Source organism: Sorex araneus, chromosome 2 (assembly GCF_027595985.1).
Source record: "Sorex araneus isolate mSorAra2 chromosome 2, mSorAra2.pri, whole genome shotgun sequence".
NCBI classification, from domain to species: domain Eukaryota; kingdom Metazoa; phylum Chordata; class Mammalia; order Eulipotyphla; family Soricidae; genus Sorex; species Sorex araneus.
Genome location: NC_073303.1, coordinates 255,653,207 through 255,725,295, shown reverse-complemented (window position 1 = coordinate 255,725,295; position 72,089 = coordinate 255,653,207). Strand labels below are relative to the sequence as shown.

Sequence of the window (72,089 nt, the reverse complement as noted above, 5' to 3'; positions counted from 1 at the left end):
TTAGCAAGAAGATAATTTTTTAGAGTTCGAATCTTTAATTTTGGCTACAGCTGCTGGTGCTTAAAATTATCCCTGGCTTTGCATTTAGGGATCACTTCTTGGTGATACTCAGAAGACCATATGGGGAGCTGAGAATTGATCCCCAGGTCAGCAGATTTTAAGGCAAATGCCTCATTCAGTGTACTAGGTTTTCAATCAAACAAACACAAAGACAAAAATGGCAGAATATTTGGGTTTTGACCAACAGGAAACATTTTACTAAACAGGAAAACACAGCTAAATCATTAAGAAATGTCAATTAAACAGATTTTTAAAATTTCTTATACTGTTTTTTAAGTAAACAGATTTATTTGGAATAATAGTAATATCAAATTTTGATTAAAGTTTTAGAGAGAAACACATCTTTTTTAGTAAAACATATAATTTTTAGTAAAAAATATAATATATAATTATATTAAAAATATAATGTTTTAAAATATTTTTTAAAAATACTCTTTTCAAGTCCATTGAACATTAGCAAAAACTGTCATTGTCACTGTCATCCCGTTGCTCATCAATTTGCTCGAGTGGGCATCAGCTCAAACTCACATCTCCATTGTGAGACTTGTTGTTACTTGTTTTGGCATATCAAATACGCCATGGGTAGCTTGCCAGGCTCTGCCGTGTGGACGGGATACTCTCGGTAGCTTGCCAGGTTCTCTGGGAGGGATGGAGGAATCGAACCTGAGTTGGCCTCATACAAGGCAAACACCCTACCCGCTGTGCTATCCCTCCAACCCATTAGCAATGACAATTTTTAATTTGCTTACCTAGTCTTCTAATGACTACTATAGTGCTAAATATTTAACATCGAAATTTCTCACACATAGGCATAAAAAAATACACATACGTGAGTGCTTCTTGGGAGCAAAAAATAGAATATTAGCTCAAGTACCTTTAGTGGGAATATTTAAATATAACATGGTACATTCATACTGTGGTTTCCATAGAGCAGAATTAAAGAATGAGGTAAACATGTTTACATAAGGGAAACAGGTAACTAGGTAAGACTCTCAGGTCACTTTAGTAATTGATGAAAGAACTGTCACTGTCACTGTCATCCCGTTGCTCATCGATTTGCTCGAGTGGGCACCAGTAACATCTTCATTGTGAGACTTGTTGTTACTGTTTTTGCCATATCGAATACGCCATGGGATGAAAGACCATGTTTAAACAATGTACTTTCTGGCTAAATCATATCAAACATAGCCACACCTTTTTATACTACCATATATTCATACCTCAATATTTAAAGAGTTTTTGTTTATTTGGGGGCCACACTCAGGAATATTCCGGGGTTTGCTGGTCCTGGCTCGGTGCTCAGGGATCACACTGGTGAGGCTCAGGGGACCATCCGGTGCAGAGGATGAACTTGGGTCAGTCACATGCAAGGCAAATGCTCCACTCACTGGACTATCCCTCCAGCCCTAAACAGAGATTTTAATAAAAGAACAAAATATTTTTAGCAACTCCTTTTGAAAAGGAAAATTCATCTGTTCCTTTCTCTTAAAGATTTGTCAACCTAAACTTGCTCACAAAGAAAAAAAAAACTCCCAAAACCACTAAGTAAAGAAAAATTGCAGTTGGGGATAAAGGAAGGTGTGTGCTGTGGGGTTTTCACAAAATATATCCTCTGATATTACTGGAAGGTTTGCTGTGGGAATATATTCACATATTTGTAGAATTAATTAATGTATTTATTAGCTTCCAATGTTGTAGAGCCTTCTAGAGAACGTCTACATTTCCTTAGAGGCAGTAATCTAAACTATAATACTTGAAATTGCAAGAGCAAATTTTTGTTTAATATCTACCGTCCCTCTGGCCTTTTCTTCCGGTGACTTAATAAGTGCTCCAGGCATTGTATCTGTGTTCAAGGAGAGGAAAGGAGGAAGAAATGGCGCTGGCTGGATCTGCAGCTTAATATTGAGGAGGCAGAAATTCCCAGCATCCCACCAAGAAAACATTGCCCCTATTTCGATGTGTGAGTAAGGTCAACAGCAAGGAGGTTCTGAAAATGAGGGCTCAGTGTTTCAGATTTCATTCTCCTGCAGATCAGCAAAAATAATGTCAAGAGATGTTCAATCTGCATCTGTGCTATCAGGTTTTTTGTTACTGTTTAGGTTTGCTTCTTTGGGGCGGGCACACCTGGTGGTACTCAATGCTTGCTACTTGCCTCTGCCCTCAGGGCTCACTCCTCAAGGGGTTTGGAAGATCGGAGAGGATCTTACAGGTCGCTGGAGATCAAATGCGAGTTGGCTGCATGCAAGGCAAATGCCCTGCTCCCAATCTCTCCCTCTCCCATGCATCATCGGGTTTATAAATCTTTCCCTGGTAAGGCACAGCCCATAAATTCTGCTGCTTGCACATAGCTGGTCCCATAAAATGTCTGCACGCATTGGATATTTGCCAAAGAATATAAATGCTAATGCACTGCCTTTAAATAAGAATGGGAAAAAATAAATAGATGTGCCTGTGTCCAAGAGAAACACTAGCAGGATTGTAGCCTGTCTGGTCCAAGTGCCCTGAGTTCTGTTCTGTCCGTAAGCCATCCTGCTCCACTTGGCCGTTCGACTCACCCGAGTCATTCCTTTTCTTTATAGTATTTCTACATTTCTTTGCTCAAATTGGTCTGGGAGGTGACAGCACCATTCATTCTGAAAGAATATTCTGAGAAACCACCCCGTGAAACTAATTCCTATGATTTCATACAAATTAGATCTCTCGTGACAGCTTATGAGACTCCATCAATTCAACAATTGCTGTCTTTAACTTCTTTATAAAGTTGAGCATTGCCTGAAGTTAAGTTACTGTCAAGTTGGGTCACTTTCCTCCCTTCTGAGATCAGATAGCTTCAACCAACAGGGATTTTGTGTGTTATTATTGTTGCATTGATACACTCTGATTTATTAAATTTATCCTCACCTGCTAAGCAGGGGACTATTATTTTTTTGGCTTTTTGGGTCACACCCAGGGATGCTCAGTGGTTACTCCTGACTCTGCACTTAGGAATCACTCCTGGGAGTGCTTGTGGGACCATATGGGATGCCAGGGATTGAACCTGGGTCGACCACGTGCAAGGCAAACACCCTACCTGCTGTACTATTGCTCCGGCCCCTAGGCAGGGCACTCTTTACTCTTCCTGATTTTGTTGTGCGTATTACTTTCCTTTGCTTGCATTTGTTTAGACAAAGGAGGGTGCTCAAGGCTCTGTAACTGTACCCCAGCCACCATGAGAGTACCAGGCAGTGACAGGGCTCGAGCCTGGGGTCTTCTGTGGCATAGCCATGTGCTCCAGCACTTAAAGCTAACCCCCTAGCCCCTGCATTTTTATATTTTGTAGTGCGTAGTGAGAAATGTGCACTCACATGCTGTATGTGCGTACACATGCACTTATATGCATGCTAGAATATTGAGGCAAAACTAGACTCTGCTGCCACTCTTTGTGGGTTGTTGTGTGTTGTCCTTGGGTGTTAATTCTACTTCACCAATACATTACAGGCTTTATCTCACATAGCTCATGGGGCCCCGCAGTCAGTAATGCTCTGGTTTTGTGTTCACGGGTGGAAGATAATCCAGGCCAACGGTGAAGGGAGGCATGTTGGAGAATTTGCTTTCCTGCTGCCTCGTTTTTGCTTGATGTTGGGTTTTCCAAGAACCACGGAGACCCTGAAGTGCAGGTGTGCAGTTCTGTGGTGATTCCCTCTGACTGTCCTGCTTTCGGACTCCAGAGAGGGGGTAGTTATTCTGGGGTTCACGTTTTGCTATGGGTAGGGCCTCCAGGACAGATACCCACCAGGAGAGAAGCAAAAGTCTCATTTAAGGCTTGAATTTCAGAGAGAAGTTTTGCAATATGTCCACCCCTGTAATCTGACATTCTATGGTTTCCCTCCAAAAGGAACCTTTCTTTCTTTCTTTCTTTCTTTCTTTCTTTCTTTCTTTCTTTCTTTCTTTCTTTCTTTCTTTCTTTCTTTCTTTCTTTCTTTCTTTCTTTCTTTCTTTCTTTCTTTCTTTCTTTCTTTCTTTCTTTCTTTCTTTCCTTTCTCTCTTTCTCTCTTTCTCTCTTTCTCCCTTCCTTCCTTCCTTCCTTCCTTCTTTCCTTCCTTCCTTCCTTCCTTCCTTCCTTCCTTCCTTCCTTCCTTCCTCTCTCTCTCTCTCTTTCTTTCTTTCTTTCTTTCTTTCTTTCTTTCTTTCTTTCTTTCTTTCTTTCTTTCTTTCTTTCTTTCTTTCTTTCTTTCTTTCTTTCTTTCTTTCTTTCTTTCTTTCTTTCTTTTCTTCCTCCCTCCCTTCCTCCTTCCCTCCTCCCCTCCCTCCCTCTTTCCCTCCTTCCCTCCCTCCCTCTCTCTCTTTCTCTCTTCTTTCTTTCTTTCTTTCTTTCTTTCTTTCTTTCTTTCTTTCTTTCTTTCTTTCTTTCTTTCTTTCTTTCTTTCTTTCTTTTTCTCTCTCTCTTTCTTTCTTTCTTTCTTTCTTTCTTTCTTTCTTTCTTTCTTTCTTTCTTTCTTTCTTTCTTTCTTTCTTTCTTTCTTTCTTTCTCTTTCTTCTGTCTTTCTTTCTTTCTTTCTCTTTCTTCTTTCTTTCTTTCTCTCTCTCTCTTTCTCTTTCTTTGTTTCTTTCTCTGTTTCTTTGTTTCTCTCTTTCTTTCTTTCTTTCTTTCTTTCTTTCTTTCTTTCTTTCTTTCTTTCTTTCTTTCTTTCTTTCTTTCTTTCTTTCTTTCTTTCTTTCTTTCTTTCTTTCTTTCTTTCTTTCTCTTCCTCCCTCCCTCCCTCCCTCCCTCGTTCCCTCCCTCCTTCCTTCCTTCATTCCTCCCTCCCTTCCTTCCTTTCTTCCTTCCTCCCTCCCTCCTTCCTCCTTCCTTCCTTCCTTCCTTCCTTCCTTCCTTCCTTCCTTCCTTCCTTCCTTCCTTCCTTCCTTCCTTCCTTACTTCCTTCCTTCCTTCCTTCCTTCCTGAGCACTGGCTTTTTATTTATGTGGAAAAGGATGATGCAATCAGATTTAACTCATTATTACATGTGAGGAATCCCAGACCAGCAAAGTTCAACACAGGCAAAGACAATATCAGGACAAGGAAGAACAGGAGCCAAGACAGGGCAGGGCTGAAGCACAGGTAACTGTCCCTCTGTCATACTTGCTCAAGAATTCCAAGACGTTTAGCTCCAAATAAAGACAGGGAGATTCTACATGGTGGGTGAGGGCGTACGTGGCTCACACACCAGGCCTGAGAGCGGAGCCAAGACAGCAGGCAGGGCTGGGCTGTCCCTGGATTTATTCGCCTTTCCATGAGAGCATTATTAAAAAAAATAATTGGTTCTTTTAATTTATAATGGAACATGGGCGCCCGGGCTGTCAGCGATTAAAATTAAACCCTATTTGTCTTTTAATATGGTGCTATATTCTTGTGTAATTGAATGGGGATCGATGCCAGCTGTGTGACGGACAGACGGCTTATCCAATCTGACGGAGATAGATTTCCAAGAAGACGCACTTTGCTGTTTTTGTGTACAAGGGAGCTGAGTGGACCATATCAGCAACATTTAATTATTCTGTAGGTAATTATTCATTTGAGGGAGACAACTTTTCAGAGAAACTGAAAAGAAGACAGAGCAAGACAATTAGTAATTGTCTAAGTACGAGGTGCGGAGGAAAGCCATAATTAGTTTTTCATTAAATTTGCATGAAGTGATTTTGAAAAAATAACAAGGAGTAAAATGCACATGGTTAAGAGCAGAGAAGTTTGGGTGCAAGTCCTGGAAGGGGTCGTCTTTAGGTAAAAGTCCAAGTGGTAATTTCCCAAGATTAAATGGAAAGCTAATCAGAGTTCTAAGAATGAGGTCCCTTAAAATGCAAAGTTCCTTAAAATATATTCTGAAACCCCAGTAGGAAATTCCATTATGGATATTTTCTAGTCTTGCCGGTTAAATTCCAAGGGTACGTGCACGTGACTTTAATGATGAGAGCTCGGTTCCTGTGTTTAATATTGTATCTCTAGAATAATACATAATGATCTGCATTTTATTTGCTAAATCAGGCTTATTAATATGGTCCTCCCAGTATTAACAGAGAGGAAAAAGCAGCATTATAGGCATTATATGTGAACTCTAAGAGCTATGCCAAAACATGTGTCCTTAAGTAGAAAGATTGTCCCCATTTAATTTTACAAAGCAGAGAATCTTTTCTGAAATGCAGAGTGAATAATTGAAATGGAAAGATGGATTACTCGACTCATACATCTCAATTTTGGCTTGAATTAACTTCTTTCTAGGTAAAAATTATTTTATTTCTTCTCATTAATTATTTCTAAGACGTAAAAATCACAGAGCACAGACAGTTCTCTTGGAATCACACAGACATTTATTTGCGGTCTGTCATAGTCACCTGACAAAGCCATCTACTCCGGCCAGAAGCGCCTGCTCTTTCCCGCCCACCTGTTACTGCAGAGTGGAATACGGGTGCCTCCTATCACCCCCACTTAGTACTCTTAATGTTTGCTTTTTTTTACTTTTTTGGGGTCACACCCGGCAATGCTCAGGAGTTGCTCCAGGCTCTGTACTCAGGAATAAATCCTGGCGGTGCTTGGGGGAGCATATGGGATGCTGGGAATCAAACCCGGGTCGCCGCATGCAAAGCAAATGCCCTACCGCTGTGCTATCTGTCCCTCTGGCCCAATTTCTGCTTTTCTTAAATCCAAATCCTTGCTTCTGAAAGAAGCAGTTAGCAGGGGGTGGCTCTAAGCTCTCACTTTTGTGGGTTCTGAGTTTCACGAATGCTAATCTTGCCTGTTGTCTTCTCCTATCAGTCCGGAGGAAGTCTGAAACCTGCTGAGACAATCTCTCTCTTCAGGCAGAAGACCCCTTCTCCTTCATATTTGTGCAGGTTCATGCTATGCCAGCAGATTTTCCCTATTCGTCCTATTAGGATTTATTTTCCATTTTAAGAAAAAGTTTGATGCTGGAGCAATAGTACAGTGGGTAGGGCGTTTGCGTTGCACTCGGCTGACCTGGGTTCAATTCCCAGCATCCTGCAGGGTCCCCTGAGCACCGCCAGGAATAATTCCTGAGTGCAAAGCCAGGAGTAGCCCCTGAACATCACCGGTGTGACCCAAAAAGCAAAAAAAATAAAGTTATCCCAAACTTAGAAATAAGGAAAAATGATGTGATGCCTGAATATCTGATAACCTTGCTTAAAAGGTAGTTAACCTTTGGAGGAGAAATGCATACACACATACATTTCATATGTGTATATGTATAAAATACTTAAATTTCTTAAATATTATATTTAAAAGCAATCCAATTATAAATTAAAATTATACACAAAAAATCCAGACAACTTTAGCTTCATTTGTTTTACAATTTATCATTGACTATGGTTGTAGACTGTGAAGCTAGATATTCACTTATAGACTATTAATAAAGTACACATTATTTCATAGGAAAATAAATTTCTACTTTAGTTCTATTTTACAGTGGGAAAAGCCACCACAGATATTATAGTCTAATCACTATAAAATACCAATTTGTTTCATATATGTAGCTTTTTGGTATTACTGTTATTTTTTTTCAAGTTTCATCTGTGTATCTTCTTACCAGTCTGAAAATTTTCCTGTAAGAGTACACAGTGGCTAGATAGCCTTGTCAGGCCAGGAGTCTTTGTCTCTTAGATATTATATGTTCACATATTGTTTCAACTCTTGCTCATTTTTATATAAAAATTTATTTTAAAAAATTAATGGGGCCCTACTTCTTATTAGCTCATTTGAAGGACTGTAGAAGTCCATATATTAGGGTAAACTGGGGCTGGAGCAATAGCACAGCTGGTAGGGCGTTTGCCTTGCATGCGGCCGACCTGGGTTCGATTCCTCCACTCCTCTCGGAGAGCCTGGAAAGCTACAGAGAGAATCCCGCCCGCATGGCAGAGTCTAGCAACCTCTCCATGGCGTATTCGATATGCCAAAAACAGTAACAACAGGCCTCAAAATGGAGATTTACTGGTCCCCACTCGAGCAAATTGATGAGCAACGGGATGATAGTGACAGTGACAGTGACAGAGTAAACTGGGAATTTGTTTCCCTCAGCATTCGCCACCTATATGGAATTTTGATTTGGGACCACACCCAGTGGTGCTCAGGCATTAAGTCTGGCTCTGTGCTCGGGGATTACTATTGGCAGTACTTAGGACCACATGCAGTGCCGAGTAGCTAATTGGAGTTGGCTGTGAGCAAGGCTGGCACATTACCCCTGACTACCTCTCAACCCCCCTGTATGAATGATAAAGAGAGTCAGAAACTTCTACTCTTCATAGATACACTCCTGACTGCCTGTGTATCAGTTTTCTTCCAATGGCTGGCCTTTCATTTTTGTCCTATAGTCATTCTGCCTCTTGAGGCATTGCGTTCGTAAGGGTACACCCCTGTTCATGAAGATTAAAGTACCCTGATCTTCAGCCAACTGCCGGGCAGACTCATCCGGGGCAGGAAATAATTACTTAGAATAAACTACCCATGTGTCCTAATGATCCATACCCACTGATTCTACGAAATCTCTCCTCCAAGTCATTCTATTAACTCACTCAAGCTATTCCGTTAACTCTCTCAAGCCATTTCCATCACTTTGAAAGAAAGTCTCCAGATTCTTCAGAGGCTGAGCCCTGCCAGAGATCCCATGGCTCAGTGAGTTTGTCTCAAAGTGGGTGATGTTTCTCCCTGGGGCCACCCGAGTGATTGTGTCATTGTGGGTTATTTTCTGCTGGTGAATAAACAGGATAGTTTTCCCAGGGATTTGCATACAATTTTTTTTAATGGAATGGGTCATAAGGTCAAAGAGGTTTTGATGCCTTATGTCATAGATTAGCATTAAAATTTCCCTGTTGCTATTCTCCTCCTGCTATTATCCAAGGGGGACACGGGGAAGAATCATGAAAATGGGGTCATGTAAATGGGGGTCCATGGATCGAAACTAAGGCCAGGACTGTAGGAGAGTACCCCAGGACAAAGCCAGTGCGGAAGGGGATCATGGTTGGAAAAAAGAATAATAAACTCTGGTCTATATGCTTCTTTGGCCAGTAGGCAATGATTTTAATAGACATTTTACCAAAGATCTGTGAATAGTTAATTAGCTCATGAAAAATGCCTAACATAACCAATAGCACGAATTTAATTTTTAAATTTAATAACCAATAATAAAATTTGGGGGAGTATTTTTTTTCATTTTGAGTTATGCCTTAATTGAATGACAGTGAGATACACAAAGTTGTTCATGATTGGGTTTCAGTCATATAACGTTTCAATACCCTTCCCTTCACCAGTGTATATTTCCTACCCCCAATATCCTCAGTTTACCTCCTGCCTGCCCACCTCTGCCTTTATGGCAGGTTCTTTCCTCTCTCTCCCTCTGTGTCTCTCTCTGTCTCTCTGTCTCTGTCTCTGTCTCTCTGTTTCTTCCCCACACTTCTCTTGAGGCTTATGGTTTGCAATACAGATACTGAAAAGTTATTATAATAGTCAATATAAAATTGAGCAATGCAGTCACACAAAACAGTAAGTTACCTACACATGCCACATTCGCACATGTTCAATTAAGTGATTATCATTCCAAGCTCAGATAATAATAGGGGTAACGGAGATGAATAGAATTTAGTGTTTACTGGTGAAAAAACTGAAGCAACCAATTTGGAAGATAGCTTGTTCTATATATATTTTTAAAGGCTACCAAAACTCACTATCAGATAGTTCTACATCTAGGGTTTTACCCAACTAAAATGAAACATACTTCTCAGTATTCGTAATATCCCCACCTTGGAAAGCAATGTAAATGTCTGTGCTCTGGAGAATGGAGAACAAACTGCATTTGATCTTCTCAGTAGGATTCGACTCTCCAATAAAAAGGATCACATTGTAGCCATTACACAACTCATATGACCATTAAATGGAGGCAGATGAAGAAAACTCCACTAATGGTTCTACATTAGTGAACTCTTTGGACAAAGCAATTTTAGACAAAGAGCTGGTTTCTTGCAGTTGGCAAATCTTTCTGGTTTATAGGTTTCCTCTTTAGTTTTCCGCATATGTTCTTTTCTACTGCACAGAAGTGGCTGAAGCAACACCATTGGTTGATGCAATGTAAGCATCATGAAATTCGTACCATAATTTAAATGAAATTTCTTGGGAATCTGTGGTCCAAGAGTTACTCCTCTCCCTGCTGCGGTCTCTGCTCCTACTGACAAGACTTTACCTCAAAAAGCTCCCCTATTATGAAGTCTGTTTCTAATGTGAGGAGGATTCCTTTCCTGGTGCCGGCAAAGATAAATACAGCATTACCCCCTGAGAATCTTTTTTTTTCTTATTGGGTCACATGATAATTTAGTGGGAATAGAACCTGTAATTTTTTTTTCTTTTTGGGTCACACCCAACAATGCACAGGGGTCACTCCTGGCTCTGCACTCAAGAATTACCCTTGGTGGTGCTCAGGGGACCATATGGGATGCTGGGAATTGAACCTGGGTCGCCAGCATGCAAGGCAAACGCTCTACCCGCTGTGCTACCGCTCCAGCCCCCCCTCCGAATCTTTTAAGCACATGTTATATTCTTAGCACATTGAAAAACTTTCTTTTGAGCAGGCAGATTGGTAGGCACTGAAGAACAATGTCTTTGGAATGTGCTTAGTGCTTAATTCATGATATATTTTTAAATTTTCTATTTTATAAAGTAGTTCACGATATTTGATTACATTTAATATTCCAACACCAATCCCATCACGGTGACACCTTCCTGCCACCTTATTTCAGATGTTTCCATCCTGAATCCCAATCCCTGTCTCAAAGCAGAACCAAATTAACATATTTTATATTGTTTGTTATGAAAAACACCTGAAAATGATCCAAAAACGTATCCTTATAGGAAAGAGTGTGACGATTGTTGTATTTCACCCAGGGTCATTAAGCCCTTCTCTAATTATGAGATCACGAACATATTGTTAAAGGTTGAGCCGTGTGTGTGTGTGTGTGCGTGTGTGTGTGTGTGTGTGTGTGTATACATACATATATATATATATATATATATATATATAGCGGTTGGGCATTCGCTTTTCTCGCGTCAGACCCGAGTTCAATTCCTCCGCCCCTCTCGGAGAGCCCAGCAAGCTACCAAGAGTATTAAGCCCGCTTGGCAAGCTACAGGTGCGTATTGGATATGCCAAAAACAGTCACAATAAGTCTCACAATGAGAAACGTTACTAGTCCCCGCTCGAACAAACAAATTGATGAGCAACGGGATATAAAGGTTACATATATATATATATATATATATATATATATATATATATATAACAAATTTCTCCCTAAGTTTGGTTGCCTCCTACTTTGAACCCCATCAGATGTGGTGCAGTACTCAGCCGGAGCAGATAGAAGGCAGCCCTGAGCATAGCAGTGGTTGAGTTCTGGAGGTTTCCGGTCGCTGGGTGGGGCTGGGTGTCTTGGGGCAGGGAGGGCATTCAAGATATTTTAAACAGATAAATGACTGAAATAATGAAAACCTATATTGATATAGCATAGATATTTGAATCATGAGGAGTCAGAGTCATCAAAATCTCAATAATTTAGTTTTGGACTTTGGGTTGGGGGGGTGACTTAGAGCAATTAGTATTGACGTAGTTGGAAAACACAAAACTGCTTAAATTTTTAAAGTAAATTTCCCCCTGAATGCAATTCACTTCACAATTTAGCTCCAAGGGGCAGGTAGAGACAGGAGTAGCCGGGAATGTCAGGCAGAGATTGTATGATACAAATGAGAACAATAATCAGTTTATGGATCAATTCTTCTGCAGTCAGCAGTCAGTGGAGCGAAGAATGGAAAAAAATCCCAGGGAGTCTGATGAATTACAAAAACTCTGGATTCAAATTCAGAAAACTATTTTAGCATCTTCAGGATCATTTCCCCAACTATAAAGTAATAAGAGGCAAGCATCCCTTTTTAAAGTTGTTGCATATTTTCATGAGCAGCAAATTGTTGTGGTACTTTTTCCTGATGTAGTTATCGCAACCTTATCCATTTGCTTTTCTTTCCTGCGGCCCAAGTTTCTCTCCTTTCTGTTTCAAATTTTTTTCTTTGTAAGTGATGCATGAAAACCGCAACCCTCCTTATCTGAAATATTCATATTGTTTACTCAAAACTGATGCAATAACTGATGCCAGTATAAGAACTGTTTGTTGTGATGTAGTGCATGGTAACAAAAGTTGCTAGAGATTTTTATAATAATTTGATATTGTTTCAATGTTCGCATATAACACATTTTTTCCCTTAATGGTTACAAAAAGATAATTTTGAAACTGACAGGAAGTTCTTTTAAATATACTTTTATAAGGCTTTATAATTAATGCCCTATTTGCTTCAAAATGCAATGCATGATTCACTTAACACTCTTGTGTTTACTATTGAGATCACTATAGTTTATTCCTTTTTACTTTACCCTTCTCTCATAAGGAAGAAGGATAAAATCAAATTAAGTGTAAGGAAAGGGAAAACTTTTTTCTTTGCATTTTAATGATTAACTACATGGTTATCAACATTAACCTACGTAAAAATTATAGGTTCTGGGCTAGAGCGATAGCACAGCGGGTAGGGTGTTTGCTTTGCACAGGCCAACCTGGGTTCGAATCCCAGCATCCCATATGGCCTCCGAAGCAACGCTAGGAGCAATTCCTGAGTGCAGAGCCAGGAGTAACCCCTGTGCATTGCCATGTGTGACCCAAAATGCAAAAAAAAAAGAAAGAAAGAAATTATAGGTTCTATTCCCACTAAATGATCATGTTTAGGATCCCCCCCCCACACACACACAAAATCCCCAGAAAACGTTCACTTTGTTAGATTATGGTTTATCAGTGTTTTAGCACATTTTCTTCATAATACCCATTTGATACCTATATAATTTTATTAAAGTCACAGTTGTGAGAATTAAAAAATATATATTTTTGTTCTACTAAAGACCGATGTATTTGACCTTTTCTGAATCCAGGGAAGAAGGTCTTCGAGTACCCTCTGATGATTTCCCCAGCATGGAGGATGCCAGAGGAAATAAAACCGTAGGGAAACTACAGCTTATTGAATGCCACCCTGCCTTAGGCACACATCCCACTTAAATATGAAACAGACAAGGGCAGAAATGCATGCTGGGACTATTTCCAAAGTGCTGCATATGGCTTTTCCCCATGTTCCAGTTGTATTTTTTAGAAATTTAGAAGAGTTTTGTTCAAAAAGCATACTAGGGTATATAACAACTTTCTTATTTCTCTACTACTCAATTCTCTTTTCATGGTGGAAAAGATAATGTTTTTGACCGTGTTTAGATAAGTTTTATGTTGTATTATATCTGCAATTGTGTCAAGTATGCCACCTCTTTTGGGAAATTACCCAGAAAACTATAAAAAAATCAATCAACTTGAAATTGTGCCCAACACTTCTCAGAAGAGATATTTAATAGTTCCCTATTATTTGATACCTAAGATAAAATATTTACTATGATATTTAATCTATAGTTTGATTACTTCATTATCAAGACTGCCACTAAGCTTGGCTGTAAGCAATGTATTCAGCCCATAATCATACTCTGAGATTACAGGGGATTTCACCATCACTGTTGTATGAATAAAGAGACATGTTACAGCTGAATCTCTCTTGGTGGTAGCAAACGCTTAGCCTGGTAACCTTAATATTTATTTAGCAATTCAACAGTTCTTTAATGATCACGGTGCATTGAATAGTACATTTAAAGTGTAAACTTAATGCATTGTGAAGATCTGTTCTTGAGAAATCTTGTATGGGATGTTTGACTCATCAACTTCACAATGAGCTAATAGTACTGAATTACACTATATTCTAATATTTTAATGAGTTTGATATCATACTTCTAATAATACTGCATTCATAGAAAGAATGCTACAAAGCCGAGTCATGATTTTCACTAGTTAGGCAAGTGAGAATAGATTTTCAGAAGGAGAAGAAATGAAATGAAAGGAAAAGCATTAAAGGAATAAAAGGACGAGTGTCGGGATGAATTGAAGCTGTACTCTCATTCCATGCAGTCCGTAAGATTGTTTTCTAAATGGTTATTTCATTATTTTCATTACTTCTTTTTATTTTGGACACAGCTGGTGGTCCTCAGGACTGATTCTCGGCTTTGCGATCTGGGATAACTCCTGGTGGGTCTCAGGGGTCTGAAGGTGGTGATGGGGATTGAACTCGAGTTTGCTGTATAGCGGACAAGAGCCTTACCTCATGTACATTTCTCTGGCTGCAGAGCGTAAGATTTAAGGAATTTATTTTTTCAGGAGATGATTTCTTGCTGCTGTTATATCCCTTAGCCACCACACTTCTGTCAAAATAGATTGTTTGCTTCAACACATTTTTCTCCGAAAAGTTCCATTTTATCATTCCATTCTCAAGTTCCATTGAGAGCATATAAACTATATACATGTAGTGAAAAATGTGGAATAAGCACTGCCCTTTAAGTTTCTCTTAAAACAATGCATTTCGCTAATATTTATTTAAAAGCGGAAATATGCCATTCGCTGTGCTCCTAATTAAAACAAGATCCACAGTATCTTTATACAGGTTGAGTTAATTAAAGCTGGATCAGAGATGTCATGGTGAATTAATTATCCAAACTGTTTGTGGATAAAATCAACCTACTACGGTAAACATAGTTTATGATTTTCAAGTGAGTTTTTCTACAACAAATATTTTAACACATGTAGCTTCTTAGAATAAACATCCAGAATTACCAAAGAAGACTGTATTTTAGACAGCACATTCAGGTTTAAAGCAAAATTTTCGCTCAGCAAACATAGAGAAATTTATTTTAAGATAAAATAATACATAACAGGCTTAACCTCTGTTGTATAATAAATGGCATGTAAATAGGTGCTAATTAATCTTCTCCCTTTTTAATATATCTAATATGCTATCATATGCATCTAAGTTATTTTTTCCTTAATGCTGTCCTATCAACAGTTCTTTAAGGTTTTCTGTTTTCAAACATCATCTTTGTTTGCGGGCATAATCTGGTAGTCATAGCTCAGGGCCTATTTCTGGTTCTGTGCTCAGGGATTATACATGGCCAGGCTTGGGGGACCTTAGACAGTGCTGGGAATTGAACCCAATATGATTTTGTGCAAAGCAAGTGACTTAGCCCTCCATCCCTCCTCCTTACCATCCCTCCAGCACCCCCCCAACACAATTCATTTTTTCTATTTCAGGTCCTTGCAGCCAAGTTACTCCTAGTATAACTGAACCTGTCTTAGTTCATATGTTCCAAAATATGCTTTGCAAATTTTAAAAATTCGGTTTGGCCCTGTAAGAATGTGGGCTTGTATCCCTTTAAAAAAATATTTAAGAGGATTGGGAAGATGGCACCATGTGGATGCCATTTGCCTTGCACATGACAACCCAGCTTCAATTCCTGAGATTTTCTCTGGTACCCTGAGCACTGCCAGGAGTGATTCCTCAGTGTAGAATCAGGAGCAACCCCTGAGCATTGCTGGGTGTGGCCCCCAAACAAAATAAACAACACCCCCCATACACACCACATTTTTAAAATTCTTCTGATTAAGAAAACATTAACATCTGTGAATAATAGACTAAATAAATTATATTTTATTCATGTCAAAATAATGTTAACATTATTTTAATGTTAAGAAACATTAACATTATTCTGTGCAGTTAAGCAGAGGAATATGGGCACCATCGATGAATTATGTAAGATATCCTAAATATATATGGCTCTTCAAGCTCATGTTCTTGCTGGTTGTCTCCGGGGTTCTCTGCTTGATTATTTCCACTCTGGAGAAGTCTGCATTCTCTCTCAAACTCATACATTTCCCTTTCTCTCCCCTCAGACCTTTTGAAATAAGTTTCAATAAAAACTATCTTGCTTCTTAAACACACAAAAATACCCTAACTATTAGTCACTATAATAATAGTGTCCAAAGCAAGCCAGAAAGAAAATAAGTCTGCTCACTAGTTCTTGGTTTTCATATCATTTTACCAAGTATTATTTGTTCGAGTGAGACTTTTTTTTCCACTCAAAGCTTTCAGTTTATCAGCCAATCTGGTTCGCAAGCTCTGCAAAATTTATGAACGGCGTACATATGGCTATGCAAATTTGTTGTCATTTGTTATTAAGCAACAATGAAGATAGAAGGCAACAATAAACAGTAATAAAAATAAAATTGAGAAATGAGAGATGAGATTAAAATTGCTAAATTACTTTGGTATTCTTTGATTTTGCTAGAATTTTTTTTGCCAGTCGTGAATTTTTATCAACTTTATATTTGCATATTTATATCGATATAGGAACATATGACCCATAATACAAAATTTTACTATTGTTTAAGATTACATGTAATGCTTTGTACACATAATTGTGCACAAAATCTGCATTAAAATTGCAGAGCAAAGATTTCCCTTTGATTTAAAGCCAAAATTAAAAGTGGTGACGTCAACATTCAATGTTGTAAATTGCTTAAAAGCAAAAGTCTTTTGTTATGTGTTTTACAGACTCCTAAATGACTGGAACTTATGAGGTGCCCGTGAAAGGCATAAAAATAAATTCACAAAGCTGATGAAATATGCACACAATAAGAATTCAACTGTGAGTTCTTTATAAAGTCAGTAGGGATATAAGACAATAAGGTCAAATTTTCTGCCTGTTAAATAATTTATTTATATCGCACCCTTCAGGAAAATGGATGGATTTTCATATAGTTTGCTTTTTCCCATTAACAATATATGTTTAACTTAATTTTCTACAAACAGGGACAAGTACAGCCCCCATGAAAGTAGACATGGGAGGAATTGAACCCAAACTTAACAATTGTTAAACTTGAAGCAAATTCACCTTCTTGGCCGTCAGTTCTCTGCTGACTTGATCATCAATTTCTCTACATAGATGCTTTGATAATGTATTAAAGTGTGTCTTTGTCTACATTTAAAACTATACTCCAAGGGGCATATAGGTATATATGAACTTCCTTATATATGTGTGTATACATATCTGTGTGTATATATATGTGTGTGTTTCTATCTATCTATCTATCTATCTATCTATCTATCTATCTATCTATCTATATGTATAATCTCACATGGCAGAGCCTGGCAAGCTATCCGTGGTGTATTCGATATGCCAAAAACAGTAACAATAATGGGCTTCATTCCCCTGGCCCTTAACATGACAGGGACAAATGAGACATTACTGGTGCCTGCTCAAGCAAATCGATGAGCAACAGGATGACAGTGATACAGTGATATATATGTGTATGTATATATATATATATACATACAAACACACACACACATATATATACATGTATATGTATATATAGAGAGATTTTTTTTGTCTTTTCTTTTGGGGCCACACCAAATAAAGCTCAGGACTTACTTCTAGCTCTGTACTCAGGGTTCATGCCTAGCAATGCTCAGGAGGCCTGAGGGGTGCTGAGTATTGAACCCAGGTTGGCCATATGCAAGGCAAGCATCTTACCCACTGTCCTAAGGATTGTGGCTGGGCTATAACAGTTAGGAAAATTGCAAAAGATGTTTATTCAATAGACTATTGGCATCCTCCTATTCAGTTATTATGTGAATTCAGCATAGTTTGTTTAGATCCTCCTGTTGTTGGGTAGGTCATTCTTTTGATACTATAAGTAAAATTAGTATGGACATTTCTTTAAGGTTATAGCTGAGACCGATTTTTCAAATAAAACAGCATTTGACACTGCATCGTGTTCACAGGCAAAGTTATAATGAATGGTTGATAAATGAGTTATCAGATGCTTATCCCTTTTTCTATTAAGACGAGCTTTCAAATATAGAAAAATGGGGCTGGAATGATAGTACAGCAAGTAGGGGATTCGCCTTGCACATGGCTAGCTCTGGTTCAATTCCCAGCATCCCATAAGGCTCCCCCAAGATCGCCAAGAGTGATTGGTGAGTACAAAGCCAGGAGAAGCCCTGAGCACTGCCAGACATGTCCCCAAAGCAATACATACATGCATACACACACACATATATATAAGTGTGTATATACACACACACACAGAGACACACAAATCAAAGAAATAGATGCGCTAGAAAAATCATTTATTTTGTGGGTATCATTTTCTTGATTTGTAATAGTTGTGATTTTATAATATTGATGATTCCCTGCATATATAATTCCATCATCACTTCCATCACCAGTTTCCCCACCTTCCCACCCGAGGCCCCCAGTGTCCCTCCCTTCAATGCCATCACAGATACAAACTCAGTTTCGTGGCTCCGTTCTCCCGTTGGGTTGCTTTGACCCTTCACTGCTCCCTTGCTGTGAAATACTATTTGTTTGAAAGAAAGTCGACTATTTCCTTGCCTTTTAGTTCATTTATTTTTATGTGGCCCACACTTCACCCAGCATGATCAAATCACTAAAACTTTATATTTTTTAATAGCAGGAGGAGTCAGGGGAGGCTGTTTTTCGGTACAGCACCACAAAAACTCTATCAAGAAGAGCAGGCCTTGAAGCTCTTCTTTGATCTCCTTGAAGCACTCTTAGAATTTCTGGAGTAAATGTTTTTCCAAATATTGAAAGGAAATATCCTTTTCAATGAAGAGAATGCTATTTTGGCGGGAGCAACTGACATGGCATTTTTGTACTTTAGCTTTATATCATGCATCCGGCAAATATGGAAATCCCTGCATAATTTTAAATAGGGCATGTCAGACTTATCAGGTAATGGAGAATAAGAAACTAACCAAGCATGAGGAAAAAATAGCAAAAGTTGAATCGCAAGTTGGGAGAAACTATAAGGTCTCTGCAGATGTTGACAGTCTAAAGATAAAAATAAGCGATTAATTTATAATCCAAGAAAATGTTGAGGACCTGTTTGTTAGTAAATATGCAGATATATTAATGTATTACTATTTATGATGATTATGGCAACAGAGGTCTTAAACACCAGAGAGAATTATACAAGAGATATCTGTAGTGTATGCATATATATTCTAGCATTTTGTGCTTGTACGATTTTGAGATAAATTAATATACATAGTTCTGAGACTTTCTCATAGATTCATCAGAATACTTGTCCTAAGTCATATCAGCATCAACATAGCACTTCAGCAGGAAAAAGCAGAGGTAAACTACAAACATTTAAGAAAGTTAAAACACTAGCAGACACACATGGGCCATTTATTGGAGCTCAGATACAAGCCTTAATACAGTAACTAGGAAATTGAATGAATAACTCACAGCAACCTTATCACATTGGCAGAAGATTGGCATGAAATTCTCTGTTTGACAGATTTGGAAAGTAAGGCAGAGTGGTGACATTCCATCCCAGAATCTCAGAGAAAGGAACTGGGAGAGTGGGAATCTTCACACACGTGGGATGGCTTATAATTGAATGTGTCTATAGTTGAATGTTTCACCCACCAGCTCACCACATCACTGAAGATACAGATACTAAATCCAGAAATTATTATTTGGGCCTTCTCTCATAAAGGGGCTGGAAGTAAAATAAACTTTGGAAATGCAACATTCACGGTGCCCGTTTAGAAATAATTGTTTTGTCTCGTTTTAAGAGCAAAACAAAGCCAGCCTGGTAGCTCCAAAGGCCGTGATGTTTGAATTTATTTTCCTTAGGATAATGCTGTTTAAGGCATAGTTTATGGGATGAATGGTTTTATATGTTACTACAATGGAAAGCAGGTAGTTACTGATTTTCTCTGTAAGCAGAATTTTTTATCGCCAGACATGAGAAGCCTGGCATGCATATGCATAGCAGGAAGCATTTATGTAGTAGCGCATTGTAAAGACGCTTACAATATTTGATTAGTTTTTGGTGTAATCTCTATATTTGAATTTGGAGGATTGTTTTCACGCTCAGTCACTCATGTCTGGAAGATGGAGGTAAAACAAATGAAACTTGGCCGATTCGGAATATAAGCTGGAGCAATGCTTTATTACAACCCTACGCAAAAGCGGCCCGAACAAGTTGATCAGAGTTTGATGATGTTATATAAACTCCCCATTACGCCCAGGCGGCAGGCTCTCAAGGATTTCTGTAGATGTCAAGAGGATAAAGAACTCAAGATAGTGAAACAGGAAGGCTGTTTCCTGAGATGAGGGTACTTGCAGCTCTCAAAAAAGTCACATTATTAGACATTTTCAAGCTCATTTGTCTGTCCGGAGCATGTGAACCTAATACCTGAGTCATTTTAAATTGCTACCTTTGTGAAAGGATCACTGCACTGAAAAGAATCTTGGATAAAAGCTGGTCTCAGTAAAGTTGCCCTAGAACTCATTTGGCTTTCTGAAAGTAATACAACTCCCTGAAGTCTGTTAAATATTATCCTCATGAAGTTGCCTTTTTTTTTTTTCTCCCCTCAACAATAGCGGCTCAAGCAGTTTGAGAATGATCTGTTAGGAGCCTTTCTAGACTCTCAATTCTTTGTTGCATCTTATTGTTCATATATGTTTTTTTTCTTTTTTCCTCATCCTAATGTTAAAAAAAAAATTTAGAATACAAATAAAATCTTTACAACATTCCACAAAAGCTTAGCAGTAGTTTCAGATAAGGAGTTATATTCATAAGAAAATACTGTGGTTGGCTCTGTATCTTCTTTTATGTTTTTCGTCTCTGTATTTTCCCTTTAAAGTAAATACCAAAGATCTCCATTCAATTAAAGGAGGCAAGTCTTGGGAAGGTGAGAAAGTACAATGGCATAACAATACAACAGAATAACAATAGGATGACTAGCAAACTGGCTTCCTAAAGAAAACACTCTTGGATTCATTCACTTATTTTGAAAACACTGGGCAAAATAGGAATACAGGAAACAAATAGTGTTCAGCAAAGATGTATATTGAAGACTGCCAAGTATTTTAGAAGAGTCTATGGGATAACCAGCTGGACACTGAAAGAGCAGATCCCAGCATTAAAAATATAGAACTACAGGGGCTGGAGCGATAGCACAGCGGGTAGGGCGTTTGCCTTGCACGAGGCCGACCCGGGTTCGAATCCCAGCATCCCATATAGTCCCCTGAGCACTGCCAGGAGTAATTCCTGAATGTAGAACCAGGAGTAACCCCTGTGCATCGCCGGGTGTGACCCAAAAAAGCAAAAAAATATATATAGAACTACATTGATGATACGATGACATTTTATCTGAGGAGGCAATATGCTGAGAAGCTGGAGGTATGTAGTGGTGTTACAGTAAACTTGAAATCACAATTTTTAAGGTAGTAGCAGGCCAGTCTGTTTAGAACAGCGTTTCCCAAATCCAGTTCTGTTATGTCCTTTCTACCATCAGCCTCTCTTTGCAGTTTTATTGAGGGATTTAAAAATAAGTGCTTAAGTAATTAGTTGGAAAGAGTTGAAGACTTTCACTGAGGCATGGTATGTTGAAGGTTTAATACTGAATGATTTGATGGGGGATATAATATCGTAAAGACCGACAACTGCTCCAAAACCAATTAGAAACTTACTTAACTGTTGCCCCAGCAACACATGGATGGAAATTAAAACAGGATTCTTAGTGTGAGACTGCCCATGACTGCTTGAAGACTCAGGGTAAACATTGTAAACTCTTGCGGTGAGCCTCAATCTCTCAATTTTTCAAAAAAAAAAATCAGCTGGTTCACAAAATGGAAGCAACATTTTTTTGGAATTTTTGAATGGCAATTACTTCATGGGAAAGCAATCAAGGAAATCAAGGATTGACCGGTGAACCATAAGATAGAGAAAGCTGGGGCTGGAGCGATAGCACAGCGGTTAGGGCATTTGCCTGGCATACGGCTGACCCGGGTTTGATTCCCAGCATCTGATATGGTACCCTGAGCACTGCCAGGAGTAATTCCTGAGTATAGAGCCAGGACTAATCCCTGTGCATCGTGGGGTGTGACCCAAAAAGCAGAGAGAGAGAGAGAGAGAGAGAGAGAGAGAGAGAGAGAGAGAGAGAGAGAGAGAGAGAATTCTGTGGACCAAATAAGAGAGACAGTGGAAGATGGAAGAAGAAGGCAGGGAGGGATGCAGCAAGTGAGTCCAGACAGGAAAAAAATATGGCCAGCAGGGAGGACGTTGTGAGCATCAAACGCAATGCTTATACACTTCCTTTCTTTGCCTCACCCCGGTCCAATTGATTATCAGGAGAACTGGAAGTCAAAGAGAATGGAACTGCATTTCTTAGCAACTGCAAAGATGGGAGCTCAGGCTAGATGTGTGGGTAACCAAGCATCCCATCCAGAATATGGAAAGGACCACACCCAGAATCCGCTGCTCTATCTTTTCCCACTGGTGAGGTCTAGAAAGAAATGATAGGACGCACACCCCATGTCGGGTTTAGGAAAGCACATCTGTGCTCCGGGAAAGGTGGCACTAAATAGGACAAAGTGATGTTTCTGAATACTGCAAGCAATGTCGCTTGTCAATGACACTTGCTTCACTTTTGCTCCTGGATCACGTGTCTGGTTGGCCTTCCGCAAAGGGATGACGGCTGACTTTCCCACTGCCCACTTCGATGAAAGAAATGGATTTTAGCTTGAATTAAGATCAAAAACTCCTTGGAGGTGGGGGCGGGGCTGGGGGGGAATAGAAGTTCTGGGTAGAGAGAACCAGTGTAAACACCTCCCTTTAAAAGGTGAGCAGAGGGGCTGGAGCGATAGCACAGCGGGTAGGGCGTTTGCCTTGCACGCGGCCGACCCGGGTTCGATTCCCAGCATCCCATATGGTCCCCTGAGCACCGCCAGGGGTAATTCCTGAGTGCAGAGCCAGGAGTAACCCCTGTGCATCTCCAGGTGTGACCCAAAAAGCAAAAAAAAATAATAAAATAAAAGGTGAGCAGAGTTTTCATTAAATCAGTTGCTTTATTAGACTCACCGTGTCAGTCACAGTGAAATAGAACATTAGTCTCTCCCCCCAATATTTCATAGTTATATTTTTTAAAGGATCAGCTCTCGTGTTCCACCAGTGCGCTATGATTTACCACTCCACACTCAATCCTGAAATATCCATCCGCGTCTCACCTATTCCATTCTTGGCACCGGCAAAGATTTTGCTTCAAGTTTTATTTATTCAGCTCCTGTTCATTTTCTAATTTTTATATCACTGTCATGTCCTTTTGGCACAAATGTTATCTGTCTGTTAAACGAACACAGGAGAGAAGCTCCGTTCTTCTTAATTAGGGAGCTCTGACAAATGGATTAGCTTTTGGGATAGGTAGCATCTCTGCAAGCAGGGAAATGCGGCTGGACCTGTGAATGCAGAGCTGTAAGTGCATGACTGTTTCCGTGAGTTGAACTTTGCTACCTTTGTTGTGCATTTCTGCACATCTCCCTGAAACCCACCTTAATAATAACACTTAATAATAACATCCTTCCTCCTTCATCTAAGGATGGCTTTATTGCAGTTTCTTTTGAGGTCAAGCAAGTAGTAACAAAAATAAAGCTGTATTGAAGCCCCGGGAAGAATTATTAGAGTTGATTTTACCCCGCAAACCTTTTTTGTGATATTTGACTCCCATGACCCACGTGCTGACCTACTGATATGTATATTTATAGAAAATGGATAGGAAAAAGGGTGGGAGAAATAATACAGCCTGGAAGATACTTTTTATGCAGACAGCCTGCCTGGATTTGATCCCCAGCATGCTGTATAGTCCCCTGAGACTTGGCAGGTTTAATCCATGAGCACAGAGCCAGGAGTAAGTCCTGAGAAATGTTAAATGTGGCCTAAAAACATATATATGTATATAACATATATGAACATATATTTGTATATATAAATATATAATGTACTCACATATTCATTATGCCATTTTTGCAAAATACATAGTGCATATATTCATTAGATAGATTATACATAATTATATAATGTATATTCATATATATTATAAATTCATATACAAATATATGTGAATTTTATATAATATGTATGTTTTATATGTTATATATGTGTGTTTTATATATGCATATGATTATAAATGTATAGTGTACTTTTCATTTTCTTTTTATTTTCTATTCATGTATGTCCTTTGAGCTTTAGCTTCTGCTTTCATTCTATAACATAATGCTAGCTTGTTCACGAGGCCCTTGCTGGAGAATTGGAGTAATGCTATACTTTGAAATGAAAGCCACTATTATCAAGAGCTGTCTTGTTTTTCTATGTGAAAAGTAATTTTTATCCACTTAAAATTTTTAGCCCTTCAATTATATCCACCATTCCAATAATTTCCATTTTGAAGATGACTTTCTTCTCACTGTAATCCTCTTTGTTTACTCTGGGTCTATTCAACAACTTCTCATGCAAAAGATAAACCAGCAATTAGTCTCTTTTGTTTCATAGGTTTGTTCTTGGGATATTTGGCTGCTGGATGTTTTAGAAAAAAAAAATGGAAAGCATTGGTTTTTAAGTAGTGATTTTAGGAAGAGATATGTGTGAGATGGGAGAAAACAGTTATTTCTGGATAGACAAATTTTTACTGGTCCTGCGTAAAACCTGTTTGGAAGGAATCCCAAGAAAAAAATAGACACCTTTTTAAAAAATTTTGCTTTCTGTTGGGAGGGGCCCACACTTAGTGCAGCTCAGGGTTTACTGCTGGCTCCTTATCAGGGTCCGGGGGACCACGTGGGATGCCAGGATCAAACCTGGTTTGGTCACATGCAAGGAAGTGCTCTACCCGCTGTATTATCTCTTTGGCCTCAGGATGCATTTATTTTAAAAGCAGAACAAGAGGGCTCAGGATATGGCTGAGAAAACTGGAGCCCTCAGTTCAACCTCCAGCTCCCTCCTGGGAGCAAAGGCTGAACATTCACCTGGAAGAAGTTTCTAAGCACTGCCTGGTATGGCTCCCAGGGAGAAACAAACAGTGTTTTCCTCCCTTCCTTCCTTCCTTCCTTCCTTCCTTCCTTCCTTCCTTCCTTCCTTCCTTCCTTCCTTCCTTCCTTCCTTCCTTCCTTCCTTCTTTCCTTCCTTCCTTCCTTCCTTCCTTCCTTCCTTCCTTCCTTCCTTCCTTCCTTCCTTCCTTCCTTTCCTTTCTTCCTCCCTTCTCTCCTTCCCTCCCTCCCTCCCTTCTTTCTTCCTTTCCTCCCTTTCTCCCTCCCTTTTTCCCTCCCTCCCTCCCTTTGTCCTTTCCTCCCTCTCTCCCTCCCTCCCTCCCTTATTTCCTCCCTCTCTCCCTCCCTTCCTCCCTCCCTTTTTCCATCCCTCCCTCCCTCTCTCCCTCCCTTCATCCTTTCCTACCTCCCTTCCTTCCTCCCTCCTTCCCTTCCTCCCTCCCTCCCTTCCTCCCTTCCTCCCTTCCTTCCCTCCATCCCCAGAGTTCAACAAGACAAAATAAATTCATTTCCAGATGAAGTTCAATTGTGGTCTGTTCCATGTTTTCTGTTGTTCTTATTCATCTAGCCATGCATCCCCTTCATGGCTAGTGCTCCCCCAGGATTTATGTGGTGGTGTTGTCAGTAGCCTTCCAGCTCTCATTGGCTGGACTCTGTGATGTGACTTCCTACCACTTTTGCCCCATGGGTTCTTGGAGTCTCATCCCTTCAGTTTCAGAAATGACTAATAAGCTTCCATGGTCAATAAATGTGGCTCAGGGGCTGGAGTGGTAGGATAGCAGGTGGGGTGCTTGCTTTGCACGTGGCCAAATAGGATTCTATGCCCGGCATCCCATATGGTCCCCCAAGCACCGCCAGGAATAATTCCTGAGTGCAGAGCCAGGTAGAACCCCCTAGCATTGCCGGGGGTGTGACCCAAAAAGCCACAGTCAATACATACATAAATGGGGTATTGCAGGTCTGTCCCCTTTCGATCCTTTATCTTGTTCTATGTGTATGTAAATTCCACTTTCTATAATGGTTCTGGTACTTTGGTTTCCATTGCGTACCTGAGCCTCTTAGCGAAGTTCTTTATAGGATTATATTCTGCCACACCCCCAGCTCCACGCTTTGCGCCCCCCCCCCCGGCCCCCATTTATTCCTATGTGCATGCCTCTTCCGAAAAGTTTCATTTCTGGCATTGAAAAGTTTCATTTCAAGGCCCTTTGAATTTGAGTCTCCTCACTCAGGTCCCACCTTCTCATCCTCTGCATATTCTCTCGGAGCCGGATACCGGCCTGGATCTGATAGAAAGGCATCCCCTGGCCGAAGGGGAGCACTCCAGGTGAGCCTGTCACCTGCTCAACTCTGCCCCCTGCAGGATTTGCTTAGGCCTTTTCCTCCCCATCCCAAACTCTGCAGCGGCCCCTCTGGCACGGGCCCGAGTTCCCGGATTGCTCAGACTGAGCCGGTTTCAGTCGCCCCCTGAGCGTATCAATAAGGCTGTTCTTCTCTTTCTTCCAGCTTGATGGTTTTTCTCGTTAAATCAAGGAATGGACCAGACACCATCGATTTACTTTCAGCCTGTGATGTCAAATCCCACACTGAGTGTCAAAGTATAATTCTGGTGAACAGCACCCTACAGCTGCTTTGAAAAGAGGGGAGAGGGGGTGGGAGAGAGGGAGAGAGAGAAAGAGAGAGAGAGAAAGGAAGGGAGAGAGAGAGGGAGGGAGAGAGAGAGGGAGAGAGAGAGGGAGAGAGAGGGAGAGAGGAGAGAGAGAGGGAGAGACAGAAGGAGAGAGAGGGAGAGAGGAGAGAGAGAGGGAGAGACAGAAGGAGAGAGAGGGAGAGAGAGGAGGAGGAGAGAGAGGAGGAGAGAGAAGGAGAGAGAGGATGAGAGAGAAGGAGAGAGAGAAGGAGAGAGAGAAGGCAAGAGAGAGGAGAGGAGAAAGAAAAAAAGAGGGAGGAGAGAGAGGAGAGAGAAAGAGGAGTAAGACAGAGGGAGAGATAATGAGAGAGGGATGAGAGAGAGAAGGAGAGAGAGAGAAGGAGGGAGAGGGAGAGAGAAGAGAGAGAGGGAGAGAGAGGTAGAGAGAAGGAGAGAGAAGAGAGAGAGAAGGAGAGAGAGGAGAGAGAGGGAGGAGAGAGAGAAAGAAGAGAGAGAGAAAGGAGAGAGAAAGAGGAGAGACAGAGGGAGAGAGAAGGAGAAAGAGAAGGAGAGAGAGAAGGAGAGAGAGAAGGAGAGAGAGAGAGAAATCTCTGCCCGGGTTCCCTGCCGTGGACACTAGGGGCTATCTTGAGTTTCAGTGGATTTCACTGTGATTTGCCTCCATGTCTAATGGCATGAAACCTCTAGAGCAAATATTTCCAGAGCGTTCCTCTGAATTTTACAAGAACTAGATTTTCCAACCCTTCAGGCTAATTTGTTTCTCTGCACTCCCTCCCAAACTGGTGCTCTGCATTCCTGGGTTTCAGTGCAAGGGCTTGAGGGTGTAGTGTGACCCCAGCCTCACAGTCCCGGGAGTGGCCAGATCACCCTAGCTGTGCTGGGCCGTTGGGGCCACACAGAGCTGTGCCCTGCCAGAGTCTGGGGACCGTGTGATGTCGGGAATTGAACCTGGGGGGCCCACACGAGGCATGACCGCTGACCTTGTCCCTATTTTCTTAAATCCACCACCTGATATTTACTCAAGAAAACTATCTAGAATCTGTATAGGGTGGCATCTTTCTATTCCTAGTAATATTAGTCACTTTCATATTTCTCTGTCCATGCCTTGCTTATAACACACACATATATTGGAATCATAGTCCCCAAGAGCCAAAACACACACACAAATATGTGTGTATATGTGTGTGTATATACATATATATATATATATATATATATATATTACTGCATCACTGTCATCCTGTTGTTCATCGATTTGCTCTAGTGGCATCAGTAACATCTCCATTGTGAGACTTGTTGTTACTGTTTTTGGTATATCAAATATGCCACGGGTAGCTTGCCAGGCTCGGCTGTGCAGGCGGGATACTCTCGGTAGCTTGCCAGGCTCTCTGAGAGGGATGAAGGAATCAAACCTGGGTCAGCCATGTGTAAGGCAAACACCCTACCTGCTGTGCTATCGCACAGGGCTCCAGGGCTGGAGCGATAGCACAGCGGATAAGTCTCTCAATGAGAGACGTTACTGGTGCCTGATCGAACAAATTGATGAGCAAGGGGATACATTTAAAATTTAAAATTTTTTTTTTTAATTTCCACAAATTTTCTTTGAGGTCTTCTAGTTGTACCAGATTAAGGATATTGGTGGATAGAAATATTCTGAAGCAAATACTTAGAATTCTGAATTAGCTTTGGTAATAAGCAAGTAACCCAATAATTTCTTACCAAAGAGCTTACTAATTACTACAAGAAGTAGAAGGAGAAGAAGTAGAAGGAGAAGGAAGGCTTGGTCCCAACCCAAGTCACTTTAGTACTTTACCCAAAAAGTGGGTTGCTTGGGGCAAGATTATCAGCATGAGAATAAATGATTTAGCAAACATGAAGAAACCCAGAGAATGACCATGTTAAATGTTTCCTGCATCACTGAAGAATATGCCCCTGCAGAAAGTGGGGGAACAGTATCTTTTTCAGCTTTTAACGTTTGCAGTTGGCTTGGTGACAGATGTATCAAAATGAACTTTTCCGGATAGAGAATGCCTGGTAGGCATCGTTTCATCTCTTACAGCGTAGCAGTGTGTGCTAATAGCCCCAGTCACCCTTTCTAGCCAACTGTCTCCTCTCAAGATGAGCCATTCACTCATCTGGGGTTTCTGGAAGCCCACTCGATGTTCATTCTGGAAGTTCATTCGATGAAGGTCACAGCCACAAAAGAAAACCATGTCCGGTGTGATATAAATTCTCCCGTGGTACCCAGTGAGGGTACAGTAGGTAGAGCATTTGCCTTATATACGAGCAATGTGTGTTCAATTCCTGGGACCCTTGAGCGTCCCCCTGACCCCACCAGGAGTGATTCCAGGGTGCAGAGTCAAGACTGTGGCCCAGACACTGTTGAGTGTGTGACCCCCCTACCCCCCAGCCCCCCTCACACCAAACAACAACAAAAATTAGAGAAATTCCCCAGGTCCACCACTGGTTATAAGACCTTTTCCCATTTTTGAAATGGTTTTGGGGCCACTGCCAGTGATGCTCAGGGGCCACAGTATTTTTCTAAAGAGCAAATAATAGCAGAAACATGTGCAAAAAGGGCTGCCTTTAAGATAGAAACAACACAATTTATGACCGGGGAGGACACGCTAGAGCATTTACTTAGGGTTTTCCGGTCACCACATAGTTTCAGCAATAGAAAAGGAAGAGAGGAATCCTTAGGAAGAAGTGCAAGGAGAAGGAAGCAAGAAAAAAAAGAACTGAATCTAATGTCCCTTGGCTTTCAAATGAAGTGTAATTTGATCTCCTTCAATGACTTTTTTTTTGGGGGGGGTCACACCCGGCGATGCTCAGGGTTACTCCTGGCTCTGCACTCAGGAATCACCCCTGGTGATGCTCGAGGGACCATATGGGATGCTGGGAATCGAACCTGGGTTGGCTGCGTGCAAGGCAAACACCCTACCCGCTGTGCTAACGCTCCAGCCCCAATGACTTTTTTTTTTAAGCAGGAGGAGAAAGTAGCATGGATTGTGTTTTGATATGTTCTAGGAGCTCTTTAATAATTAGTACTTACAGAGAAGTCACGGAGTGCTTCCAGTGAATTATCTTTCCCTGAATTATTTTCTCTGAACTGTCTATGATCTTTTCCAGTCCTGTTTTGCGTGGGGTATTTTTATCTCGTTATCTATAAAACTCACGAAACAGATCATACTTGTCTCCGTCTCCCAAGTTGCCGAGAAGCCGCTGAGTTACCCAAGTTCACGGAGCGCAGGAGACAGGGAACCCAGATTTAATTTCAGGCAGGGAAAGAGATTTCTATAAAACTAATGAAATTTCAGTTTCAGCCCACTCATTTTTATTGGCTCCTGACACGCTTAAACTCCTGCCAGTTTATACTTAAACTTCAACTCAGTTTGAGTTTGTTTTATTTTTTTTTCTTTTAACTCTAATAAGGATCCCACGATCCTTATTAGAGTTTACTAACTTCAGATCCGGGCAATTGGGATATAAACATCAACTGCCAAATCTAAAGTAGAAACATACCTGCTTCCTGAGTGTCTACCCTTTTCCTCACTTGACCCTGGAGGGGGCCTGGAGCGATAGCACAGTGGTAGGGCGTTTGCCTTGCATGCAGCCTACCTGAGTTCGATTCCTCTGCCCCTCTCAGAGAGCCCGGCAAGCTACCGAGAGTATCTCACCCGAATGGCAGAGCCTGGCAAGCTCCCCGTGGCATATTGGACATGCCAAAAACAGTAACAACAAGTCTCAAAATGGAGACGTTACTGGTGCCCACTCGAGCAAATCGATGAGCAACGGGATGACAGTGACAGTGACAGTGACCATGGAGGATGCAACAGGTTTGGGCCCTGGGTGAACCCATTCTTTCAGTTAATGAAGTCTCATCTCTGTTAACAGTCTTTTTCTGGGTACTAGCTTTGCTCCATCAACATTCAAAGAGACTCATACCCACAGGACCATAGGTGCCACTGGGACCATAGGTACCGCTAGGAGTAAGTCCTGATTTCTGCTGGCTATGGCTTGAACCACCCCCTCCCCACAGAAGAAGACCCTAGTTTTATAACAAAATGTGAGAGGTTAAAAAAAACTCAAATCACCCTGTTTCTATGCCACACATTTTCCAATCCATTCTCTTCCTATGCAACACATTTTCCAATCTGTCTATTCTCTTCCCTCGCTAGAAAATGATGTACTGACTCAATATGTCTTTCCATGCATTCTTTCATCTATGCAACAAATATTTGTTGGTACCTGTGAAGTGCCAGATATTATGAGAGCCCAAGATTAAAATAAAGATCAACGCAGAAGTATCTTGTAGGCAGAGAGACAGAGAATGGAAGCTTGTGTGGAATGCATCTAAGACATGCATTCAAGAGATGACCCTGGGGATATGAGATGCTGGTTTGCCTCTTGTCCCTCTCCCAGTTTGGGAGATGCCACACTCTTCTGGGAGCTTGCTTTTAAGTCTCTGGATATTGGCTGTTGATGGGATTACACACACCTGAGTTCCTCTGCCGGTAGCTTCATGCGTGAGACTTGTCCAAATATGTGGAGAGGGGCCTCAAGCATGGCTGTGGCTAGGTTCCAGTGGTCTTCGACCACCGGGAGCTCTACTTGGGGCAGGGAGGGAAGCTGGAGCCCATCCCCTCTGAGGTTCCCTGGGAAAGACAGCCAGGTGTGTGGGCAAGAGAGTCTCTGCCTGCAAAATAATATACGTTTAAAAAAATATTATCAAAGTTAGAGAAGCTCTCGGTTATGTTTCTGGTATTAGTCACCAAGTTTATCAGACAGATTTGTCATCTAGGGAGACCAGACTAATTCTAAATTGACTAATTATTAAATAGTTAAGAATTGAATTAATGTATCTGTACCCTTACTGGTGCCCGCTCGAGGAAATCTATGTGCAACAGGACGACAGTGACAGTGACAGTGATACCTTGTATTGAAACCAAAGGAAAATTGCCCTACAAAAGGGACATCTGATCATTTCTATTCATAGGGAATTTTATTATCTCGCCATGTTATAGATGAAATAAGTGAGACTTAGTAGATAAATCCAGTTTCTACTCTCATTTATATGCCAAAACAGGATTTGAGTACACGTGTCTATCTTGTACACCCTAAGACCTTTCCAATAGAGTTCAGGATGCTGTCCCATTCCAGGGACATGGCTGTGTGAGGTTAGACATGGACAGAAGATCACAAAGGTGATCACAAAGATCACAAAGGTGATCACAAAGATCACAAAGGTGATCTTTGGTTTGGAGCATGACACCAAGCAAAAGGAGGAGATACAATGTCATAATAGTTTACATGGGGATACATAGTCGTTGTGTCTGGGTAAGACCGAAAAGCCAAAATAGTAGTCACAGTGGACAAAATGAGTTGGGTGAAGAGCTGGCACAGTGGCTGAGGCATCTGCTTTGAATATAGCCAATCAATAGTTTGATCCCCAATTCCAGATCTGGTCTTGTAAGTCCTGAACACAGTTTTGTATGTCCCCATAACAGACAGAAAGTCGATGAGGGGGGAGTAGGAGATGGGGGCGGGAGAGAGAGAGAGAGAAAGAGAGAGGAGGGAGAGAGGGAGGGAGGGAGAGAGAGGAAGAGAGACTGACTCTTGAAATTGGTTCCTACTCATAAATGACAGTTAAGTCCCATGAAGATGACCTTAGATGTTAAAATGCTGTTTTAATTAGTGATTACTCAATTCACTTTCATTTTCTTTGTAATCAGACTGATGTTTACTTTATTTGTAACACATCCACAAGTTCTTGCTGGTTTTGTGTTTTGTTCTCCAGGTAGTGGAAGCTCTTGCTGTTTTTTGTTTTTTGTTTTTTCAAGAAACACCCTAAAGGGAGGGCTTATTTCCAGTTTGTTTTTGCTGAATTTAAGTTTATTTGAAATTTTGTATGATTTAGTGTTCTGCAGAGAGTTTTGTTGTTGTTTCCCCCCTCCCTTTAATTTTCCCTTGAACAGCTTGATGAGAGTTTAATAGAATTTGTTTTAAAGTTATCGCTGACCTTGAATTAAGTGGGAGCCGATATATCCCCGTGCAGGTGTGGGATTCAATTTATGGCAAATATGTTTGTCTTTACAGTCATGCATAATTTCCAAATTCCAGAAATTACTTCTGTTTTATAGCTGTACCTTCTAAACCCATAGTAAGGAGGGCTCTGTCAGCATTTCTATTACATTCTTTACTTTACAGAGGTTTATAATGTGGTCATAAAACTCACTCCAGGATTAGTTTTGTCAGATAAACTCTCATCGAGGGAAGAAAGGTGTTATTTTTCTCCCACAATTTTAAAAGAATATACTGCCTTGTCTTCTCATACAATTGGAGTCCACGGGGTCCTTTTAGCTGCCAGAAAATGTTTCTTTCTAAAATGGGATGGTCTAATTAGCCCTTAAATATTGGTGAGCTTTAGCCTCTTCTTCCTCTTCAGATGGAAGAGTCTTGATGTGTGGGTTCGATCCTGCGCTGTGATTTCCGAGTATGAATTATGCGTGTCGCTTGGTGTCTCTAATAAGAACTTAATAAAGGGGAGCTATAGAGGCATATAGTGTCTTATTAATTTGTTCTTGTTAACACTGAGTAAATTAATAAGCTCCTTGATCAGATGCATTTTTATGAATAATGAATGATAATTGCTCCATCATTTCTTCATTCAATATTTATTGAATATAAGCCTGGATGCTAGAAATGCAAAGGCCATTTTAGGTCGCTCCGCCCTCGAGGGACATGTCGTTCAGTAAAAAAGAATGAAATTTGTAAGGAGGCAAAGTGCAGAATGTTTAATAACTTCCCTAAGGATCTGGGCATGCTCCCCTTCCTTCCTTCCTTCCTTCCTTCCTTCCTTCCTTCCTTCCTTCCTTCCTTCCTTCCTTCCTTCCTTCCTTCCTTCCTTCCTTCCTTCCTTCCTTCCTTCCTTCCTTCCTTCCTTCCTTCCTTCCTCCCTCCCTCCCTCCCTTTCTTCCTTTCTTTCTCTGTTTCTCCCTCCCCCCTCCCTTCCTGTCTTCTTTTTGTTTGGGGGCCACACCTAGTAGCACCACACCCAAGATGTCTCCTGCTTCTGCACTCAGAAATCACTCCTGGAAGACTTGGGCACCATATGGGATGCCAGGGATTGAACCCAAGTTGGCCGTGTGCAAGGTAAATGCCACCTGCACTATCTCTCCAGCCCCCAATCTAGTCCCTCCTTGGCTCAGATAACTTGTATACTTCCTATTCTATTTTGGCTTATACTTTTATGTGTTGATGAAACATACACTTCCTTTCAAATGCTGCAAAGGTACAGCTTCTGAAAGCTTTTGATGCAACTTCAGTGGGTCGATTCTGCCTCTACCTGAGTCAGCCTTTAATTGAAGTACAGAATTTGGGACTAGCACAATAAAATGGTAGGTAGTGCATTTGCCTTGTTTGTAAGTGACAGACTCAGGTTTGAAGCCTGGCACCCCATCTGGTCTCCCAAGAGCACCAGGAGTGGTCCCTGTGTGCAGAGCCAGGAGTAACCCTGAGCACCACCAGATGTGGCTCAGCAACAATAGATATAGATGAAACTTATTATCTTTTAGAATTTTGAAGGCATAACTGTGGTCGTCAGGCATTCAGTACTGCTACTGCGAAATCTCAATGTTTTCAATTTCTAATGTATGTGTATGACCTGTAACTTTTCTTTGGATGGTTCTAGAATATTCTGATAAGCTTTTGTTATTTTGGCATAATTTCACCTGCATTTGCTAAGTATTCTAGACAGACTAGTTAAGGTTTTTGTTCAGAAATTTGCCACCATCACAGCTAGAAATTTTCTCAAAATACTTTATTGTTTTCTCCAGTCTTTTAATTTTCATTATTTTATAAATTTTATTATTAAATAATGAATACTCAGTTGCTATGGGCTCTAATTTTATTATAGGTCCTGGTTTTCATTTTGTATCTTTGGATCTACTTTCTATATTATTTTCTTCTATGAATCTTATTAAAATATAAGTATATTTTCAAATAAGTATATTTTCAAATTATGAACTGGGCATTTTTTTCTTGAAACCACCCTATGAAACTAACATTGCCCCTTCCAAGCCTCCTCGTCTTGTTTTTCATTTCCATTTTAGTCTTTCCTGGGCATTTCTTTCTTCTGTAATCTAGAGTCAACGTTTCGCCCACGCTTATTACTACCATTTCCCAGATATGTTATTGCCTATCCAGTATTTGCCCTTGCCCTTCTGACTCTCTTCATGTAACACACCATCCTCCAGTCCCATTCTCATCCCCCATACTGCACGGTGGCAGCCTTCCCTGCAAACGCACACATGCAGTGTCTCCTCCTCCGCGTGTTAAAACCATCGCAGCCATAATCAATGAAGTTGACTTCTTGATCTCGCCTTCATCAAAGCCGTCGGCTCTCCATGAAATCATCTTCGTGGTAATACGGAGTAAATGCCTCCTGCCAATACCCCCAGCCCCAGTCTCCGTCACTCCTGACTTCTTCTCCGCCTACTCTGCTTTCTAATCAAGAAATCTAGTTGACGCTCCCTTCAACGTAGATCAGTCGTCTGATCACATCCCATTATTTTGATGGGCATCCTTGTGTCAACCTCCATTTTTTGACACAGTGATTGCAATAGTTTTCTAAATGAGCTTGCTGATACCTCTCCATCTCTTCATAGGGCTCGCCCAACCAATCGTGTTTGGTGCACTATCTTGGGGTCTTTTTTTCTTTAGGCAGAAAAGGTACAAAACCGTAGCTGGTAAAGAAAGCCCCAAAGAATCCCCTTCACCCTTTTCCTCAATCTAGTGCCATTGTTACTGTTTTTGGCATATCCAATATGCACGGGTAGCTTGTCGGGCTCTGCCACGCAGGCTCGATACTCTCGGTAGCTTGCTGGGCTCTTCGAGAGGGGCGGAGATCTCAGTTGCCATTTTCATGTTCTTATCTTTTGTCTCCAATATTACCTTTCTGAGCTTTTGCCATTATTTGGATTTTGCATTTTCTTACAGCCCCTTGATACTTTCTGTACTACCCATTCTCCTGTCTGGACCATGCTTCATCCACCTTCTCTCTCCAGCCATGAAACCCTCTTTAAATCTCCCAATATTTTTAAAAGTGATGGGCTTGTGGTGTTTGTTGTTGTTTTCTAATAAATGCATAAATACTTAGTTAACCAGAACCTTCTTTTGAGGGGTGGGGGAGGTTGGGTCTATTTACAGCTAGAGTTTGATAACTAAACTCTTTAGTCGTCTTTAATAGTCAGTTTGACCCCAGCACTACACAAGTAACCAGAGGCCTCCAACTTCTGGAAGTCATAGTTTTAGGAATCCATTGCTTAAAATGGAAATTAATTGCTTGATTGCAAAACAAATTCCATTTGCCATTCAGGGTCCCTATTCATGGGCGATTAAGACACATTCAGTGCTCAGACAGTTGTCTTGATGACTCGATGATATCTTGCTTGATATCTTGGCGCCCCAAGGACTTCAAGGTCACACCTTTCAATTGAACAAAACTATACAAGGTAAAACTTCTCAAATGCCACCCACTGTCTCTCATAGGTTGTTAGGTTTATTATCTAGAGCTGCCCCTTGAGAATTGTGGTCACTTAGGCTTTCAACAAGCAAGGGTCAACATGAAAACCAACTGCCCTTACCCACAATTGAAGATTACATCTACATGCGTGGAAAAATTTCTCAAATAAGGGTGCATTGCTTTCTTCGTATACTTTTTCATGTGTCAAGTCATCTAAAGTGGGGAGGGGGAAAAATGTAAAGAAAAACTGGGGGTGGGCTGCAGCCATAGTACTGCAGGTAGGGCTAGGGCATTTGCCTTGCACGCAGCTGACCCGGGTTCAATTTCCAGCACCCCATAGGGTCCCTCGAGCACCGAGCACCGCCAGGAATAATTCCTGAGTGCATGAGCCAGGAGTCACCCCTATGCATCTCCTGGTGTGACCCAAAAAGTAAACAAACAAACAAACAAACAAACAGAAAAAGTTAAAAGAAAAAAAGAAAAACTGTGGGTTCGGAATTTACCTCTGAGTCCTGCATAATACAGAAAAACATTAGCTACCAAACAGCGTGTTCACATTTACAGCGAGTTGGCAAGTGGACGATCTTGGCTGCTATCACTTCTCCAATAGGTGCTGGAGTTTTACACATTTGTTATCAGCACAAAATTTGCCTTGTCTGGTTGTATTGCCTACATATTCCACTGTTCCAGGACTCATTTAAGCATATAATAAATTGAGTTTCAATGAGCTGGAACCTCCCGCTTCAGCCGATTTTTCAGCAAATTATTTTTCAGCCGTAGCTTCCGCAGGAGTTCTTCCTACTCCTGAAAAGATGGCTCTAATAGCCACATATTTTAGATGCCAATTCTAAAATTATTTTAATCGGCTAGTTATTATGCATTAAGTAAGTGATGAGCAAATGGGAAATGGGTTCAAACCTCTCTATGGGTATGGCAAGTGTTTTAAATGGAACTTCCTGTTTGGCACCAAAGCTCAATGCAACACAAAAAACCAAGAAGGAAAAAAAAAATTTTTTTAATCAGGACCAATATTGGAGCTTTTCCATCAATCTGGGGGAATGCTCCTTGCTTTTGATAGTAGTGTATTGATTTTCCAAGTAACATCACTGGAGTAAGAAGCAAGCACTGATGTTTGAGGATCAAAGAACTGCAGACTCTGGAGATGTAATGGATCTGTTCTCATTTAAACTCAAGTTCTATCTTGAAGTAGAGACTCAAAGGACATTCAAACCAACCAGACTGAGATGGACACTGTATAGCTGATGATTGGTTAGTCCCAATTAGAACTTATTAGGGGCCAGGGGAGGAGGTTTGACCACACCCAAAGGAGTGTAAGAGCTATTCCTGTGCTGAGAGATAAATCCTGGTGGTGCTCAGGGTACCATACACAGTGCCAGGGATTGAACTCAGGTCTGCAGCGTGCAAGGCAAACCGCTCAATGCATGCATTACCTCTCCAGTTTATTTGGGGATTCTTAGAGCTACCAAGACATAAAAGGAGAATTTCCAGTGGCCCCTGTTAATAGTCATTGGTGACATGGTGTTTTCCAACCCTCATACACTTTTAGATAAAATATTTTATTGTTGTTGACTTGACTTTCTAATCTGTAACACTGAAATGAAATTTGACTATTTTCCTGATACTGCAATTGGACAAAATAATTACCATTTTTTTTTCTTCCCTACGTGGATTGCCGAGAATTTTTGCAAGCCGTTTCTTTATTTTCCCTTTCTCTTTCTCCAAGAAGATATCTCATTTCAAAAATAATTACTTGCTTTTGGAATGTTGACCTTAAAGGATCTGCTCTGTTTATCGGTGCCCAAAGGGTTTGTTTAGCACAGAGGAAACTCCAAGTAGGTGTTTTAGTACATGCTTCTTAAGACAAATGAAATTTATATTTATTTTATTTAGATACATTAGTCAAGATTGAGAGACCATAATGATCAGGATGATCAGAACTTTATTTCTCTCTCTCCACCTTACTCTCTCTCTCTTCTCATTGAATATAAAATGAGGTGAATTATTGTTATTATGAATTTCCTCCAGAATGGTGATGACCCTGATTAGAATTTTTTTCACACACACAAATAAAAGTGAGACTCGAGACTTTAAAGGCAAGACAGACACGCCAACCCTAGATTTACTGGTTGTAATCATACACCATATCTTTTCAGGATGATATTTGCCCAAGATATTTTGTCCTGGAAAATTATTTTGGTGTTTCCGTCATCATTAGCATCCTTGTCATCTCTTTACCATCCCTTATTGATAACACACTATAGATGTGGTGGTCAGTCTAGTTCTCTAGCATCTAAAGATCTAAAGCATCTAAAATGATGGTACCCCCTACTACCTCCTCACTCTCCTCTATCTCTCTGCAGATTTCTTCAGCATTCTGATCCTTAGATTGTCTGAGACTTGCAAAAATGCTATTCTACATAACACATTTGCAGAAATGAGTATACAGAGCATGTAGTTGGAGGTTTTGTGTGGGGGCTCATGGGTGAGTTTGTGTGAATCTATGTTTGTGTTTGCATTTATGTTCTTAAAGAATGGTCTTGTCCTTTTTTTCAGTATAAGTCTCTCAGAAACCCCATAGATGAAGGATATGGAAATGAGAGGTAGGTGGAAAGAATGGAAGGTATAAAGAAAGATCTTGACTTAGTTTTCAAGCCCATAAATATTATTCTGCATATCCACTGTAGCACTGTTGTCCCATTGTTCATCAATTTGCTGAAGCGGGCACCAGTAATGTTTCCATTGTGAGACTTGTGTTACTGTTTTTGGCATGTCAAATATGCCATAGGGAGCTTGCCAGGCTCTGCCTTGCAGGCAGGATACTTTCTGGGCTCCGAGAGGGGCGGAGGAATCGAACTTGGGTCGGCTGCGTGCAAGACAAAAGCCCTACTCTCTGTGCTATCATTCTGCATATCCATTGTGGATTAATCCCTCCAAATCCTTCATTAGTCCAAGCCTTCATAGAGGGGGAACTCTCTGCTTTTTAGAGCATATCACCAGTTGAAGATCTTTGAAAGTTTAGAACTCTGCCAGAGGAGTGCTTGAAAGTCATCTTACAGCACAAAATTCCATGCTGTCACATGCCTCTGACCTTAACTCCCTCATGGGTGAACATCTAAAGAATTTGACAAGAGAGTGGATTTTACTTGGCGTGTCCCAGAGAGTCTAAAGCCTTAATGATATCTCACACGGTACCCATGTTTTCCTCCTAAACATTCAATAGCCACTTTCTTTTTCTTTCTTTCTTTTTCTTTCTTTCTGTTCTTTTTTCTTTTCTTTTTTTTTTATGAATCCTGGTCTACCTCTACGTGTCATTTTCATTTAGCATAAGATTAAACATATTTTCCTTCACATACGCTAGATTTTATCACTCAGCATTACAAACTCAATGGACTCTTGGAGCCGCTTCATTTTGCATTATAATCTGATATTGAAAATCTCCACGCAATGTGGAGTAACCTACAAACTCGCCTTGAATTTTAAGTACCGCATCTTGCTTCATGCGGGTGCTGATTTGCTCGGCACATCAGAATGAAGTTTGTCAGGCCTTTATTTGATTGCAGAGAAAATTGTAAATAGTCCACAGTGTTCAGCATATTTTCAGATATTAAAACTATTGTTCAGCTTGATTTGACACCATTGAGATTTGACAATGGGCCGTATCTGCATCAGAGTAGCTCAGTGGGCAAAGAGATCTGGGAAGTGTTGTCTGTTACAGCTGAGCTACTGACCCCTACTTGCTAAATTTAGGAAGACAGAAAGGAAAACTTGCCTCCCCACACTGCCCTTTCCCAGATTAATTATTCACATCTAATTTTGATTACATTTCATCTGTCATTCTCCAATATTAAGTCCCTGTACAACATGGTTGAATGCGTGTGAACTTGTCAGCATCATGTTTTAGATTTAATTAATGGTGATTGGATATATGAATTTCAACAATTTGGAATATGCTCACTGATGTCAAATATATTTTCTAACATATTGGGTGGCATTTTCCCCCCATTTGAAACCATGTTATATGTTTCTTCCAAAAGTAATTTCCAAATTTCCAGAAAGAATGTATAGTACATCATGCATATGTGCCCAGTGGGTACCGACAAAACATATATATATATATATATTTATGTATTAATGTAATATAAAAATGTAATACCTAGTGCAGATATAGGAGGCTACCTCTGAATTTCAGGAGAAGGTGCGAACATTTGTTTTAAAGAACTACAGGACAGATTTGATCTTATTTATTTTTGAGGGCAAGTCAGGTTCAAATTGGATGTCAAACATAATTTTGTAGTCAAAATGTGAAATACGTGATTGTCCTTAGAGAAAATCATAGAACACATGTCTTCTTGCCAAAATTGTATTTGCATAATAGTGAGTTGTAATGTTATAGATCACTCTGTGGCTAAGTGCCAGCCCATAAACTGCTCCAGTAAAACCTACTAAAAACTTCAATCTAAAATAGATTTATCTCAGTTAGGATTTTGAATCTTTCTTACTTCTTTTTTAAAGGCAGTGTGCTGGAGTTTTAGTTTGGTTTTGCTTTTTTTTTTTTTTTTAGAGAGGGAGAAAACATTCTAAATTCTGCTTATTTCTACTTTTCTTTCTTTAAAGGCTGCAGACATAAATACAAAATGAATGTTGACATATGTGTTTAGAATCCCTAAACAAATTAATCTACTTTCGATGTTCTTCCGTAATCAGGCTTGAAAAATGGAAACTAGCACACACATTCCTGGAGAGATTAAATTGTTTCAAAAGTTTGATCATTAATCAGTGTAAAATACATATTGCGAAAGTAGCAGTAGGTCTTTTCATGTACTTGAAATTTCAAGCCTTCCAGAAAGCTTGCAGTTGTAGTGTTATTTCATGTTTTCCCATTGTGATGCACATAGAAAAATTCTATGTCCTATATAGGTGAGCTACAAAATAGGAATAAATATTCACTCTCTGTGAGGTACAACTTGCGTATATAAATAACAGTGGGCCCAACTGTAAAACTGTCAGTTACTTAAGATTGTTTTGAATATATATTATTGTATGTGTGCATTATGTATTGTATGTATGTACAATATTTGAATGCAATATATTATGTATATATAGGGAGAAATATATTAACTGCATTCCATTTAAGTAACAAATATTTGAACATTCTCTTCTTAATGATTCCATTAACGGAGTTATATTTATTTTTAAGATGAAGAAACTAAACTTCAAAAATGATAATTGACTGTCTCAGTTACCCTAGACACTAAGTACTAGGATCATATTCTACCTGTCATACCCCAGAGAACCTTCTTTATCTTCTCTCTTTGGTCTGGGGGCCACACCCAGCCATGCTCAGAACTTACTCCTGTCTCTGCACTCAGATCATTCCTGGCAGTGGGTGCAGGGGATCAAACCCAGTTTGGCTAGATTAGGTGCAAAGCATCTGTGCTACACTTTGCTATTTATTTTTTACCTTTGTAAAATGCAGAGGGTGGGTTATATTCCACCTGTTTGTGGAGTCTCCATAGCTCCATGAATACAAGTCTATGATTCTTTTTATCTTCTTTTTTCTTTTTGGGTCACACCCAGCGATGCACAGGGCTTATTCCTGGCTCATGCACTCAGGAATTACTCCTCGAGGGGCTCAGGGAACCATATGGGATGCTGGGAATTGAACCTGGTTTGGCTGCATGCAAGGCAAATGCCCTACCCACTGTGCTATCGCTCCAGCCCCGTGTCTGTGATTCTTGAAGGGATTTGGTCCTCTTTCAAAATGGGGACTCACCATCTGAGTGGAAATGAAAAGGGGAAACGAGATTGTGTCACGTTTATGCAGATCCTCAGAATCTTCCTCAGCAGCATCGAAATCTGGGCTGGAAAATGCTTCCTCCCTCCAGGAAACGATGACCGCTGTCATAGCCTGAGCATGTGTCTCAGTTTCCATCACTCTTCAGTGAGTATCAGCAGTGCTCTGGACTTTTCCAGGCCTCCTAGCCAAGCTGCTTTCCCTTCAGGGGTTTGAGAAATATGTTCACTCATCTTCCTCGACACTCTCAGAGAAACCAAGATTCCCTGAGGCTACGCTCTGCTGTCTCAAAGCTGCCCTGTGGAAGGTAACCCCACCTTCTGACCTACGTTCAGTGAGCACTGTACGAGCTATTTTAGGGGACAGTAGTGTGCTAATGGCAGCCTTCTCTGGGAAGCTGCTTCCGAATGTGGCGGAGTGTTTCTGTGAAGACAGGAAGCGTTCAAATCCTTCTATCGTTGCAAGAAATCAGCGTGGACAAAGCTGACCCTCTAGGCAGAATAGAAAACAGAAAGCGGCCCATTATGGCCTCCGAATCGAATGAATGAACTCAGTCAACAGACTTATCTCTCGATTTTCAGTTTTGTGAGCTAATCAATTCCAGTTCCTTTTATGAGGTATTGCATGTAGCATCTTGAAATCCCGGGGAAGCAAAATGTGAAAACGGACATTCACTGGCAAGTGATAAACTCAGAAGAGTTTATGTTACCGCTCCACCCATGAAGGCTGTAATGCCAATTGCTAATTGCTTTGAACCTGGGAGATATATGTGCACATGTAATATATATGTACATACATGTACATATATACGAATATATATTTAACACATGTGTATATACATACGCTTTTTCGCCCAAGATAGAACTGAGTTAGCACAAAGGGACTGGTTCTGTATAGCCCCACATTAACTAGATACAGACTGGTATGGTAGCATAGCTTGGACAGGGCTACTGTCCCAAACAAGATGATGCCCTACTCAATCCCAAGCATTCTTAGGAATGCTTGGGAATGGTATTCTGAGTCCTCAGGAAACGGATTTCTTTGGTCATGCAGAAGATGTAGGTAGTACCAGTGAAGGCCAAGTGTGTTTGGATTTCTTAGATTAGTTTTGAACCAAAGTCGGCTCCATGGATACAAGAAGCCACTGTGATGCCTGCATCCTTGTTCAAGTTCCTTATTTTCCCTGATAGCTTCCATTTGTGCTAGAAATAAGGTTATGGGGGCAAATTATCCTCCTCCTCCTCAAAAAAAAAAAAAACAGGGGGCTGGAGTGATAGCACAGCGGGTAGGGCGTTTGCCTTGCTCGCAGCCGACCTGAGTTCAAATCCCAGCATCCCATATGGTCCCCAGAGCACCGCCAGGGGTAATTCCTGAGTGCAGAGCCAGGAGTAACCCCTGAGCATCACTGGGTGTGGCCCAAAAAGAAAAAAATATACGTTGCCATCATTATGAGAAGTGTCCTGCCTGCCTTTTGAAGGAAGCAATAGCATAGCCTGTGGAGACATAAGATTGTGGCCCAAACTCATTACTCATTTGCTCTATAATCCTCAATTCTCCTCTCTGGCTTGATTTTCACTGTGTTTTGGTATTTGGGACACACCTGGTCTTGCATGGGAATTACTCCTTGCTCTGCAGTCAGGAATCACTCCTGGCAGTGCTCAGAGGACCAGCTGGGATGCCAGCGATTGGGCAGAGCTGAGCCACATGCAAGACAAGTGTCCTATCCACTATACTATTGCTCTAGTCTCTGGCTTGATTTTAATTTTTCTAAAAAAATAGAAACAGTCCCAGGGCTGGAGCGATAGCACAGCGGGTAGGGCATTTGCCTTGCACGTGGCCCACCCGGGTTTGATTCCCAGCATCCCATATGGTCCCCTGAGCACTGCCAGGGGTGATTCTTGAGTCCAGAGCCAGGAGTAACCCCTGTGCATTGCTGGGTGTGACCCAAAAAGCAAAAAAAAAAAAAAAATAGAAACAGTCCCTCCAAATCCTAGATTTTAAGGTTATTAATATATACCAAGCAGAGTACCTGGAACACAGTGAGCTCCTCATAGGCAACTACTACTTAATTCTATGCTACACACTAGCTTTATGACACATTTTGCCAAATTAATAGCTTAATTGATCTATAAAATGATAGGATTGCCTAATCGTGGTGTTTAAAGATTTACTCTATAAATAGTTAAGAGATTAGTTAATCACATCATCATAAATTGAGTACATTTTCACATTCAGACCCAGAATTTTTTTAGTAGATGTTGCAAAAATTAATGGAAATTGAATTACTACGAAGCAAGCCTGAAAATCAAGACATTGAGAATAGGGATAGAACTGAGAATTGCTGATATTTTAATTGTGAGTATCTGGGTTTAACTTTGGTGAATTGTTGACTAGCTCCTTTAGTGGAACTTAAAATACCATTTTAATATATTGCTAAAATAGTCTATGGCCCTGACAGTCAGGGAGGGAAATTAGAGTAATTTATACGGAGATAAAATTTATTGGCAAAGTAAGTCACAAAGAAAATTCTGCACATTCATTAAAACTCCTGACAGTGCTAATTTAAAGTTAGCACTTTATCAAAAAGTTAACAAAGGATGATATATTAGTGATATGTAGATGTTCATATAAATCACATTGCTAACATGGTGAATGAAAATTGACATTGTACTCCTAACAGAAAAATTGGCAACATTGTAAGTCAGTTAAAATATCTATATTTTAATTAATAAATGAAGAAGACATATTTCTAAAACTTGTCTAAAAGGTTTGAAACACAGTTCATGGAGTTTCTTTCTAAGCGCTAAACTTTCCTCCTCTAAAATAAAACACAAACTAGCATTCTTATGTTTCCTTATTTTGTAAGGAATTAAGTTTCCCATGTCTCTCAATTAAAAATGATTTAAGTTTGACTTCGGTGTAAAATATAACCTGCTGCAGCAAGTTCTTTGAACAAGATTAATGCAATACTATATTTATTATTTCTGCCTTAAGCATTAAATCCAGAGCTGTGTGGTGGCAGGCACAATCTCAGAACACACTTTTCAGAGCATCTATTTTGAGTGACTTCGACATTTTCAAACCTTGAGTATTCAAGTAGGAATCTAATTCAAAGTAAAAAGTCTCCAACAACAACAACAAAATCCACACATGTACTTAGAAGGCACAGATGAAAAATAGTATGAAAAATAGTAAGAAAAATAGTATGGCTATACTCACACTTCATTCAGGATCTCCCTTGAGCTTTTTAAGGCAAATGCTCTTTAATTAAAAAATTGCAGGGCTTGAGAAATCAAGAAAGCAGTTGCATCTTTTATTTTCCGTTTTCCATTTTGTGTCTGGAACTGGGTTGGAGTAATTATTTTGTTCTCTCTTGGCTTGGGGGATGTTAGAGCTTAATATGTTTCTCTGAGATAGGGTGCTTCTGGTTGTGAGAGAGACCTCCATCAGATTAGCCTTTCTGGAAGAAAGGGGCAGCGGTGGAGTCTTTGCTCGAGGGAGAGATGCTTGTGGACAAAGGAGAAAACCCTCGCATTTCTCTCTCCAGTCAAAAAGAAAAGAAAAGAACAAAGACCTGGACCAGAAGGCATCTTTGCCTTTGGTGCACCTTGCTGCCCTTCTGGCCAGCTTTTTCAGTGGACTTTTGTCACTTCTCTCGACATACCGGTTTTCTCTGCTTCAGGGCTGAGTTTTAAGAAAAAAACAGAGTCTTGAGTATTATCTCTGATTCTCAATTATCAATCTGAGGGCCAGGTCTCAGTCTGCTTCTATGGATGAGGGTCCTATCCCTGGCCACCTCTAATCCAGTTTGGCAGTAGCCACGCCTGGCCAGGAAGCATGATGCTATGGATATTAGAGGAGTTGTAAAATCCAAATCAAAACAGGAGGGGCTGGAGCGATATAGCACAGCAGGTAGAGCATTTGCCTTGCACACGGCCGACCCAGGTTCGATGCCCAGCATCCCATATGGTCCTCTGAGCACCGCCAGGAGTAATTCCTGAGTGCAGAGCCAGGGATAATTCCTGTGCATCACCAGCTGTGACCCAAAAAGAAAAAAAAAAAAGTCAAAACAGGAGCTCAGACACTTCCACCCTGCTCACTGGCCAACATCAGCCTCGGCCCCACTCTCCGGCTGTAGAAAATGGTAAAAAAAAAAAACCCACTTACCATGATGTTTGGGGGGGGGGTCCAACCCAATGCCACTCAGGAAGAATTGGAAAAGGCTTACAAGAAACTGGCCTTGAAGTACCACCAAGCTAAGAACTCAAATGAAGGAGAGAAGTTTAAACAGACTTCTCAAGTTTAGGAAGTGCTCTCTGGTGCAAAGAAAAGGGATTTACATGACAAAGGAGGAGAAGAGGAAATTCTAGAAGGTAGAGCAGGTGGCAGGTTTGGCTCCCCTGGGGACACCTCTGATATGTTTTTTGGAGGAGGAGGAAGGATGCAGAGAGAAAGGAGAGGTAAAGATGATGTGCATCAACTCTCTGTAAGCTTAGAAGGTTTATATAATGATGCAACAAGAAAGCTAGCCCTGCAGAAGAATGTGATCTGTGACAAATGTGAAGGCCACAGAGGTAAGAAAGGAGCAGTAGAGTGCTGTCCCGATTGCCAAGGTACTGGAATGCAAATGCAAATTCATCAGATTGGGCCTGGAATGGTCCACCAAATTCAGTCTGTGTGCCCGGAATGCCAGGGGGCCAGGGGGAACGGATCAGTCCTAAGGACAGATGTAAAAGCTGCAATGGAAGAAAGGTAGTCCGAGAGAAGAAGATTCTGGAAGGTCACATCGACAAAGGCATGAAAGATGGCCAGACGATAACATTCCACGGTGAAGGAGACCAAGAACCAGGACTGGAGCAAGGAGACATTGTCATTGTTCTATTTTTTTTTTTATTTTTTGGTTTTTGGGTCACACCCGGCAATGCACAGGGGTTACTCCTGGCTCTGCACTCAGGAGTCACCCCTGGCGTTGCTCAGGGGACCCTATGGGATGCTGGGAATTGAACCCGGGTCGGCCGCATGCAAGGAAAACGCCCTACCCGCTGTGCTATTGCTCCAGCCCCAACATTGTCATTGTTTTAGATCAGAAAGGACCATGCCATTTTCACTAGGTGAGGAGAAGACCTTTTCATGTGTATGGACATACAGCTGGTGGAAGCATTGTGTGGCTTCCAGAAGCCAATATCTTCTCTTGACAAACGAACTATAGCAATCACTTTTCCTCCAGGTTTGATTGTGAAGCACAGTAATATCAAGTGTGTGCTGAACGAAGGTATGCCAATTGACTGTAGGTCATATGAAAAGGGTCGCCTAATCATTGAGTTTAAGGTAAACTTTCCTGAGAATGGCTTTCTCTCTCCTGATAAACTCTCCTTGCTGGAAAAAACTTCTTCCTGAGAGGAAGGAAGTAGAAGAGACTAATGAGATGGATCAGGTAGAATGAATGGACTTTGATCCAAATCAGGAAAGACAACGCCATGACAACAGAGAAGCTTACGAGGAGGATGAGCACCATCCTAGGAGTGGTGTTCAGTGTCAGACCTCTTAGTGGGGCCAGTGAGTCACACTCGCTGCTGGCATTTCATGTGCAGTAGTGAATGAGTGAAGGACTATCAGTAATAATACTCTCTACTTGAAATAGTTTTGTTTTAATATTCAACTATACTAGTGTTTTAAAAGTTAAATAAAGAATAAACTCAAATATAAACGCTCAGGGGCTGGAGCGATAGCACAGCAGGTAGGGCATTTGCCTTGCATGAGGTCGACCCGGGTTCGATTCCCAGCATCCCATAGGGTCCCCTGAGGACCGCCAGGAGTAATTCCTGAGTGTGCAGCCTGGAGTAACCCCTGAGCATTGGTGGGTGTGACCCAAAAAGAAAATAATATATATGAAAGCTCCAAAAAAAAAAAAAAAAAACCAGGAGCCCGACCTCAGCACCGTGAGTCGTCATGGAGGGAAGTTATGAGTATAACCAGCAATTCTAAAGAGAGGTGCTAACTATACACAAGGATCTCCATCCAAATAGTGTCCAGCCTCATGTCCACAGCGTTCCTGCAGTTACATGTCTTAAATCAAGGTATTTCTTAGATCAAAACTTTATTCTTCTAATGAAAATTGGCCCACCGGAGCAAAACAGATTCCCTTAATCCCGAAAAGGTTTTATCATAGATTTCATCTTAACATTATACTTTACCTTTATAGAACATGAGATCTGGAGGCTGTTAACATCCATTCCATATGCGCTTTTGATTATTAGCAGAAAACCAATGTATGCAATCTTCAAACCATTCAGAAAGAAGGTAGGATAGCATGCTGACAACAAAATATAAGTGACCAAATGAAAAATAATGAGAATGGTACACTGACTATTATAGAGAGTAGACAAGAGGTTGGTTTTTATTTGGCTTTTGTACGGAAGGTTTGAAAACATGTTTTTAATTTGAATCTCGAGTTGCTAGCAAGGATCACGGTGGCTTTGGTTTCAGCGGAACTCCCCATCTTTCTTCCCTGGAAGGGAAATAGGAGAAATCCAACCAGGCTCTGCTCAGCTCCATCTTCACCTCCTGAGACAATCAAAATGCTCAGCCATGGGCAGGATGTTGACAAATGAAAATGTCCACAGGATCCTACATTCTCATTTTAGCTGTTGGTGTCTAGGAGACAGTTCCACGGCAAACATCCCATCGCCGGCCCATGAGCCCTGAGAATCCTCCAATTCAGATCTTTTTGGTCAAAAGTAAATCCAGTGCCCTGGTGATAGCAAAGGGATTTCAATACTTTCTGGGTGATTAAATCAGATGACTTCATCTTCGTTCTCCCAGTTACTGCACCCTACCCCCCACCATTTCAATTTTGAATTAAGCATCCAAAGGATAATACATGGCTTTAGCTTTTCCTTTCAGCCTGAAGTTGGCCACGAGCAAGCAGACCTTGATGATTTTGTCTTAACATGCCATGGAAAAGCGAGGGGCTTCCGGCTCAGTGGTTGTCCAAGGTTGAGAGATACTTCTCAAGCATGAAATTCTAAGTCCTAGTGACAGGAAAGAATATAATTGTGTAGGGCACTTTATTTTTGTTTCCTTTTCCTGTCACCTGCAAATAATTCTGAATCGCATTTTTAGCTCCTTTGAATAAAGTGCCTGATCCATTTTTAAGTAAACACATTTAGCACCTGAAAATATTATCTTGGCCTCTGGCTGACACGGGCCCAGCAGTTTTCCTGATAATTTAAGTGCCTGGAACAATCCTGAGTATGATGTGTCTCACCTTTGAACCATGACTAAACAGTAGGCAATGCAGAAGACACGAAAATAAAATTCAGGCTGCAGAGATAGGATAGGGTGTAAGGTGCAATTGACCTGCTACCCTGGTTTAATCCCCATCATCCCAGATAATACCCGAACCCCTCTAGGAGTGACCCCTCAACACAGAGCTGGGAGTTGTTAGGCGCGGATCGAGATCTCCCTATAACGACAAAGAGATTCCAGAGACTGCAAACAGCAAGCAGATTTATTGTAAGACTGGCTAGCCAGGGTCCAGCCACCTATGTGGACACGCAGGTCCAGCAGGTTAGGCAAAGACCCCGAGTTTCTCCAAAGGAGATCTTATATAGGCCTTCCCTGGCCGTTACAGCAGAGCCCGCGCATTCCCTAGCCAATAAATTCATAATTCGACATGCCTCTCCCTCCAATCCCATTAGGCCCATCTGCTTGTCCAGCTTATAGATTTACAGGTCACAATTGCGTAAGCGCCTGCACGGGTCCGAGGGCTGAGCCCGGGCCTGGGAGGCTACCTGTTTAGATTACACCATTATATGGTCGTAGCTCAGGAGCCCACACATTCCTCTTGGAGCAAGCAGATAGCAGAGGCCTGAGTGGAAAATACATGGTTTTCCTTGTCTTTGGCCCCGCCCAGGGCAATCCTCCCCTAACGGAGTAAGCCCTGAGCACCACTGAGTGTGACCCAGAACCAAAAAAAAAAAAAAAAAAAAAAGACAAACTATGCTATTAAAGGGAGATCTGTTTCTAATCGTAAATGAACCACTCCGTGATCTATGCATGGAAACTTTCATTAGCCAAAGTCCTGTTTGCCCATTTGGTAAAAGAGCTATTAAATAGAGGACTTGCTTTTATTTTATAAGGATGTCAGAGAAGGTGACCAAATTCCAGACTGTGACTAGAGGAATCTATATGAATTCCCATCTATCATAGAGGATCACCAAGTTAGCACTGTAGCACTGTCATCCCATTGCTCATCGATTTGCTCGAGCGGGCACCAGTAATGTCTCCATTGTGAGTCTTGTCATTACTGTTTTTGGCATATCGAATACACCACGGGGAGCTTGCCAGGCTCTGCCGTGCCGGCGGGATACTCTCAGTAGCTTGCCGGGCTCTCTGAGAGGGACGGAGTACTCAAACCTGGGTCGGCTGCATGCAGGCAAACGCCCTAGCTGCTGTGCTATCGCTCCAGTCCTGCACCAACTCGGCAGGTCAAATAACCACAAAATATAAACAAAATTCTCTTTTGCAAATCAGATGGTCATGGTTGTTGCATGAATATTCATGCGGTCTGAGATGCTGAGACAAGGAACTCAGAAGAAACTTGTTCTTGGAGGGCCTAGGTTCTCTCTGACTCTTAGACAAAGGTAGAGAGCCCTGTGACCTCCTTTTATTGATCATAGTACCTCTAAAGGGCGCAATACAGTGATGTCACCAAAGGCATCAAAAGAAGTTACAGGAAGAACATTGAGGCAGTAGAATATGCATTATTTCCTTGCATCTGCAGGCCAGTAATCTTGGCCTCCAAGATAAGAAACCAAAACTGAAACCTTTCTTGGGCTAAAAACACTTGGATTTACATCCCCAAAGACAAAACTGGGCCCCACACCTGAATTCTACATCCCAAAGGCTAGGCTGGGCCAGAGCCTACAATTTACAATCGCAAAGGTCAGGCCTGACTAACACCATCTGCATGTCAAAGACCAGCCAGGCTTCTGTGAGAGAAGGAAAACTGCTCTTTTCAATATACTGAAATTATTTTTCTGAAGGCAGCTTGAAGGGGGAAATTGTTCCTGTCTGTAGTGCATTTGGGCTCACCCTGATAGCTCAGCCCATCCCCAACATAAGACAGATGACTCTTATGATATTCCTATGTTCCATTTCCCCCCTCCCCCCTCCCCCCCCTCCCCCCTCCCCCCCCCCCCCCCCCCCGCTCTGCTTCTGTATGTTCAAGATTCGGACAAATCAAGATTCGGACAAATTCCCAGTTCCCAGTCCTAGAACTCTCAGAGTTCCACTGTCACAGCTATCTTCACCATGTACCTATTCACAGCGCTATTCGCAGTGAGAGCTTGATATTCAACAGTCATCCAAGACTTCTCTAATTCTACTCTCCGACATGAGGTCATTGTAGCAGGGGGTCACAGAAACCTTCAGATTCCTTTCATGAACTAGATCTAAGTAGTTTGCAAATGGGTTTGTCTTATTGAGGCTGTAGGGACACTCTGTTATGTAAAGACAGTGATCACCAAGCAGAGCCCTGATGAACTTGGATAAACAAGCTCAACTGCCCTTGAGCTAAATTTCAGGAAAAGAAATTTGATTAACGGAATTATGTTGTCTTTATGCCATTACCTTGAATTTTCCCTCGAGTGAGGCTTTCCTGGAAATCCCAGTTCATCCTTCCATTTCTATAGTAGGTATCATGACTAAGTTAATAGGCATTTATCTAACTCAAACAAGCTACCATTATAACACAATTACATTTTCTAGAACACTTGCCACGCATTTGTTTTTTCCTCTTAGGTAAATTCCTCCTGCATAACAATGTTATATTACTAAATCTGTGCTCAGTTCTTCAAATTGAAAAATTAAGTAAAAACAGCTCGTGTGAAGGTGCATGACTTCTCCTGGATAAGAACTATAAATCACTCATTTAAAAACAAGCACTGATTATGTTAGTCACGTGAATTTGTCACAGAGATTTTCTACCTCTGAAATTGATGTTTGAAATATCAAATGAGCTTTTAATTAAAATCATAGAGACTAATTTTTATTTGTAAAAACATTCTGGACACTGATCAACATTTTTAACATTTGTTTATTATTTACTCTTTCATCTTTAAGATGAGATCATTTATTATATTTCCTAGGAGTTCAGCATCGAATAAATATACATTAAGTAAGCATATTGGTAGAATTCATTTCACTTAATTTTCTTCAACTTTAACGTGTTTGTGTTATAGGGGCATCAAGAACCTTGAAAAAGATATATATATACATATATATAATTATGTATCTATTCTTAGTATGTTTTTTAAAATTCTAGTAACAAAAGTTCTTATTCTACTATTTTATAACAAGAGTTAACAAACATATTGGTTTTTTGGTTTTTTTTTTTGGGATAGAGAAAAGATTTATTTGGATGGACATTGAGAGTATCACGCTGGGTGAAATGAGTCAGAGAGAGGATCAGATATAGAATGACTGCATTCATTTGTGGAATATTATATATATGTATGCATATATATACATTCATGTATACATATGTATATATATTATAGTAGCACCGTTGCACTGTACCTTTGTCATCTGGTTGTTCATTGATTTGCTTGAGCGGGCACCAGTAAGGTCTCCATTGTGAGACTTGTTGTTACTCGTTTTGGGCATATCAAATACGCCATGAGTAGCTTGCCAGGCTCTGATGTGCTGGCAGGATACTCTCAGTAGCTTGCTGGACTTTCCAAGAGGGACAGACGAAAGGAACCCAAGTCGGCCTCATGCAAGGCAAATGCCCTACCTGTTGTGCTATCGCTCCAGTCCATATATTATAGTAGAAGACTAATATCCACTGTCCATGTGTTAGGGCGCGGATCAAAATCTCCCTATAATGACAAAGAGACTCCAGAGACTGCAAACAGCAAGCAGGGTTTATTGTAAGACTGGCTAGCCAGGGTCCAGCCACCTACGCGGACACGCAGGTCCAGCAGGTTGGCCAAAGACCCCGAGCTTCTCCAAAGGAGATCTTATATAGGCCTTCCCCGGCTGTTACAGCAGAGCCCGTGAATTTCATAGCCAATAGATTTGTAATATTGCAAACTTTCTTAACCAATTAATTTTAAAGGGACATCACTCCTTAGCCTATGGTTTTAGAGATCAGTATTTGTGCCAATACTCAGGAATGTCCCGGTTCTGGGGGCAGTCCTGGGTCATGTGATCTGGGTCTTGTGATATGGGTCTGGTTATCTGGTCTGACCACCACCCTTCTTGTGACCCAGGGTGCCTGTATCCAAATTCCTAACTCAGGGACAGATAGACAAGTTATTCTACAATGTGGGCTCCTGTAAAAAGAGTCTTAAGAAAGCTAAATAGATTCCTGTGGTCTGTCCTGGGCCAGTTCCTCACATATGTCCAGGGAAAACAGGGGCTGGAAGGACTAGTCAATGATTAACCTTTTTTAAAATTTCTTTTTCTCACCTCCTAGAAACTCTTCATTGCTTCATTGGAGTCTCAGGGTTCTCTACGCAACATTCATTGTTGTTCTTTTCTCTAACTGTCCCCTGCTTCCCTCCAGATGTACTAAAGGGAAATGGGAATCAAATCCAAGACTCACCACCTCTAATAGATGCTCTTTCACTTGGAGTTTTCCCCTTTGAATTCTTAATTAATGCTTTCATGAGAAGCAGTCAGACTGCAAGGTAGCCATCCTGGCACCCTAGTCCTTGATGCATACCAAAAAAACTGTCAATGTCATTGTCATCCCATTACTCATAGATTTGTTTGAGCGGGCACCAGTAACGTCTCTCATTGTGAGACTTATTGTTACTGTTTTTGGCATATGGAATACGCCACAGGTAGCTTGCAGGCTATGCCTTGCGGGCGGGATACTCTAGGTAGCTTGCCGGGCTCTCTGAGAGGGGCAGAGGAATCGAACATGGGTTGACCGAGTGAAAGGTGCCCTACCACTGTGCTATACCAAAATAAATAAATAAATAAATAAATAAATAAGTGGGCCCTGGAACTTTTTCACTTTGAAAAGAAGCTCAAGTTTCTGGAGCCATTTGTATTCAGACGTGACTCTCTCCCTTCCTTGCTCCTGGGAGAACAGCCCTACTCTTCAAATGAAAAAGAAATCATAAAGCTCACCGGGAACAGGGAACTGCGGCCCTCACACCTAGTGTTGCTCTCCTTGTCTTGGAATGTTATTTCCATATAGAAAGCTACTCTAATGGGACACTTGTAAATGCAGGGAATTTAGCCCTTGTGGAGTCCTCTCCAGAAATTGGATTTTTGCTTAAGCAAACAGCAAACTATCCAGCGGGGGAAAAAGCTATTTATCTGGCTGGCTGTGGAGGAGCCTTAGAAAAAATACAATCCCAAGACTGCTCTGACCAGTGAGTCGATGGGCAGACATTGGAAAACAAAACCCAGTTCCTTGTGCGAGGTGTCAGATGAGCTCTTTCATGTAACACTTGGTCTCAGATACACTGTAACGATATTTTCTTGATTACCCTTTTCCTAGACATAAGGGAGGCGTGCAGTTTACTTTCTCATTTAAGAAGGGTAAAAGGCTTAAACTGGCTCCCAGCTTCGACCTGCCTTTTCAGGGATTATTTAGGATCTTTGTGGGTCAAATGCAACCAAATTTAGATGAAGGGAAGCTAATCTTCCTGTTTCCGACTTTTTAATAAGGCCTTTCAAAATTGCCACCCCACAACACATTTACCTTCTTATTTTTTTTAAATTTATTGATTTTTTAATTAGTGAGTCACAGTGAGGGTACAGTTACAGATTCACAAAATTTCGTGCTTGTTTTTCCCTCATGCAGTGTTCGAGATCCCATCCCTCCGCCAGTGTCCATTCTCCACCACCAATGAACCCAGTATCCCTCCCACCCCCCAGTCCCATCCCCCCACCCCACGTCTGTGGCAGTAGACTAGAGACTGAACCTGAGGGCCACTCAATACCCCTATTGCAAACCACAAGACCCAAAAGGAGAGAGAGAACAAATTGGAATGCCCTGCCACATTTACCTTCTTAAATCAGCTTACTATTCCTTTTTGTTTGTTTGTTTTGCTTTATGGGTCACACCCGATGATGCACAGGGGTTAACTCCTGGCTCTGCACTCAGGAATAACTCTTGGCAGTGCTCGGGGTACCATATGGGATGCTGGGAATCGAACCAGGGTTGGCCGCATGCAAGGCAAACACCCTACCCGCTGTGGAATCGCTTCAACGCCAGCTTGCTGTTTCTGAAAGGTTTTCTGTGAGATTTATTCAAGAAATGTCTCATAATCTCTCATTTGGTTCATAATTTAAGACAGAGATCCTCTCCATCTGCAGGGAGATTCTTTCCTTTATTTTTAAGTAACCCTGCCCCTCTGCCCCACCTCTAGAAGAAAAATCCAACATTTCCAAAGTGCCATGCTAAAGGCTAAGGAAAAAGACATGTCTGCTAAATAAAAAAGATAAAGGAAAATCTCACTCATTTTACCTTCGTGAGTGTTTTGCTAAGACTCGCTGACATTTGGCCAGGTTCTTGGCTGGGAGGAGAAACAGATCCACTCCCTTTCTCAGCCAGCGCCATCTCCTCCTGCCCAGAAGCAGGGATCGTTGGGAACTATCAATGAAGAAAATTGGTATTTCCTCTTCTTTTTTCCCTCCTAACTTCCTACCCTATAACAACACCGTGTTCCCCTGTGCCCAGCTTCAGCGGTGCTCTGGAGGGACAGAGAAAACTGTAGCAGCTTCCTTAGGCAAATGTCTGAACCACCCATGAGGTCTGCAACATCGAGCTCTGCCATTCCTGCAGAAACTTAGAGAAGCTGGGAACTTGTCACTGTTTAGAGCTAGTGCACCTGGGGATAGGGACGGGGAGGGAAGAGCTGGGCAGGCAAATACCTGGGCTAGTCTTCCTGCATTTTGTCATTCGGAGGACCCGTTTAAAAATACTCACTACTAAAGTTTCTTTAACTAGTCATCTGTTCTAGGATAGTTGTGTTGTTTCCAGATTTTAGCTATTGTGAACAGTGCTGCAATGAACCTATAGGTACAGATGTCATTTCTACTATGCTTTTTTGCATCCTCGGGATATATTCCCCCGAAGTGGAATTGTGGGGTCATATTACACAATGGAATACTATGCAGCTGTTAGGAGAGATGAAGTCAGGAAATTGGCTTATAAATGGATAGACATGGAGAGTATCATGCTAAGTGAAATGAGTCAGAAAGAGAGGGACAGACATAGAAGAACTGCACTCGTTTGTGGAGTATAGAATAACATTATATGAGGCTGACACCCAAGGACAGTAGATACAAGGGCCAGGAGGATTGCCTCATAGATGGAAGCCTGCTTCATGAGCGGAGTGGAGAAGGCAGCTGGAATAGAGAAGGGATCACTAAAAAAAAACGATAGCTGGAGGAACCAGTTGGGATCAAAGATGCATGCCGAAAATAGATAATGGACCAAACATGCTGACCTGCCAGTGTCTGTGTTGCAAGCCATAATGCCCAAAAGTAGAGAGAGAGTATTGGGAATATTGTCTGCCATGGAGGCAGGGGGAGGGTGGGAATAGAGGGGGTATACCGGGGATATTGGTGGTGGGGAATGTGCACTGGTGGAGGGATGGGTGTTTGATCATTGTGTGATTGCAACCCAAACATGAAAGTTTGTAACTATCTCACAGTGATTCTATAATATTTTAAAAATTACTACTGGGGCTGAAACAATAGCACAGCGGGGAGGGCGTTTGCCTTGCACACGGCTGACCTGGGTTTGATTCCCAGCATCCCATAGGTTCCCCAAGCACTGCCAGGAGTAATTCCTGAGTGCAGAGCCAGGAGTAATCCCAGAGCATTGCCAGGTGTGACCCAAGAAGAAAAAAAATACTACCATTGGAAAGCTTATAAAGACATTTGTCTAGGTATATCTGTAGGAGTTTCTCATATTTACTCTGCTCAAAACCTCATTGTTTTGCCCATGAAAATAGCTCTCCATAGTGAACATACAGAAGCCACAGAAGGTCCACGTTGGATCTGTGCCTGTTTAGGTAAAAGCCAGGGTTCTGGTTTGAATTGACTTGGAGAGAAAGTTCCATCTGTCATTGCTTTTCTCAAAGTCATCAGGCTTGTCCAGCAGACTTCAGATAATAATTAAGAATATTTTTTTAATTCATTGAATCACTGTGAGAACAGTTACAAAGCTTTCAGGTCTAAGTCTTGATCATACAATGATCAAACACCCATCCCTTCACCAGTGCACATTTTCCACCACCAAGAACCCCAGTACACCCCCATCCCACCCACCCCCCCTACCTGTGTGGCAGATGATTTCCAATTTACTCTTTCTCTACTTTTGATTACATTCAATATTTTAACAAAAGACCCACCATTATTATTTGGAATTTTCCTCCAACAATCAGACCTGCTGAAAAGGCATCATTAGGTCATTTGTTTTCTATTGCTGATTATGAAGAGCATCTGATGTCACATATGAAGAGCATATGATGTCGATCTTGTAACTCTGATATTTTAGTAATTAAGTCTGGAGGGATTTCTGCCAAAAGCCGCTGGGTTCCAAGATTGCTTTGTGTGCCTCTGGGATCATGGCCATTAAGGAATTCGATAAGTAGCCGGAGGAGCCATTCGTGGGCAGCAACTCCAATAATTAAGAAATTTAAGCAAATTTAAACAAATCTCGCGAGCTGCATTTCCAGCTTGCAGATATGTTCCTCCAAGCATATGGAGTCGTAAGAATGATTATGTTCCTTGCTATCGATGTCACAGTTTTATTTCTGAAACAGAATGCGCACACAGCAATTGACAGCGGGACAAAGTTATACGGTAACAAGCACCGTTGGGAATTTTTATCTGATTATAATTTACACTTGTTCATCATTGAGAGCTGATTAATCACAACCGCATAGGAAAGTTAAAATCAAAGGGAATCTCTTCTCTGGCTTGGGGGACCATATGGGATGCCAAAGATCTACTACAAGTCAGACGAGTACAAGGCAAATGCTCTACCAGCTGGAGTAGTGCTCCGGCCCATAACCTTCACAGTCATAGCATTTTATTACATATATTCTATCACATTATTTTTTGTGTCCTTTATTATGTATTTTTTATGAGAAAAAGATTGAAATATGCATTTTAAGAATTGTGCTGAAAATTTTCTTTAACTTGAATTTAGTTTGGCAGTTTGACTATAGTTTTATCTGCTGCGATCATTTCCAAAAGATACATCTCACTGGGAACACGAAGAAGATAAGGAATACCAAAGATGTGAAATATTCTTGGTGCGTAATTGCCACACACTAGTATGGTGAAAGGAGGGGATAACTGTTCGTACATCATGAACTAAAAGCCTCATCATCATTTTATCTCGGCACAAATGTAATTTTTAACTCAGGGTACAAAAGGTGAATTGTGATCGTTTATTTTTATTTTTTAATGAATCACCATGAAGTACAGTTACAAACTTACAAACTTTTGTGCTTATATTTCAGTCATACAATGATCAAGTACCCATCCCTCCACCAGTGCCCATTCTCCACCACCAATGTTGCCAGTATACCTCCCCCCTCTCTCCCCTTCCCCCACCTCTGTGGCATGCACATTCCCTTTTACTTTCTCTCTTTTTGGGTGTTATGGTTTGCAATGCAGGTATTAAGTGGCCATCATATTTAATCTATAGTTTACTTTCAGCACACATCTCCCATCCTGAGCGAGCCCTCCAAGCATCCTTTACTTGGTGGTCCCTTCTCTGTCTGAGCTGCCTTTTTCCCCAGTATGTGAGGACAGCTTCCAAGCCGTGGAGCACTTTTCCTGGTCCTTATCTCTACTATCCTTGGGTGTTAGTCTCCCATTCTGTGTTTGTTACCCTCTCTTGGACTCATTTCACTTAGCATGATACTCCATGTTGATCATTTAAATTTTATTTTTTTATATATAGTTTGAGGGTTTGGGGCCACACCCAACTGTGCTCCTGGCTTCCTCCAGGCTCTGTGTTTGTGAAATGACTTCTAGCTCAGGGGACCATATGTGGTGCCGGGGATTGAACCCACACTACATGCAAGATAAGCACCCTATCTGTTGTACTGGTTCCCCAGCTCTGTTGAGTGATCCTTTTATAATGATACATTTTCATAATTTTGTGAAGTATATTTAAGGTCTTTATTGAGGTCAGATATCATCTTGGTAAGCAGACATTTATGCACAGAGTACTTTTCCACCTGAGACTGCTTTGCACTTCCTTTTCTATACTACACAGAAAAGTTAAAAAAAAAAAGTTGTCGTTTGTCATTGCAGCATCTGAAACCTCCCTTTGGTTCCTTACTCTTGGTTTTCCTACCATTCTCCATGTGTGCCAGTAGGAGGCATCTCTCTTTATTAATGTTTGCTCTTAAAAATTATATAAAATAGGGGCTGGAGTGATAGTATAGTGGGTAGGGTGTTTGCCTTGCATGCTGACAACCCGGGTTCAATTCCCAACATCCCGTATGGTTTCCTGAGTACCTCCGGGAGGGATTCCTGAGTGCAAGGCCAGGACTAACTCCTAAGCATCACTGGGTATGACCCAAAAAGCAATATATATATATATGTATATATACATATATACACACATATATATGTGTATATATATGTGATATGTATGTGTGTGCATTTTTTTCTTTTTTTTCAAACACACATTTGGAGGCCACACCCAGCACTGCTTAGGGATTATTCCTGGCTCTGTGCTTGGGGATCACTCCTGTCGAGTCTTGGGGGAACCATATAGGGCACCGGGATCAAATTTGGGTCAGCAAAGTGCAGGGCAAGAGCCTTACACACCGTTCTATTGCTCCAGCACCCCCCCAACACTTCTTCATTTATTACTATATCTTATGATGTTCCAAGGGCTGGAGCAATACCACCGCCGACCCAGGTTTGATTCTTCCGCCCCTCTCAGAGAGCCTGGCAAGCTACCGAGAGTATCCTGCCCGCACAGCAAAGCCTGGCAAGCTCCCCGTGACGTGTTTGATATACCTAAAACAGTAACAACAAAGTCTCACAATGGAGACATTACTGGTGCCTGCTCGAGCTAAATCAATGAGCAAGGGGATGACAGTGATACAGTGATATTTAAGGTTTATGAGCATATTTGAGCCCTCAGTGGTAAACCATCCACATGTTGGTTGAGTTCTTTGTGTAGTTTTTTTTTTCCCCCCAGCTTCCATGGGGGCCTGTGACTTAGAATTGTAAATGGCATCTCCACAGTGCACTGTGGGGTGAGACATGCTGAGAGCCTTGTTCCAAATTATGTCACCAAGAACCAGGTCTTTCAATGCCCAGTTTTGCTTTCTCTTGTGTTGTTGGTCCAGGCAGCTTATCTTGCAGATTGCTTAGATATCCACCCCCAAATCCAGACTTAACTTCCTCCGGTCCAGCCACTCTGATGGAGACAGTTTATTTTGTCAAGAGTTCCAGCAAACGTCTTGGAGCTGGTTTGATTCTTTCACTGTGGGTCACTTTCTTTTTCGTCTGACTGCATGCCTGCACATACAGGATCCCTCTTGTTACAGACATGCAGATTTCCTGCTGTCCACACCTGAACAGAGTGCCCAGGTAGGAAAGGAAATGGGGTCTCATAAAAGGAGTCAGATATTGAGCTGAGAGTTGGCTGGTTCCGATGGTGTTGCATAAAGAGTAGATAGATTGGAGAGTCTCTGAAAACTAGAGATATATCCACTGCAAATATATATTTACATTCACTTTTTAAGTACTCACCCAAGTGTAAGCCTAGTGGGTGTGGCCTAAAGCCACCAAACATTTTTTTTTTTAATTTTTAAGTATTAAGCCTAGGGCTGAAGAGATAGTACAGCGGGTATGGGACTTGCCTTCTATGAGGCCAACCCTGTTTTGATCCCAGACACCCAAAATGATCCCATGAGCCCACCAGGAGTCATTCCTGAGAGCAGAACCAGTAGGAAGCCCTCAGCATCACAGGGTGTGCCCCCCTATATATTTTTTTAATATGAAGCCTAGCAAAGATCAACTCTGACTTAATCTCTTCTCTACTTATACAACCGCTTATTAGATAGATCAAAGTGCAGGAATTACATTTACCCATTAAGTACCGTCCTTTGATTTACTATCATTCTTACAATTTTAGATCTTTATGGGTCATAGCTTTTAAATTAGGGTCATATGCAAATTTAGCATAATCAGCAGTGGATTAATGTCCTCCTGAAACTCAAAGGGAAAAATGTTGACTGATACAAGTTCTTGTACACTTAGAAGGGGAGCGAATAAACCTTGACACCAGAGAATATTCTCCAGGTTGCTGCCTCTTCACCAAAATACTCAAATCAAGGATTTGGCAACAATTAGTACATCAACAAAGCATGTTTCCCTGGCATGTCCTATTAGAATAGAGACTATAATGAAGTGTTTTTATGCCAAGTTATCACCTCAACTCCACATATCCTGTTACATTATTATTATTATTATTATTATTATTATTATTATTATTATTATTGTTTTTTTGGTCACACCTGGTGATGCACCAGGGTTACTCCTGATTCTGCACTCAGGAATCACCCCTGGTGGTGCTCAGGGGACCATATGGGATTCTGGGAATCGAAGCCGGGTTGGCCATGTGCAAGGCAAATGCTCTACCTGCTGTGCTATCGTTCCAGCCCCTATTATTTATTTTTTTATCAGTGTAGTTGCATAGGACTGGAGCGATAGCACAGTGGACAGGGCATTTGCCTTGAGTATGCCTGACTCGGGTTGGATTCCACCATCCCTCTCAGAGAGCCTGGCAAGCTACCAAGAGTATTCCACCCCCATGGCAGAGCCTGGCAAGCTACCCATGACCTATTTGATATGCCAAAAACAGTAACGACAAATCTCACAATGGAGACGTTACTGGTGCCCACTCAAGCAAAATTGATGAACAACAGGATGACAGTGCAGTGTAGTGCTACAGTAGTTGCATAATCCAAAAGTACCACAAGGGATCTGGGTTGTAGCTTGGTGGTATTGAGCACACTCAAGTATGGGTGTGATCACAGACTCAGGTGATGTCAGGGTCAACAAATTTCATGAAAGCCCCTTTGGCACTGCAAACATTTTTATATTGGGCATCACTCCTTGCTTTATTAAATGGTCCTACATCATAGTTTTGGCATCTGCACAGAGTCAATTATAAGTTAAAGTTTAATCTTACTTTCTTCTGCTTTGAGAAAAAAATACTCCTGTATAAAGTTATTTAAAAAATGCATATCTTCCAACTGGCACATTCATTTATTTTCCAGTGGTATGCAACTCATCTGCAGCTGAACTCATTTATGTAGGATTTTAAAAAATAATTGATTCACTTAATAGTCACTTAATTGGGCTTCAATTATTGCTCTACATTGTCTAATCTGCAGATCACTTTTTGACAAATACCATTTGACTGCATATTTGAAGAAAAATAAAATTTGACTATATTATACCATTTGTACTTCAGCAAGCATCAATTGTTGACTGGTTGATGTTCATATTCCAAATACTACACAATTGTGAATTATTTTTTAGCATTGTTTGCCAGCTTAATTCATTTTACATGTCTGCTTCCTAGTTTCATTCTTATAATAAAAACAACCATTTCTCTTCTCTGTCCTTGGAGATTGCTCTCCTACCCACCCTGCCCTAGAATTCTTTTTCAATGAGTGCCGATTTCTTCATCAGAAAACTCACCTGGCAGAAACCAATTTTCACTCTCAAAACTTTTATAATAACAAAGATCTTTATCTGATGGACTGTTGTTTTCCCCCTTTAACTTCCTGGAATCAAACTTAATGCAGATTTAAGTATGTCACAAAATCTCTTATTGGAGCATCATGTCTTTAAGGTGATATGTTTATTTGCTGATAAGGAATATTCATGTAGAGTTTTAAGATTTGAATTTGAATTCTTGGGAGATTTCCAGTGAGCTCTGTTTTTAGGGATACATCACTGATTAACTCTGGGCCTCATTTTTTCCCATTGGTAAGATCGGAATTAAACTTGTCACATGGATAACGTAGTACAGAAAAGATCCTGTGAATAAAAAATGAACAAAAGAGGGAATGAGAGACAGAAGAAGCACTTTTCCTTGCATTTATTCCCCTAGCTAATCCTTATTGCTCTGAATAGAAGTTAACTTGTCATGTTCTATGTATTCTAAAAGATCTAGTTGTTGTCAAGTTGGTAATTTATTCTAAGTGCTGATTTTATTAAATTTAGCATATCTTTATTTTTTCTGATTACCAAAGTGGCATGCTCATCTTGCAAAATGAATTGAGATCTTTCAGAAATATAACACACAGGAATGTAAAGGCTTCCATAATCTTTTTCCCAGAGACAATCATTGTTAATTGCTGCTAACAATTCCCTTGCATATTTTACTAGATATGTTTTTTTTTTTTGCTTTTCATGTTCAGTTATGAACAGTCTTTGGTGAAAAATGAGACCAAGTTTATCAACATGTTTGCTCTCTTAATACTTCATAGCTATCTTTCAGTATCATACTTTATGATTATTTGTATTATTTTGGACTGGACTGATAGCATAGTGGGTAGGGCATTTGCCTTGCATGCTGCCAACTCAGGTTCGATTCCTCCGCCCCTCTTTGACAGCCCGGCAGGCTACCTAGATTATCTCACCCGCACGACAGAGCTTAGCAAACTCCCCGTGGTGTATTCGATATGCCAAAAACAGTAACAACAAGTCTCACAATGGAGATGTTCCTGGTGCCCACTCAAGCAAATCGATGAGCCATGGGGTGACAATGTATTATTTTAATTTATGTTTTATGTTTCGGTTTTTGTGCCACACCGGATTGTGTTCACTCCTTACTTCTGGCTTTGTATTCAGGGAATCACTCCTGCTGGTACTTGGGGGACCATATGGGGTGCCAAGGATCCAACCTGGATTGGTTGCATGACAGGCAAATGCCCTCCCTACAGTACTATAGCTCCAGCCCCAGCTATTTGTATGAATATTAACATAACTTCCTACAGCAAATGAAATGGTGTGTAACTAAAACCTCGGAAGCGGAAGCATTCTCCAGTGACTTGGCTCATGCCAATTTAGCAGAATCTTCTAGAATATATTTCTGTAAAACTTGAAATTCTGCGCTTTGATCCTTGCTGCTAAACTTCCTGTTTCAGATGAACCAAGTGCAATTACTAATAATGAACACATTTTCATGCAGCGTGCAGCAGTGTCTGATTCTGAGAGCTAAACTATAAACTACAAATGAGTGGCTAACTCCAGGTCCCCAAGGTACTTCCTCGCCCAGTCTCTACATTGTTGTGTGTTGTGTGTCCTGGCTCAGACACCAGAAGAGCAGGTGCATTTACCTAAAGCTACCGAGAAGACAGACCTCAGAGGAGATGGCTAAGTCAATTTAGCCACCTTGAAAATCCTCTTCCTCACCACGGAAGATCACCTCGTTGGAAGTTTAAAGAGACAGCCCTTCTTTTTTCTGTCTTTGAGTCTGCTCTCTCTCCTGCTCCCATAAGCTGGCTTCTCATGTCCCCGTGACATGCAACCTCAGCATCTAAATCTGGGGGTCTAAGAGGATCTGCTCAGACTCCCGGGGTCACACACCTTCTATCGCCTTTCACGGATGAACTTCTTCGTCAGCGTCCTTGGTTTTGATCTTCGGTGCATTACCCAGCGGACAAGGATTTCCACGGGAGCAGATTTGGGAGTGCCGTGCTGGGGGAAGGAGTGTTAGCAAGGTGTTCTTTGAAAGCAGGCTCTCGAGAGGACAGCCACTCTGGATGGGGGATCCTCTGGTGGGTGGTAGGGACTCCATGAACAGCCCTTTCATAATCATTTAGTGGAACGGATGCAAGTGATTTCCATACATTCAGCAAAAGATGACAGTGCCCTCCTACTGTGGCATTGTTATAGAACAGAGAATTACTCCATACTTTGATGTTCTGGTTTCTTGAGCTTTTTCTTCCATCCATGGGATCCCGGGAGAAGGGGCCAGGATGAAACCGTTGAGTGGTATCACACAAAGTATAGGCTCCACTGCTAAGCCCTATTCCAGCCCCTGCACAACTCTTTTCTAAGAGAACTATTATCTTTGTCTGTTACACTGGGCCCACCCCACACTCAAATGTTGTGTATGATAGTGTGCTGATGATTGGATAATAATAAAAATAGCCTGAATCGAATTAAAATATATTCAAGCCCAAACAGAAAAGGTAATTGACCTGTGAATGTTTTCTTTGCATAGATTGGTGTTATTAGGTCTTCTTTATAATTTTTGGCAGGTCTTTCTATATGGAAGGGCACAACACTTCTCTATAGGTTAGGCTAGTTTGAAAGCCATATTGAAATGAAGGTTTTGATCATTTTCAGGCCTTTTCTTGAAGATTTACAGTTTCCATTAAAACAAAAGAGATTAATGAGGAGGATAGAGGCTGAAATATTGGTTGTCATCTTGCCCTTAAATCACTTAGAAGTTTGGTTTATACCTCTGTTACCATGGTAGGAAAATATGACATACTTTATACTTTGTAGTTAAGTTAGAAAACATTTTAATGGTGGACACAGAATAGTCGTTGTGTCAGGACTTCCCTCCAATACTGGCATTTAAGTGCTGATTTAATTAAAACTAGTGAATATTGACCAGGTATAAGTGACCCTTAAAAACATAACCAGAAGATAGGTAGATGCTGACTGAGTCCTTGGCCATTTTTCCTGCTTGCTAGTGAATAACACAAGTGCCTTAGAGAATCAGCCCATTGTAATTCCTTTCTTCTATGCAAGACATAGAATATAATTATCTGACCTCTAAAGTAAAAAAGAAAAAAAAATCATGATTTGGATGTTTTCTTCAGTATTCATTGAGTGGGGGCATCAACAGCTGGAATAAATCTCAAGAGGTCACTGAGAATGCCTATTAAATGCAGGCTGTATTTGTGAATAGAGAATATTACCCTACTCCCCTTCATTTTGAAAATGAGAACATTTATTTTGTAGTTTCTTAAGCACTTGTGCACAAATCCAAAAGTAAGTCTGATTGACGATTGGCTTTCTGTTCCTTAGGTAGAGGATTTAATTGTTTTCATTAGTTGAAATAGTCTCTCTGGTCCTGTTCATGGACAAAGGACTAAAATATATAATACATAACCTGTATGGTTGAGCTTCCCCAAACATCAATAATGTTTTAACCACATTTCATAATGGAGAGAGAAAAAATGCCAGAGAGTGAGGCGGAAGAGATGTGACAAGAGTTAAGTCACCTGTTTTGCATACAGCTGGCCCAGGTTTCATTCACTGCTCTGGATGTGGTTCCCTGAGCACCACCAGGAATGACACCTGAGCCCATAGCCAGGAGAAATTCCTGAGCACTGTCAGATGTGAACCAAAACCCCATACTCACCCCCCAAATAAAGTCAGAGGTGACTCGAGGACTGGTTGTTCAAATTTCTTTAAATATTTTTCTAAATAGGTCTCAAGTCTTACAAAAGGACAGTTGGTCATCTTTTAAATTTTGAAGGCTTAGTAGATGTAGTAGATGAAATTGATCTAATAATGATGCTAATAATCAATAAAAAACAATAATCAAAAAAATAATTAGAGACCTGGGCCCTATGCAAACAGGATGAGAACGCTATTTGGGCATCCCAAAGATGAATCCAAATATCTATGCTAGGAGTATCACGTCTCACTCAAGTGAGAGAAAGAAGCCGGAGTTCCAACCTCTGTCTACGGTCAAGAATCAGGGATGCTGTCGCGTTTGTCAAGACATCAAAAATCAGATTGGCCAGACATGTAATGCGATTCAGAGATGACAGCTGGACTAGAGCTGTTACTGACTGGATTCAGAGGGACGTCAAAAGACCTCATGGCTGCCCACCAACGAGATGGTCAAACTTCTTTGTCAAAACCCTGAATAGAACGGTTTGAGGCTCTTCCTGTTCCTGGAGTGAGCAGATATCATTGGCTACCCTAGCACACGGCAGGGACAAATGGAGATATTACTGGCACCCACTCAAGCAAAATTGAAAATCAGTGGGAACACAAGTGATACAAGTGAATCAAAAATAATATAAAATAATTTAAAAAACATAATATTAATTGGATCATTGTATGATTGAAACCTGATCATGAACAGCTTTGTAACTGTGTATCTCATGGTGAGTCAATGAAAAACTAAAAATTAAAATAATGATATCAAAAAATAACAATAATTATAATCAATATTTCTATAACATGTAGTAAGTGTGAGGCTTTTGTAGGCTGGGGACATCATTGTTTCTTTTCATCCACACGGTAACTGTGCGGTTTCTATGACCTTACATTCATATTTCTCAACTGAGATTATTATTAAAAATACCTAAAATGTTTCAAATGCTGTAAAACTTGGAACATTTGAAAGTTAATGATTTTTTTTAATTTTATTTTATTGAATCACCGTGACAAAAGTTACAAAGCTTTCAGGTTTAAGTCTCAGTCATGTAATGATCAAACCCCCATCCCTTCACCAGTGCACCTGTTCCCCCACCAAGAACCCCAATATACCCCCGTTCCACCCTCCCACCCCCACCCCCGCACCTGAGTGGCCAATGATCTTCACTTTGTTCTCTCTATACTTTGGATACATTCAATATTTCAATAAAGCTAATGATTTGTTTGCGGTTCTTATCCGGGGATCATCATTCTAGACTCTAGGCCTTTAATTACTGTATCAAGAGACCTACCAGTATCACACTACGTAAATGGTAGTTACTCCCCCACCTTCTAGTCTAAGACCAGAATTAAAAATCTTATCCTTCCTCTTATTTTCTCCGTCGCCCTTAAAGCCCCTGCATATATTATATGTGGTTAATTGGGTTTTTTTTAAGTGTGCTTCATTTTGTTCTTCTAGGAAGGATATTGCCTCTTGAATTCTTATTTATACCCCAAGTTCCCAGAATTAAGTCTGGCTGAAGTCGTTGGCAGCCTGTAGTGAAACACATGGATATAAATCATTTGAATTCCCAAACTGGGTGAAACTGAGAGCCCACGAAAAAGCCAACCCTTCGCATAGCAGTGGGTGTTGTATAAATGGATGGTGAGTTAGAATGGGAGGAATCTCGTTCCCAGTGTCCTATCCACACCCAAGAAAGTCCCTGGAACTTGACAGGAGGGGCTGGAGCGATAGCACAGCAGGGAGGGCGTTTGCCTTGCATGAGACTGACCCGAGTTCGATTCCCAGCATCCCATAGGGTCCTCTGAGCACCGCTAGGAGTAATTCTTGAGTGCATAAGCCAGGAGTAACCCCTGTGCATTGCCGGGTGTGACCCAAAAACAAAAATGAAAAAAAAATCCAGAATTCGATAGGCATGTGACACTTGGGCCACAAGAAATAGCTCTTGAATTTATTACAAGAAAATGAAGGCATGCAAGGTACAGGAAACACCAGAATTGTGTGGCTATATGTTTGAAGCTATTAAACAATAATAAGAAGCCACACTGGGCTCTGCCTTTCCAATGCTTGCCCCTCCTAATTCCCGACGTGCCTCATTGAGATGAGCGTTATGGTCATCTCCATGGAAAGATGAAATGCAGAAAAAGGAGGAGATTGCCCCAGGACCACAGAGCAGTGATGAGCAAAGGAACCCCAGCCCTGTGAATCTAGCTGCACCGTTTGTTTTTAATCTTAGGCTGTTTGTTGGCTTTGTACACAAAGTTGTATGTTTAAAATAAAATGTTTATTCTGGAGCAATAGCCCAGTGGGTAGGGCGTTTGCCTTGAACACAGTCAAGGTGGATTCGATTCCCAGCATCCCTGAGTGTGGAGCCAGGGAGTAACCCCTGTGTATTGCCGGGTATGATCCCCCCCCAAAAAAAAGCTCCGACCTCTGTCGACAATCAAGAATCAGGGACGCTGTCTCCTTTGTCAAGGCATTGAAAATCAGATGGGCCAGACATATAATGTGATTTGGAGACGACCACAGGACTGGAGCTGTTAGCGACTGGATTCCGTGGGATGTCAAAAGAACACCTGTCTGCCCACTTACAAAATGGTGAGACTTCTTCGTCAAGAAACTGAATGAAAGATTTGGGGCTTTTCATGTTCTTGGAGCGAGCAGACACCAATGGGCTATACTAGCACTCAGCAGGGACAAATGGAGACATTACTGGTGCCCGCTTGAGCAAATCGATGAGCAATGGAATGACAAGTGATGCAAGTGAATAATAAAATAAAAATAAAATGTTTTTTTTTTTAAAAAAGTGCCAGGGTAGAAGAACTTGAGTCAGTTATGGCTTTGCATTTCCTTTAGAAAATTGAACCATTAAAATTTGTTTTATAATTACTTTATTTTTTTTGCGGGGAGGGAGGGGCTCAAGAGTGCTGGAAGCCCAACGTTCCTTTAAATGGTGCTCAGGGGGGCTTGGACATGACTTGGCAGTGCCCAAAGTGCCAGGATTACATTTAGGGCCTCCCTCGTGCCAGGCATGTGCTCTACCCTATGAGCTACCTCAGTGGCTCCTAAACATGTCAAACATTCTCAGCTGCATTGTGATCTCAGTGGGTGAGAAATGACATGTTCTTAATGTGTGTTCAAGTCCAGGTCAGACTATTCATATGAGTGGTTGAAACGATAGCATCAGCCTAGTAAAGTGCATCCATCTCTTTGGATCACTTCACTTTGTTTGCGAGCTATACTCATCGCTATTTGTCGTTCATGTCTAGTGGAAGGGACTCTAGGAGAAGGGGCAGCTATTCTCTGGGTCAGAGGAAAGCTAGAGAACCATCAAAAACAGGCACGGAGGGCGAACTTTCCCCCTTGGGATTACGGAGTAACTGGAACACGTGAAGGGTCCTGTGGCAGAGTAAAAGTTGGAGAAATACACCTCAGACATGGCTCCAACTCAAGAGATGTGAAGTGGAGCAAGGAAAGTCTCTTTAACAAATGGTGCTGGCACAACTGGACAATCACATGCAAAAAAATGGGCTTAGAACTCGACCTGACACCATGCACAAAAGTCAGATCAAAATGGATTAAAGACCTCAACATCAGACCACAAACCATAAGGTACATTGAAGACAAGGTCGGCAAAAGCCTCCAGGATATTGAAGATAAAGGTATCTTCAAAGATGACACGGAACTAAGCAATCTAGTAAAAACAGAGATCAACAAATGGGACTACATTAAACTAAAAAGCTTCTGCACCGCAAAAGATGCAGTGACCAGAATACAAAGACTATCTACAGAATGGGAAAGGATATTTACACAATACCCATCAGATAAGGGGTTGATATCAAGGGTATATAAAGCACTGGTTGAACTCTACAAGAAGAAAACATCCAACCCCATCAAAAAATGGGGCGAAGAAATGAACAGAAACTTTACCAAGGAAGAGATACGAATGGCCAAAAGGCACATGAAAAAGTGCTCTACATCACTAGTCGTCAGAGAGATGCAGATCAAAACAACCATGAGATACCACCTCACACCACAGAGACTAGCACACATCCAAAAGAACAAAAGCAACCGCTGTTGGAGAGGATGTGGGGAGAAAGGGACCCTTCTACACTGCTGGTGGGAATGCCGGCTAGTTCAGCCCTTTTGGAAAACAGTATGGACGATTCTCAAAAAACTAGAGGTTGAGCTCCTATTTGACCCAGCAATACCACTGCTGGGAATATATCCCAGAAAAGCCAAAAAGTATAGTCGAAGTGACATATGCACTTATATGTTCACCGCAGCACTGTTTACAATAGCCAGAATCTGGAAAAAACCCGAGTGCCCTAGAACGGATGACTGGTTGAGGAAACTCTAGTACATCTATACAATGGAATACTATGCAGCTGTTAGAAAAAATGAGGTCATGACGTTTGCATATAAGTGGATCAACATGGAAAGTATCATGCTAAGTGAAATGAGTCAGAAAGAGAGAGATAGACATAGAAAGATTGCACTCATCTGTGGAATATAGAATAATAGACTATAAGACTAACGCCCAAGAATAGTAGAAATAAGTACCAGGAGATTGTTTCCATGGCTAGGAGGCTGGTCTCTCATTCATTCTGGGTAACTCAGGGAAGGGACCACCAAGTAAAATGTGGTTGGAGGTCATGTGGGGGAAGGGTGAGGCGGGTGGAATACAGACTAGAGACTGAACACAATGGCCACACAACATCTTTATTGCAAACCACAACACCTAATCAGAGAGAGAGAAAACAAAAGGGAATTCCCTGCCATAGTGGCAGGGTGGGGTGGGGGAGACGGGACTGGGGAGGGGGGGGAGGGATGTTGGGTTTACGGGTGGTGGAGAATGGGCACTGGTGAAGGGATGGGTTATCGAACTTTGTATGGGGGAAGCATGAGCACAAAGATGTATGGATCTGTAACTGTACCCTCACGATGACTCTTTAATTAAAAATAAACTAATAAAATAAATAAATAAATAAATAAATAAATAAATAAATAAATAAATAAAAAAGACATGGCTCCAACTGTTCAGAACTGTCTGAGAAAATCCATTTGCTGACCTACAGAAGGCGACTTGGGGGTCAATTTGAGGAGAAACATAAGTAGGGAAGACTTGTTGAAAATGAAGTAAGTGTGGTTCAGAGGGACTTTACAGAATCGACAATAAAAAGGTCTTGATCACTCATCCCATAGTTGTATCTTCATTTTCCTTGGTGGGTGGGTCAGTAGGTCTTTTTCAAGAGTAGCGTAAGTGGGAATTTTTCCCAAAGGAGCTCAGTTTAAAATGGAAATACTTTTCGTTGCATTTGCCTGAACTGGTGAAGGCTCACGTCTGTGGATTTCTTTATTTGGGTGTTAGTGTACTTAGCAGAGAATTTTATCCACAAGTGGCTTGGTGCTTGAGAATGAGAGTTTTAAGGGCTGTTTCATTTGGGGGAACCTGGAGTGGGGTGGGTGAGGCCCCCGCCCCAACAGAACCAGCCTCCGCCTCCAGAACCCAACTGCAACCACCCACACAGATTCTCTCCACGTGCTTGGATGGGCGCCACCTATTCCTGGACGACATCTCATACTTTACTCCATTGATATACCAAGAGTAGCACACCACATTTGATGGCGTTTAAAGTAGAATGCCGCAACACAGCCAGAGAAATGCTCTAGACCCGAAACCGGGCCAGCAACACCGGGGATCCAGATGGAGGAGGTGCAGCCACCACACCTTCTCCAGATGGAGCCCTGGCAACACTGAGCAGCAACTAACACAG

The 72,089-nt window shown here is 41.1% G+C and overlaps 1 pseudogene; it reads left to right on the top strand.

Moving 5' to 3' along the window:
* Positions 1 to 46,038: 46,038 nt before the first annotated feature.
* LOC101547868 (dnaJ homolog subfamily A member 1-like) lies at positions 46,039 to 47,418 on the top strand (annotated as a pseudogene).
* The last annotated feature ends 24,671 nt before the right edge of the window (positions 47,419 to 72,089 follow it).